Raw genomic sequence first — 72089 nt, forward strand, 5'->3', positions numbered from 1 at the left:
AGTACATTTAGAATAATGTGTTATTACATTACTGTATGTGTCTTCTTCTAACCTTCCCCCTACCCTAATCTGTTTGGGTTTTTAACTTCACTTTTTTATTTCTCACACAGGTGGTATTGGGATAACTGTGGAGATGTTGCAAGACTGCTTGAGCTAAGAAGTTTTTTTATATTTATTATGTAATTGATTTATTTAGTAGGGCTCTACTTATCAATATGTTCATGTACAAGGTGAGGGCCAAGTCTCGGTGATCAATTTATGATGCTTGTAATTTTGTTTAGTTTTTATAACAGAGTTTTGTTTGCCTGTTAGTAAAGTGATGCCATTCACTCAATGGTTATGCTTATCTTCATTTACTTGCATTTAACCGGTATAACTGTGGGTGGTATGTTACTAAAATGCATCCTGTCCGCATCCCCATGTCTAATACAGTGTGAGTGTTGTTACTAAGCAGCTTAATCAGTTGATACTTGCTAGATATGGCTTTCCTGTGATATTTATATTAATTGCCACTTGCGATGAAAAAACCGACAATCATTAATTTTCTTTTACTATTTATTTTGTTCAGGTTATGCATTTGGTCATTTACCAAGAAGGTTCCTATGTGATTCTGATCTCTCAACTATGCTTCAAGATGGTGTCTGATATAGCACATCTTCACAGTCCTTCATTTGTGTTATCTGACAGGATTTCATGTTTGCCCTTTTTGTTTACTGTTTACTCGTGATCAAGACACCCTTGCATGTTGAAACGTGTTGAGTGTGTTGCCATTCAAACTTTCACTATCATATCCAATGCCAGGAGTGCACATGCTTTTTCTTCTTATTGTGGAAAGAACTGTAGTTTTTTTAAATATATATTATTATTTATTTTTTAATTTATATTGTGTGTGTGTGTATATATATATATATATATATATATATATATATATATATATATATATATATACATATATACATATATTCAAAACAACCAGCTGATAACAACTGTGACACTGCACTCCAGGAGAGTTATTATGCTTTTTTAATTGCAGTCATATAAATCACCAAACATCACCACCAACGTGTTTTGACCTACTGGTCTTGTTCACGGTGTCTTAGTGTTTTTTCAAATTATTTATAGTATCTTCCCTATCAACCACACTAGTGCATTATGGAACATGTAGTGACTTTAAAAACAAATTCTTCAAATCAAAGGATACCACAACTCACTATATTCCAAAGAATGAAATATAAACCCACATCTATGCAAAAATCTATGGAAAGCATGTTTGTCCACATTTAAAAGTCTGTAAGTAGATCCCAGAAAGGAGAACCTATGCTGTAGAATGATGTTAGTTATTTTGACAGTAATTCTGCTATAGGGGATTCACTCAGCGAACCACAGTTATTAAGCATAAGTATTAGAGTTCCTTCACTATCTGAAGATGTTATTCTTATTTCCACTTTGCTATTCTATCAATAACCTGTTTATGAATGTTACAGTTGTTACCACCTCGCAAAATCTGAAATGCAAAAATCCCATTTCCGAAATGCAAATAGCGATGCAAGCCATTACTGACTCGCAAAATTTACGATCTGAATTTGAGACCCGCAAATAGGAAGTCGCAAACTGCGAGTCGCAAACCATATGCAAAAGCCAGTCGCAAATTGCGACTAGTCACAAAAAGCCCATTTTGCACATCCCGATTACTACTGATTCAGAGCAGGTGGTAACCAGAACCAAAGTATAAAAGGAGACCCAGAAGGCATCTGGGTGACTCAAAATGGCTGAACTGTACGTGATAGCATGGAGGAGGAGAGTCCAGGCCGCCCAGTAGAGGAGGAGGAGGCAGAGACAGGAGAGGATATACCGAACCAGGCAGACACTATTTCAACAAACTAAGGAGGAGATTTATGTCAAGTATAGACTAAGCAGTGCAGCAATTTTAGAATTAATTGAACTACTTAATCCTCAGCTTGAACGACAGACAATGTGCGGCAGCGCCATCCCTACATATGTGCAAGTGCTATGCTCACTGCACCTCTTGGCCTCGGGTAGCTATCAGGGGGTGATTGCTGTAGCAGGTGGGGTATCCCAAAGTTCACTCTCATGATTCTTCAGATCATTCCTAGATGCCATACTCACACTCATGTCCAGATATATATACCTACCCAGGAATGAGGCAGAAATTAACAGCACCAAGTTAGACTTCTACAGAATTGCCAACTTCCCCCATGTTATAGGGTGTGTGGACGGGACACATATACAAATCTGCCCTCCTGCAAATCTGGAATATGTGTTCCACAATAGGAAATGTACTCACTCTCTCAACATCCAGGTGGTATGTGATGCACATAATTTCATTACTGACATTGTAGCTAAATTTCCAGGGAGTACACATGACTCATACATATTCAGGCACAGTGGGATACACCAACACCTAGAACGTGGGGAGTTTGGAGATGGATATCTATTAGGTATTGGCGAGTACACCCTGAAGCCTTACATGCAGGTCACTGTGGAAACCAAAAGCACACAAGAAAGTACGGGGTTCTCTAGAGAAGACGTCGCGGGCACAATCGTTGCCCTAGGTTGTACGTGTTCCTATTTGGAATGGGAAGGTCAGTGAGATGTCAGTAAGTAGCTGCAGAGTGTGTGGGCGGGTAGAGAAACCGGGGGGAGTTCCTTTTACGAGCTAGGTGGTCTTACACACTATATAGTGTCATGCTTCATCATTTGACCACCTAGCACCACCCAGGTAGGACAGTGCCACCTGCGCGGACTCAACCTCACTGTTAAAGGAACAGGAGGGAGTGCGTAAATAAACTTGTTTCTGGAAAGATCGGGATCCAGCTAATCTAATGAAAAATTAAAAACACCTAAGCCGACACCTGTAAGAAGTGACAAATTTAATGGTGGTGTCCGATTGGTGTGGTTAAAACAGGGGTTGGGACACCTCTGTGAGGACAAGGACTCACAGGGTCACCTAACTATCAAACCATTCATGCCCTGCTAAAATTGCTTATTTTTGTCAAACAGGTGACAGTGCATATGCTCTGAGACATGGATACTTACCCTATACCTAACACCTGGCAATGAGAAAGAGAGGCGATATAACAGTGCCCATCGGCAGACCAGAACTGTTATTGGGAGGACATTTGGCTTGTTAAAGGCAAGATTTAGGTGCCACCACCAAAGTGGAGGTGCACTCCAGTATGCCCCAGAAACAGCATGCAAGATTGTCGCCGCCTGTGCAATCCTACACAACATTGCCACCAGACGTGTCCTACATCTCACCCCTGAAGACACAGACACAGAGGATGAGGAGAAAGAGCTACCACACCGACAGCCTGGGGATAGAAGCATTGCAAATGAAGGCAGACAGAGACGGAACCACATTGCAACCCAATACTTTGGCAGGTACGTGGCAACTGTCACCACACTCACTGATGTCAGACACACATAGCCCAGTTGTGTAGTGAAACAAACAAAACCTTTTTATTACTAAACTATATGGAAAAAGAATAGTGTTGTCTGTCACAGTCTGTAATTGTCCAAATGCAATGAAGACACATTATAATTCATGTGCCTCATGTACAGTGCTGTCCGGTGGCTCACACCCTCCTCCTCGAGCAGCCACCATGGCTCATCTCTGGTGGGTCCCCTGACCCCTGCCGTACATTACCACTCCGTAGCACACGGGACTCCATGGCAGACACGCTACTGATGGTTGACCCCTCCTTGCTGTCCTGAGGGGTCTCCCCTGTGCCTCTTGCAGCCTGCCTACTTTCCATAAGGTCCACCGCATGGCTGATGCAGCCAAGTCCTTACACCACATCACCAGCAAAGTGCCCAAGTTCCACCTGTAGGCTGACTGTCCGTCTTGAGAGGCCTGTAATGTTGGTGGCAAGATGCCCAATTGATGCAGCCAGGCGGTCAAAACGTGCCGCTGTGTGGCGCTCCCTGCGCCTTGCATGTCCTCGGTCTGCCACTAGTTCAGTCACCGGATGTCGGATGGCCTGTGTCAAATCCCCCAAATGTTCATTCATTCTGGTGAACTGACTGTTCACATTCGCCAGCCCATGTGTCATGCTGCTCTGCATCCTGTTGAGAGTTCTTGTGATTGTCCTTAATTGTCTATTTTGCAGGCGCTGACCATGGATGAGGGATGCCTTAAAGCCCGCGAAGACTGCTTCCCCTACCTCCTCCTGGGGCACCGACTGAACTCTGCGCTGGCGCATTCGTCCAGCTGCTGGCTCTGATTGACTCTCTGTGGGGCTGGGCCCTGGGGTTGTGTTAGCTGCCCCCATGTCCTGTGGTTGTTCCTCTATGGACCCTGGTGGTGTCCTGCTGGGCCCAGCAATTTCACCAGCAGCCTCCTGCAGTGTCTCTGGCCCATGCTCTCCTCCCTGCCTGATGTCGCTGCTGGGGGTGTCTTGTGGGAAACCTGTGGGACATAGGGGATACACTGTCAGTCTCTCACATCTGTTTTATGCCTCATTATAAACATTTGCCTATATTCTGACTACTGTACTACATTGCCCATAATGCACTATTCTAGAGGTTGCTAGACTGGAATGGAGCTAGTCTGGTGGTGCCTGCTGCTGTGTACTGGGATAATGTGTATACTGCATTTGTGGGTGTCAAAGCATATCTCATGGTACTCACTTTTGGATGTCCCTGGCGCTGAACTGCCCACTTCTCCCATGCCAATGATGGCCTCTGGCTCCAGGGTCTGCTCAACCATGCTTTCCAGGGCTGTGGGTGGTGGGGCGGTGGATGGTTCTCCTCCGGTGCCCCTCATCTCCCTCATGCGCTCTGCAACACTCTCCTTCATCCTGGAGCGCAGGTCGTACCACCGTTTCATAATTTCCTCAAGGGTGCGGTGGCTCACCCCTATGGCATTTATCTTGTCTTGGATCTGCTGCCATATCCTTTTCTTTTGAGTGTCTGGGACACTCATTGCTGCCTTGCCAAAAAGTGAATCGTGGTGCAGGCAGCATTTTTCAGTCAGCACCTCCAGCTCTTTGTCGGAAAACTTCACTTTCCTCCTCCTGCCAGCAGTGCCCGTCTCCTCCATTGTTGCAGCAGCTCCTCTCTCCTGGGTGTGGCACAGCAGTTTGGAATGGGTGTGGTCCTCCCTCCTCCCAGGTGTATTTGATGACTTCCTGGTTCTGATGTCATCACCAAGAGCCAGGAAGCGGGTTTCCAAACTGTTGTGCTGCACCAGCAGGCAATTTGCGAGTCAGTCGCAATTTGCAATACCCTTCTCGCAAATTGCGACCTCGCTAAAAGCGAAGGTCGCAAATTGCGGTGCGACACCTATGTGACTCGCAAATTGGTATCGCAAATGTTTCTTGAATTTGATTTTGCGAGTTGGAAATAACGATTCGCATGGAGTCGCTATTTCCGATTCACAAAATTTTACTTACCTACATCTGGCCCCAAGTGTATCCATTCATATTCCATAGTAAACAGTTGCATATCTATATGTAATATAATATATAATGGTATACATGTTATTGCATCTTGGAGTATAAGCGATAGTGAAGTTCCTCATCCCCATTGAGACCCCTTAGGCTCTTGGTTCTTAACTGTATTATAAATCGTGATTCCATCCTTCTTAGTAATGAGAGGGGAGGAGACCAAGAGATGAAACTGTCAATACTTGCAATTCCAAAGAATTTCATATCTGTCCAACTGGCTTCATCAGGTATCATCAAAAGTTTGGCCATGGCATATGTCAGATCCTGATTTTGCACAGCTCTAATATGTTCTAAGAGACGTTTTTTGAGGGTGCAGATTGTACTGCCCACGTAGCGTAATCCACAGAGACACGCTGTGGTCTATATAATTGAATGTCCTGTGGATTACGCTACGTGGGCAGTACAATCTGCACCCTCAAAAAACGTCTCTTAGAACATATTAGAGCTGTGCAAAATCAGGATCTGACTTATGCCATGTGCCAACAAGGTGCAGCAGTCAGGTGTTCTAACTTTCACTTACCTTGCCAGGGTGAAATCGAAATGTTGAGAAAAAAAGTATTTCTTCCTGTGCCTCCTTTCGTACTACAGATCTCAGTGCCCCTTTAATCCACTACCACACACTCACTGTCTCTTGTTCTCACATTTAAAGTACCCTGCTTTTTATTTGTAGGATGGTTGTTCCGTCATTCTCTTCGTCCTTCTTTCGGCTTTGTGTGTTTATACTCTCTTGCTGTTGTTCAATTTCTAATGTGGAAAAGTAAGTGCCAGTCCCAATAATAAGTGTGCCCCAACCCCTCCCACCACAACCACCGACTCAAATTAAGCACTGCGTGTGATATACAAAATTAAGGCACTGTGGTGTGAGGGAAAAAGCTGCACATCTTTTATTCCAAAATACCTAATGGGGGTGAACCTAAACACAGCAAAGGGGTACACAGAGGTGCAAGACAGTTGTCTATTTGAAAATTACTACTTGGGCATAGTGAACATGGCCAGGCCTGCAGCGACATAATTGATAACAGAACTCAAGAGTAATTTGCTAGTGGGCCTGGTAATAGCATTACTGAATTAGCAGACTCGATAGAGGCTTGCCAGTCTTCTGTTCTTTAAATAACATTCAACAAAGCACCTCAACCTATATTATCAAAAGGGAAACGCAAAAGGACAAGAAAGCAAATTAAAAGGTGTCAGGGAGCAAAAGCACAAAGAATAAAGGATTCAACTGTGATACTCTTTTCAGTATTTAAAACAATAGTAGTACACTCAGGCACAGTTGATAGTCCTAAGTTTGTGATCAACTAAGCTTCTGCTATCTCCAAGGTAGATTTGGAACAAGCAGACACGTACTTGTGGAAATTGTACTATCAAACCAAAGGAGCATCTCCTGAGCCCACAGTTAATTCAGCCTATGTCTCTCCCAGCACGAATCTGGGACAATGCAGCACCCTACACCAATCACCTCAAAAAGTGCAAAAAGTGCTAGGTGCAGATAATTTGTCTACTCTTTTGTGGCCATTCGACCTTCCTACTTCTGTTGACGAGTATGCACCATCGCCAAATTTGGACTGTAGGCCGAGTACTAATTTTAGTTTTAGGCGCTTTACACCCGTGGTGGCAAATATATGGAAGAAGGACTGTTTACGACGATCAACAAAATGTAACAACCATTTGAATGCAGCATTGCCTCAGCAGCAACCTTCACTGAGAAATAGTGATTATTACATCACTAAGATGGAGGATGGTGTGGGCGTGTGACTTCGTAATATTAGGCTAAGGTGACACTGAAAGAGGGCAGTAATAGCTACTACCCTCAGAGGTCGACTTGAATCTTTTGACTGGAGTATGTGATCATCCAATTTAGGAATGAGAACCAATAGCCATAAACAATGAAATTATGCAATATTTCGGCCCTCATTACGACTCTGGCGGTCGGTGATAAAGTGGCGGTAATACTGCCAACAGGCTGGCGATAAGTACCGCCAAATTATGACCATCGCAGTTATATCCCTGAAAGACAGCCAATGTACCACACTGACCACCAGGGCGGAAACAACAGTCACCATGGCGGTAGCCGCCTACAGCCGGACGGCAGACAAAGTTCTGCCCACCATATTATGACATGGCAATCTGCCACCTTTTCTGGGGCGGTACAAACGCCATCAAAAGCCTGGCGGAAACACATCACAGAAGTGAAAGGACTAACCATTGGAGACACAGGGAAGAACCACGCCGCCATGGAACCCGAACTGCAAGTATTCCCAATGATCTTCTACATTATGCTCCACCATGAACACCAACGCCGGCAAAGACGAGGGTGGTGAGTACAGCCGTCTAGCACACAAGCGAGGGAGAGAGGGAAGAAAAAGAGAGTGACACACATACGCACAACACACACACCTAACACACACACCTAACACACACACCATACACGCAAACAGCTGCACACGAAAAACAATTCATCTCCGTAAATCGGCTGAATAATGCAAGCACAACAGGAATTGACTAAAGTGATTATAATAAGAGCAACACAAAATTAATAATTCGATTTGGCAATGCAACAGCTATGTACAAATGTACAAAAAAGGGACACTGCCCAGTCCTCAGTTCACAGGGGCCACATGGCAAAGTCCAAGGCCCCACTTGTTCCCTGCACCAATATGGAGAGAACACTGCAGGGGCATCAGTTGGCAAAAAGGCAGGCACCTCAGGGGGAGCGGGGTACCTCAGCCGGATGCGGAAACAAGACCACTGGTTCTGGAGGGGACAACATGCCCATTACTCTGTCCTGGGGAGTGCACGGCCACAGCCTCTGGAATGGGTGAATACCTCATTGGTTCTGGAGGGGACAACATGCCCTATGCTTGGTCATGGGTAGTGCAAGGCCACAGTCTCTCAGGTGGGTGATTTTCCCACTGGTTCTGGTGGGGGCAACATGCCCTGTGCTTGGTCCTGGGGAGTGCAAGGCCACAGTCTCTCAGGTGGGTGACTTGCCCACTGGTTCTGGTGGGGGCAGCCTGCCCTGTGCTTGGTCCTGGGGAGTGCAAGGCCACAGTCTCTCGAGTGGGTGACTGGTTCTGGTGGGGACAGGCCGGACAGCAGCCCATGAAGGCTGGATCATATGGTGTTCGTCGGCAATGACGGCAGCACTGTGGTGGTGGTGGTAGTGGGAGGCTCCTGCTCAGCCCCTGCACCCTCCGATGGCTGCACTGTGGTGGTAGTGGGAGGCTCCTGCTCAGCCCCTGCACTCACTGATGGCTGCACAACCACGGCTGGCGGTAGGGGCTCTGTGACAGCTGCTGGTGCAGGCTCCTTGCCCTTTTTTGTGGCTGGTGCAGGTGCACTCCCCTTTCTGCTGGATGGTGCAGGCTCCTTCTCCTTTCTGCTGGCTGGTGCAGGCTCCGTCCCCTTCAGTATATGTGGCTTGGAATCCTTTCCACCACAATTAGGTGCTCTGGAACTGGGCCTGTGAACTGTTTGGCTGAGGTGCTTGGCTGGGTTCTTGACACCCTGGCCATATGTGCAGGACTGGGAGGGGGTAGGGAAGAGGTCAATGGTGGAAAGGAAAAGCTTTTTAGGGACACTGGGGCTGGAAGAGGGAGAAGAAATGGGAGTGGAGGATGAGGGAGTGGTTGTTAGAGGTGTTTGTCTGCTAGATTTGGGTGCAGGTGCATGGGTTGTGTGCTGTTGTGAGGTGGATGGCTGTTGGGTGTCTGAGTGCTTGCATTTGGGTAATTTAGGAGGGGGGAACAGACACGGTCAGAGAGGACACAGGGGACGTGTGCATGGATGATGTGGAGGTGTCTGCCAGTGAGGTGTGTGTTCTGCTTGGTGTGGTGATGATGCAGGTAGTGGATGATGATGAGGTGCATGCAGGTGTGAGTGTGAATGTAACTGGGTGGGAGGTAGAGGAGGAGGAGGAGGGGGGGAGACAGTGGAAATAGTGGATGTGGTGGATGATAATGTAGTGCATGTAGGTGTGAGTGTGGATGTAACTGGGTGGAGGAGGAGGAGGGGGAGACAATGGAAATAGTGGATGTTGTTGTGTCTGCAACTGAATGGTGTTTGTGTGAGTGCCTGTGTGTTGAGGTGTGGTGCTTTTGTTTGCCTGTGACACTCTTGGGTGTTGTCCTGTGTGCATGGTCATCTTGCTGTGTGCTTGAGATGGGTTGGGGTTGAGGAGAATGGGACTGGGAAGTGGTGGTCGGAGGTGGGGCGGTTGAAACAGGGACAATTCCTGCCATCAGAGAAGAGGCCAGAGCCTGGATCGATCTCTGTTTGGCCGCCAATCCACTGTGAATGCCCTCCAGGAATGCATCACATTGCTGCATCTGGGCTGCCAGCCCCTGGATGGCATTCACAATGGTTGATTGCCCTACAGAGATGGATCGCAGGAGGTCAATAGCCTCCTCACTCAGGGCAGCAGGGCTCACTGGGGGCAGGGCCTGAGGTGCCTGGGGCAAAGGCGATGCCCACCCTCCTGGGTGAGCGGGCACGGGCAATTCTCTGAGGGGCTGCTGGGAAGGCGGTGCCCGCCACCACAAGGGAGCTCCTATCAGAGGAGGTATCTGAGTATGTATTGTCCCCTCCAGTCTCCCCCGTAGTGCTCTCCTCACCCTCCATCCCACTGGTTCCCTCAGCATCAGTGGACTCTGCCTCCTGGGTCCTGTGGGATGCAGCTCCCTCCGTCGCCGGTTCCTCTGCTCCTCCGCCAGAAGATGATAATTCACATACGGACAGGATGACAAAATAAGGAAGTGGGGAGTGAGACAAAGGATACACTGGGTCAATGACTGCACCAACACCACTGTTGGCGTACACAGCACCCTCACACACAGGGTACAGGCCTACACACTATGCTTTGCACTACCAGTGATATTGCTAGCCACCAAGGCATGAGGAGGAGCACACAACGTCAACTGTAGCACACCTGGGACCCACGCAGCCCTGACCAGTAGTAGATGCTAACAAGCTAGGTAGGCAGTATTTCCTCTTCAGACCCTTTGCCACCAGAGGACCTACGCTGCTATGTCTGGCCTGGCCTAGGGGCACCTACTGACACACAAACACCACCCGGATACTACTCCTCCTGCCGTTTCCTTCAATGATGGTCACTGTGCTCACCCCCTTGTGGCTGCTGTGTTGCCCTCAAGCGCCCATCCAGTTCAGGATAGGCCACCACCAGTATGCGGGCCATCAGGGAGGTCAGAGTTCGACGGGCACTCCTTCCTTGTTGAGAGGCCATCCCCGGCTGGGCATCCGCGGTCTTCCATGCTCAGCATCTCAGGTCCTCCCAATGTTTGCAACAGTGGGTGCTCCGCATGCCATAGACCCACTGGGTCCACACCTCCTTGGTGATGGCATGCCATATACCCTTTTGATGGGTGCTCACCTGCACAGGCAATACAGACAGGAGAACACCATTAAACAAACAGTCCAGCCAGTTACACAAATGGCCCACCATACCCGTTTCCAGCACTATTGGCACACACATAGCCCAGCACTCAGTGTGTACCCAGCCAGAAGGACATCCCTCCCCCCTTACACGATGCCTTCACACACACGTCCATACATGCATGCCACATGCATCATGCCCACAGTGTACTCGCCTGTTGGTCTGGAGGCCCCTACAGCAGTCCGTACTGGGGTAGGACCCCATCCACCAGTCATTCCAACTCCTCCGAAGTGAAAGCTGGGGTCCTTTCCCCGGTCACACAGGCCATGGTAGGTTCCAGACACAGGTCACAGCAGCACATGCAGTGTAGGTGCTCTCCTATGGAAGGTCAGGAAACAAGTGAGGAATCAGATAGAAAATGGCGGTCACGTCCACAGCCGTGCATACCGTCACCGCTGGCGTAGATCACCATTGGCCACTGTACCCCATAGGGCCCAATATTAACCAATGAGGAATTGCACGGCGGTTCCCGACCACCTCCTGCCACGGCGTACAACGTCAGCGGCATTACCTCTCTTCCACCGGTCCCTCCACACAGGACAGGCAGACGCCATTTCAGGGGGGGTAGGCCTAAGGAATAATTCTGCGTCACAGGGGAAATAGGCACATACTGGACAAATCACACTGACCCATTACATGTTTACAGATTGCAAACTACTGTTGTGGCTCCATTGTTCAGTTTGTGACAGCCTCCTCACTCTTTTGTCCCTTAGATTCCTACCGCTGCGGATGAATAGGAGATGGAGCCATACCCCGTGTACAGACCCTTAGTGAACTTGGCTACACTGGAGGACAGGCACATAATACTCACCTATAGACTGGACAGGGCCAACATCACAGAGCTGTGTGACCAATTGGAGCCTGACCTGATATCTGCTATCCGTCATCTGACTGGGATCCCCCCTCTTGTGCAAGTTCTATCAGTGCTCCATTTCCTGGCAACTGGTTATTTCCAAATGACAGTGGGCTTGGCATCTGGAATGTCACAGCCAATGTTTTCAATAGTGCTTACAAGAGTATTTTCTGCCCTGATAAAACACATGTGCCGCTACATTGCATTCCCCCAGGTTGAGGATTTGGTCACTGTGAAGGCTGAGTTTTATCCAATGGAACATATCCCCAATATAATTGGGATGATTGATGGAACACATATTGCATTTGTCCCCCCAAACCCCCGCTAGAATGAACAGGTGTTCAGGAATCGTAAGAGTTTCCACTCTATGAATGTGCAGATGGTGTGCCTGGCGCACCAGTACATCTCCCACGTCAATGCTAAGTACCCTGGGTCAGTGCATGATGCCTTTGTCCTGAGGAATAGCAGCATCCCAAATGTGATGGGCCAACTACAGAGGCACAGGGTGTGGCTAACAGGTGAGCGCTAGTTCCCACCCAGTATATGTTGGTGTATGGGTATGGTGTGGCCATATAGGATAGTGTGTGGCTAAATGTTGTCCCTCAATATTTGCAGGTGACTCTGGTTACTCAAACTTATCATGGCTGCTGACCCTGTGAGGAATGCCAGAACAAGGGCAGAAAAACGTTATAATGAAGCAAATGGGCGAACCAGAAGAATAATTGAGAGAACCTTTGGCCTCCTGAAGGCCAGGTTCCGGTGCCTCCATCTGACAGGTGGATGCCTGTGCTACTCACCCAAGAAGGTCTGCCAGATAGTTGTGGCATGCTGCATGTTGCACAACCTGGCCATCAGACGCCATGTCCCTTTTCTGCAGGAGGAGGAACCTGGAGATGTCCCTGTGGCAGCAGTGGACCCTGTGGACAATGAGGATGAGGAGGCAGAGGATAAGGACAACAGAACAACTGTAATCCGCCTGTACTTCCAATGACACACAGGTGAGACAGTGTATCTTTACATTTCAATGACTTTGGTTGTATTCTGCGTGGCATTGGCATGCTGGTATTTCCCACTTTTATGCCCACTTACTGTTCCCTCTGGCTATTCACTTTGGTGATTTGACAAATACTCCTGGTGTGATCACAACAGCCAGCTACAGGTCATTAATTCTATGCTCATTCTATGTACAGTTCTTTTGCACTGGTTGTATCTGTTTCAGTCAATACATATTTGAAATACATGACATACTCAAAATCGATTTTTATCATCGGGTGTTTATTGAAGTGTTAACTAATAGGGGGAAGTGCAATGGGATGGGGTGATGATGGAGGAAAGTCCAGGGTATTGTTCCAGTCTGTTTGTAGCACAGGTTCATTGTCCAAGGGGCCATAGGAAGGGGAGCAATGGCAGGTCAAGGTGGACTGTGTGACTGTGTGGGACACAAGGGGGACAATGAGGAGTGTCTCATTTCCTGGTGGAGGTCTTGGCAAGTGTCTCTGGCTTCTGTCTGGATCGCAGGGAACGTTTGTGGGTGGTTTACCTTCTGCAGGGGAGGGGTGTTGATGGCCTGTGAGTCCTGTGGGGGGGGGCTCCTGGCCACTAGCGGCAGTGGAAGTGGAAGGCTGTTCCGATGACTGGCTAGTGGCAGAGGCCCGCTGGTGTGAGACTGCCTTTCTCATAATGTTGGCCATGTCTGCCAGCACCTCTACTATGGAGATCAGGGGGTTGTTGATGGCCTGCAAGTCCTCCCTGATCCCCTGGTACTGTCCCTCCGGCAGCTGCCTGTTCTCCTGCACGTTGTCCAGGATCTAGCCCATCGTGTCGTGGGAATGTTGATAGGCTCCCAGGATCTCGGAGAGTGCCTCTTGGAGAGTTGGTTTCTTGGGCCTCTCCTCCCCCTGGCGCACAGCAGTCCTCCCAGTGTCCCTGTTGGCCTGTGCCTCTGTCCCCTGAACCGTGTGCCCACTGCCACTGAGCCCAGGTCCCTGATTGTCTTGTGTGAGAGGTGTAGCCTGGGGTCCATGTACAGGTCAGCACCCTCCTGATTGACGTGTCCTGGGGACAGATGTTTGGGGATGCTGGTGGGTGCTGTGGTGTTGGTTCCTGACGGTGGAGGCTCTGTGGTGGTGTGTGACTGGGCTTGGGTAACCGGCTGTCCAGTGATCCCTGATAGGCCAGGTAGATCGTCCAGATCCTGAAGTCCAGAGTTACTGTCATCACTGTGGGCCTCTTCTGTTGGGGGACTGGATAGTGTTGGCACCACCTCTCCGGTGACATTGGCTGGGGTACCTGTGGGGATGTAAATGATGTGTTATGGTTAATGTGTATGACATATACATCGCTGGCTTCCCCTCTATGGTTGTTGTTGTCCTGCCAGCTTTTCCTTGTGTATGTTGGTGTATGGTGGGATTGTTAGTTCTCTATGCTATGCATGCTTTAGTGATGAGTGTCCATGCAGGGCTGTAAGGGGTGTCCATGCATTGGTATAGCATGCAGAGCCTGGCATTGGGATTAGTGAGATGTGATGGTGGGGTGTATGGGATGGAGTGAAGTGATGGGCGTGAGGGTGAGGGTTTGTGATGGCATGCAGGTAGGGAGGTGATAATAGTAGAGAGTTGACTTACCAGAGTCCAGTCCTCCTCTGACTCCAGCCAGGCCCTCAGGATGCAGTATTGCCAAGAGTTGCTCCTTCCAGGCTGTGAGTTGTGGGGAGGAGGTGGGAGTCCACTATCAGTCCTCTGTATAGCGAGCTGGTGTCTTGCTGCTATGGAACGTACCTTCCCCCGTAGGTCATTCCACCTCTTCCTGATGTCGTCCCTTGTTCTTGGGTGCTGTCCCATGGCGTTGACCCTGTCCACGATTCTCCACCATAGCTCCATCTTCCTAGCTATTGATATCTGCTGCCCCTGTTCTCCAAATGGCTGTGGCTCTACCCTGACAATTTCCTCCACCATGACCCTTAACTCCTCCTCAGTGAAATGGGGGTGCCTTTGTGGTGCCATGGGTGTTATGTGATGTATGTTGGTGAGAGTGTGTTTGGTAATGTGTTGGAGTGTGTGAAGTGGGGTGCGTGAGGGATGTATGAGTGTATATGGTGTGTGTATGTAGTTGTGTCAGTGGTCTTGGTGTCTGTCTTGTGCCAATTAATTGTAATTGTAAAGGGTTGTGGGTAATGTGGGTGTGTGTTGTATAGTTGTGTGGGTGTGGTGTGTGTATGGGTGTCAGGTGTGTGTTGTTTGAATTGTCCAATGTGGTGTTTTTTGTGAGCACGATGATATATACTGCCAATAGTTTACCGCTGTTGAATGTCTGCCGTGGTGATTCGTGGGTCATAATGTGATGGGCGGTGTTCTGTTGGTATAACAGTGTGGGTTTTGGTACCGCCAGTTTATCACTGACCTTTGGCCTGGCGGATTTGTGTCTGTGTCTGAATTCTGTCAGATTGGTCTGTGTGTGTCATAATATGGTGAATGGATATCCACCGCCGCAGCGGTAAGTTGGCAGCCGCCAGCGTGGCGGTAAGCAGGATTTACCGCCAATGTCATAATGAAAGCCTAAGTCAGTAATTTATACACACCATGCCCTATGTGGGCATGAATCACCACACCAATTTAGTAAAGTTTAAACATTTATTGCCCTTAAATTGACAATGCTAAGGTAACATAAATGATGCTCAAAACCAAATAATAGCAATATAGGAACAACACAGGCTGTCCAAAACATCTGAAAAATCTCAACCTAATAAAAGAAATTACCATTAAACACACCAAGAGAAAAACAGAATAACAACAAATTATGTGGAAAATAGCAAGGCTCCATTTAGTTGTGCAATCGAATCAATCACAATCAATTAACAAACATTTAAATTAGTTGTTGGATCTGACATCCTAACTACCAAACTCTAGTTTGAAAAGCATGTGTGGGCTTAATGCAAAATAAAAATAAGACAAATATTAATTTGGAAAAAATCTGACTATTGTGCTTACCAAAAAATATGCAGTTGAATTTCTAAAGGGGAAAACCTACAAAGAAAAAATAAATGCACATTGGTTATACCTCTCCTAAATGAGACAGCAGCTTGTAGAGCCTTTATCAGTGGAGAAGAGGAACAGCAGGTCTTCAGCGATCAGGAACATAGGAAAGGGAAAAACAGTTCAGTAATGTTGTGCCTGATGTAACTGAACTGTTAAAATCATAACTTGACTGCGAAGAAAGCTAAACAGAAACTGACTCTGAATGGAACTAAAAGGAATCTAAACTGATTTACATCACCAAAAGCTTGCTGTCTTAAAGTCCAAACATTACTAGCTAAGCTTCTATTGGACAAGACTATGAGGTGGGTTAGTGTGCGGCCAATAGACTTTCATCTGAGACTCTGTTGTATCTCTTTTCGTTACTTTTCCTAGATAGGCTCACTTTCACGCTTCTCTGTGGACAGCAATTTCCGTGTAACAATAATTAAGCTAAACAGCAGCACCAAACACGACATTTAGCTGACATTGCTTCCTTTCGGTCACTATGGTTCATTGTTAAAGACTCCAACATTTATCACAAGGAAATACAGTACGGGCATAACAGGGAGAGCAGAAGCTTTCCACTGTGCACATTTAATAGGATGTCTAATAAACAATGGGGCATACTTAAGACCCCCTAGTGCCACCAGAGGGTCACTTTTCGTGACGCTCTGGTGGTGCTAAGCACTGCTCCATATTTACAAGGAGGTTTAATGCCACTTTTTGTGGCACTACATCTCCTTGTAAATATGGGCCCCTCTGACGTAGTTTTCTGTGTCAGAGGGTCGTGCAATGGGTGTTGCTGTGGGCATTCCACCGCAACACCCATTTCTTTTGACGCTGCCTTAGGTTTACAAGTTGTTGTAAATCTGAGGTAGCAGCAAAAACGAATGCCACGCCAGTGGTGGCCTTAGCATGGCAAAACGAGGAGGAATGCTTTTATTCCTCCTTGTTTTTTGTTTTTCTATGTGTGCTGTGTTAGAAATGGGGATTCTGGTTGCCTAGGGTATGCACCTAAGCCAGACAGAGCCCACCCAATCTAGTCAGGGTGAGGGAGTTACACATCCAAGATAACCCATGCTCACCCCCTTGGTAGCTTGGCACAATCAGTCAGGCCTATCCCAGATGCAATGTGAAAACTTTGCACAAAACACACAACACACATGACGCACTATCCCCACCACAAAGAAAACACAACACCAAGTTCTAAAAAAATAAACTGTATTGTACATAACATCATTAGACCAAACACAACATGTCAGTAATACCCTGCCACCCAAGCAGTTGTCAGAACATTACACAGTACTGTTACTCTGCAGAAACCAGCAGTAGTCACACATAACACACAGGTTACTTATTATTCTGCAACGTAAGCAGTAGTCAGGAGTCACATTAATATAGAAATAACTTGTCATGAAAGAACCATGAATGCCCATACCAGGAACATTATAAAATCCATAGCAAATCATAACACATATTATCAGGGAATACCCGTAAAAGGAACATTAGCAGATGCATATGGCACATCATGTGGCAAGTTAGACTAAACACAGACGCTTATTCACAGTACCTGGTTTTTTTTCTATGTGGAGGGCACCTTGAGAACCATGCCAAAAATAGGGGGCCCCTGGCACTCTGTGGTGCTCAATCAGGGGCCACTCTGGTGATTGGGGGGGGTGTAGGAGGCTGGATTGGCTTGTAGTGAGTACCAAGGGGTACTTGCACCTTGCACCAGGCCCAGTTATCCCTTATTAGTGTATAGGGTGTCTAGCAGCATAGGCTGATAGATAATGGTAGCTTAGAAGAGCAGCTTAGGCTGAACTAGGAGACGAGTGAAGCTCCTACAGTACCACTTAGTGTCATATGCACAATATCATAAGAAAACACAATACACAGTTATACTAAAAATAAAGGTACTTTATTTTTATGACAATATGCCAAAGTATCTCAGAGTGTACCCTCAGTGAGAGGATAGGAAATATACACAAGATATATATACACAATACCAAAATATGCAGTAATAGTCTTAGAAAACAGTGCAAACAATGTATAGTTACAATAGGATGCAATGGGGACACATAGGGATAGGGGCAACACAAACCATATACTCCAAAAGTGGAATGCGAACCACGAATGGACCCCAAACCTATGTGACCTTGTAGAGGGTCGCTGGGACTATTAGAAAATAGTGAGGGTTAGAAAAATAGCCCACCCCAAGACCCTGAAAAGTGAGTGCAAAGTGCACTAAAGTTCCCCAAAGGACAAAGAAGTCGTGATAGGGGAATAATGCAGGAAAGACACAAACCAACAATGCAACAACAATGGATTTCCAATCTAGGGTACCTGTGGAACAAGGGGACCAAGTCCAAAAGTCACAAGCAAGTCGGAGATGGGCAGATGCCCAGGAAATGCCAGCGGTGGTTGCAAAGAAGCTTCTACTGGACAGAAGAAGCTGTGGTTTCTGCAGGAACGAAAAGGGCTAGAGACTTCCCCTTTGGTGGACAGATCCCTCTCGCCGTGGAGAGTCGTACAGAAGTGTTTTCTCGCCGAAAGACCGCCAACAAGCCTTGCTAGCTGCAAATCGTGCGGTAAGCGTTTTTGGATGCTGCTGTGGCCCAGGAAGGACCAGGATGTCGCAAATTGCGTCAGGAGAGAGAGGGGACGTCGAGCAAGACAAGGAGCCCACTCAGCAGCAGGTAGCACCCAGAGAAGTGCCAGAAACAGGCACTACAAGGATGCGTGAAACGGTGCTCACCCGAAGTCGCACAACGAAGTCGCCGGAGAACAACTTAGGAGGTCGTGCAATGCAGGTTAGAGTGCCGTGGACCCAGGCTGGACTGTGCACAAAGGATTTCCGCCGGAAGTGCACGGAGGCCGGAGTAGCTGCAAAAGTCGCGGTTCCCAGCAATGCAGTCTGGCATGGGGAGGCAAGGACTTACCTCCACCAAACTTGGACTGAAGAGTCACTGGATTGTGGGAGTCACTTGGACAGAGTTGCTGGATTTGAGGGACCTCGCTCGTCGTGCTGAGAGGAGACCCAAGGGACCGGTAATGCAGCTTTTTGGTGCCTGCGGTTGCAGGGGGAAGATTCCGTCGACCCACAGGAGATTTCTTTGGAGCTTCTAGTGCAGAGAGGAGGCAGACTACCCCCACAGCATGCACCACCAGGAAAACAGTCGAGAAGGCGGCAGGATCAGCGTTACAGAGTTGCAGTAGTCGTCTTTGCTACAATGTTGCAGTTTTGCAGGCTTCCAGCGCGGTCAGCAGTCGATTCCTTGGCAGAAGGTGAAGAGAGAGATGCAGAGGAACTCGGATGAGCTCTTGCATTCGTTATCTAAAGTTTCCCCAGAGACAGAGACCCTAAATAGCCAGAAAAGAGGGTTTGGCTACCTAGGAGAGAGGATAGGCTAGCAACACCTGAAGGAGCCTATCAGAAGGAGTCTCTGACGTCACCTGGTGGCACTGGCCACTCAGAGCAGTCCAGTGTGCCAGCAGCACCTCTGTTTCCAAGATGGCAGAGGTCTGGAGCACACTGGAGGAGCTCTGGACACCTCCCAGGGGAGGTGCAGGTCAGGGGAGTGGTCACTCCCCTTTCCTTTGTCCAGTTTCGTGCCAGAGCAGGGCTAAGGGGTCCCTGAACCGGTGTAGACTGGCTTATGCAGAAATGGGCACCAAATGTGCCCATGAAAGCATTTCCAGAGGCTGGGGGAGGCTACTCCTCCCCTGCCTTCACACCATTTTCCAAAGGGAGAGGGTGTAACACCCTCTCTCAGAGGAAGTCCTTTGTTCTGCCATCCTGGGACAAGCCTGGCTTGACCCCAGGGGGGCAGAAACCTGTCTGAGGGGTTGGCAGCAGCAGCAGCTGCAGTGAAACCCCAGGAAAGGCAGTTTGGCAGTACCAGGGTCTGTGCTACAGACCACTGGGATCATGGGATTGTGCCAACTATGCCAGGATGGCATAGAGGGGGCAATTCCATGATCATAGACATGTTACATGGCCATATTCGGAGTTACCATTGTGAAGCTACATATAGGTAGTGACCTATATGTAGTGCACGCGTGTAATGGTGTCCCCGCACTCACAAAGTCCGGGGAATTGGCCCTGAACAATGTGGGGGCACCTTGGCTAGTGCCAGGGTGCCCTCACACTAAGTAACTTTGCACCTAACCTTTACCAGGTAAAGGTTAGACATATAGGTGACTTATAAGTTACTTAAGTGCAGTGTAAAATAGCTGTGAAATAACGTGGACGTTATTTCACTCAGGCTGCAGTGGCAGGCCTGTGTAAGAATTGTCAGAGCTCCCTATGGGTGGCAAAAGAAATGCTGCAGCCCATAGGGATCTCCTGGAACCCCAATACCCTGGGTACCTCAGTACCATATACTAGGGAATTATAAGGGTGTTCCAGTAAGCCAATGTAAATTGGTAAAATTGGTCACTAGCCTGTTAGTGACAATTTGAAAGAAATGAGAGAGCATAACCACTGAGGTTCTGGTTAGCAGAGCCTCAGTGAGACAGTTAGGCACCACACAGGGAACACATACATATAGGCCACAAACTTATGAGCACTGGGGTCCTGGCTAGCAGGGTCCCAGTGACACATAACAAACATACTGAAAACATAGGGTTTTCACTATGAGCACTGGGCCCTGGCTGGCAGGATCCCAGTGAGACAGTGAAAACACCCTGACATACACTCACAAACAGGCCAAAAGTGGGGGTAACAAGGCTAGAAAGAGGCTACTTTCTCACAGGGGGTGGCACGCACCCCCTCCATTTTCATGCAGGGGGCCCCTCCTGGGGAAACTGCAGTCTTCTGCCTGCCCCAGGGCCACAACTGGCCCTCCTGGGGAGAAGCTCAGCAACAAAGTAAGGGGCCAAGAGGCACGGGGACCTCTGATGAGGTTTCCTCCCTACCCACAACCTCCAAAAGCAGATAAGGGGCCCGGTGTGGCCGGGAGCCTCAGTTGAGGCTTACTTCCCCACCTGTCCTCAGGAAATAACAGAAGGGCCCTACGGGGCATGGAGCCTCCGATGAGGCCTCCTCCCTGCCCATCTTGCCCCCACTAGCTGGCTCGCCCATACCCGACCTGGTACACGAGTCCAACGCAGGCCACAGCGGTGATCCGGCAACAGTTGGGGCCGGTTGGTAACCATTGGGCACTCCTCGGAGCATGCTTCTCCCCGGGTGCACTACTAGTACCGCGCTCACTCCAGTCTTCACTCGGTGATGCCCTGAGGGCATGGGACAAAGTGCGCTTTCGACGCGCTCGTGTTTTGTGAACGCCCGGGTTGCGACGGTGATTCTTTCACCCCAGCATGCGGCAAGCACTTACAAAGCACGAAACGAATAAAAAGAAAGCACTCCCCAGGCGCTTTAACAGTTAAAGTGAGCAACTCTCCAGGTGCCCATACAGCAGGCTGAGCACTTCTCCAGCGATACATGCCTAGAAGAAAGTGCTTCTTAAGGTGCTATGCAGTAAACATAGAGTGCTCCTCATGTGCTATGGTAGGTGCTGGGAGGGGTCAGGGGCCACAGCCCCCAGCCCCTGGGGACACAAAATATGGAGTACAGGGTGGTAGGGACCAGTAACAGGCCAGCACAAAGGGTTGCAGTCAGTGGCAGTTCCTCCAAGTGACCCAGCTAGTCACAGGTCAGCACAGCAGCAGCAGTCCAAGGCAGTTCCTTGTGAGTCCCTCCAGCAGCATTCTGCGTCCATCTACAAGTATGTTTCTTATGTCAAAAGTGTCTCCAAAGTGTGGGGAAAACTCCCCTGTACTTATACTCAGTTTTGCAAAGGTTTAACAAAGAGGGGAAGATGAGGTTCTAACCATTTACAACAGTTTCCAGAAGTGTCCCCTCTCTCCTCCAGCACAGGCTCCAGACATCAGTTGGGGGTAAATGAGCCCTTTGTGTGAGGTTAGGGCACAGCCTTTACAACTGTGGGTGTGCCCCTCCTCCCCTTCTCTCAGCCCAGGCAGACCATTCAATATGCAGATCAACTGTCACTATGCCCAGACCTGGATTGGAGCCAAGCTGCAAAACACCAGAGTCATAAGCACAGAGAAATGCTCACTTTCTAGAAGTGGCATTTCTGTAATGATAATAAAAATCCACCTACTCCAGTAAGCAGAATTTCTAACTACCATTACAACCATGCAAAATATGCCTACGCTACCCCTAATAAATCAGACAATACCCCCTAGACATAAGCCAGGGCATTTCCAATGCAATCCTTTGAGAAGGCAGCACTCACAACAGTGAGAAACCAAACAAGCTGTTTGTCACTACCAGGACAGGCCACACAACCAGGCACATTTCCTGCCTTCTACATACATAGCACCCTGTCTGTAGGGCTAGATAGGGCCTACTTTAGGGCTGACTTACATGTAGTAAAAGGGGAGTTCTGGGCCTGGCAAGTAAATTTAGATGCCAGGTCCCTGTGGCAGTAAACTGCGCATGCAGGACCTGTGCTAGCAGGCCTGAGACAGGTTTGAAAGGCTACTTGAGTGGGTGGTGCAAGCAGTAGCATGTAATTTACAGGCCCTAGGTTTAGGGATACCACTGTACAAGGAACTTACAGGTAAATTAAATGTGCCAATTAGGTGTAAGCCAATCATACCAACTATAGAAGGGATAGCACTTCAGTACTGATCAGCAGTGATAAAGTGCTCAGAGTCCTAGAGCCAACAGCAAGAGGTCAGAAGAAATAGGAAGACGGAGGCAAAAAGTCTGGGGATGAAGCTGCAAAAAGGGCCAGGTCAAACATGCTGCATTCTGCAGCACACACAGAAGAAGCAACATGCCATGCACAGATATTTACATGCAGGAAGGTGTCCTTTCCTGCACATAAACAATCATTCAAAATGACGCTTTGGTACTTCTATCTGTGCTGCATTTTGCGGCACACATAGAAGTACCAAATCATCATTGTAGATTGTTTATGTATAGGAATGGACGCCTTCTCGCACATAAACAATCTATTCCCTCAACGCAGACACCATTGCACTATGGTGCATGGATGCCTGCGTTAGGCAGCTTAATTCAGCACCAGCCCAGGGAGAAGCGCATAGCGCTATAGTCCTCTAAATACGGCGCACCCCTGTGTTTCAAAAGTGGTGCAGAACCATGCTGCGCCACTTTAGCATAAATCTGGCCCAATGTTTGAAAAGCATTGCTGTAAAATCAGCATAACATTTAAACATTGTGCATCTGGAAAAATACTAAAATGTAGGCCTTTTCACTAATACCAATACTTGAAGAATAAAACATTTCTAATATTTTCAAACCATTAGTTCTTATTACAATAATATTATTTATGTTTTGTCAGTACATGTATTTATAATAAATCAAAATACATTTTCACAGTTATATGTTATTTCAGATTGAACTCGAGGTTTCTGACACCATGTCAACCACGTTTAAAGTTGCACGTTTATTTTTCTAACACATGTTGTCAGTTAGGCCTTTTAATACACATTAAACATTTCATTTTAGTTACACATTTTTATTAATAATATTTGCTCTCTAATAACGATGCAGGGTAGTGAATCAAGATGGCCACGAAGGAGAACTTCATGCTGGAGGAATGCTTTATTTATAAACTATCCATTTTTGATGACGTAAATTGGCATCAGAAGCTTCAGGGAGAAGTGTGGTTAGTTTATAGACATATTTATAGTCTGTACATAGCTTTTTTCAGTTCTCAACCTACTGCTCCCATCACAGCTCCGTCACGGCCACCATTTTAGGTGCTCTTGACACACATATTGTTTCCTTACCATTGCCTATTGTGTCTACTACCGAGACATTTATAACCAATTGCTGAGAATGTAATCTTCTATATCTCCAGTGCTGTTTTCCTCCCCATTATGGAAAAGCCTATATTTATGTTCCTCATGGGTCTCAGTAGGTGGCGTCTCTCTGATGATGCCTCATATGCTTAGGTCACTTTTCCTCACTTCCCCCACTATTCTTACATAGCACTTTTATGCTTGGACTAAACACCACTAATCTCTTCTATTTTCACATTTTAATTCTTCACCATTTTATTCAGTATTAACCTTGAACACAGGAAGCTTCTTTAAGTCTTCTGATATTTGTTGGATATTTTCATGGACTTTTTATTCAAGTCCTTGTTGGGGCTAATCCAGACACTTGGTAATCATAATGGATGTTTCGCAATTTTCAATCGCCCTAACTTCATCTGCTTCCAACATCAATGGCTGCATAGAAGTGGGAGAAAACAACAAGAGTCAAGAAAGGCCCAATTTCCCCCACTAAATCACCTCTACCTTTAATGTTAGATGACATAATGGACAAACATAAGCTAATGAAACCATTTGTGGTAGAGACAAATGCGGTTCTGCAAAGAATTGAAGACAGGTGGTCTCATCTTGATTCTAGAATCACTGAGTTTAACAATGTGTCAGCGATGCTCAGAAAAGTTAAAACTTTGACTAGAGAAGTCAGTCTGCTACAAAAAACAAACTGAAGATTTAGAAAACCGTAACAGGCAAAACAACCTTCACATTTATGGCATTCATGAAGGATCTGAAAGGCAAGTTATGATTAAGTTCCTTAAAATCTATATTCCCAAAATTGTTGGCTTAGATGACTTGACTGACTTCAACATTCAAGGGGGACACTGTGTCGGTTCATCACAAGCTTTTACATCTGCCAGACCAAGAGAGATTATTTCTCTTTTCCTACAGTATTCTGACCTAATGAAAATCCTGTCAGCAGCTCAACAATCTAAACAAATGCTATGGTCTGGCCACTAGATCTTCTTTAGTCAAGATGTCTCCAGGGGGACAGCAACTCAAAGGAAATAATTTTTGGACCCGCAACTAGCCTAACGATCTATGAGTGTTCAATATGGTCTTATTACCCATGTTTCTGTAAGGGCACATATAAAGACAAAACAACTACATCTGTTAACCAAACTGATTTGAAGCAGTTCAGATATATCCACAAAGGAGAATCCATGGAACGTAGTAGAACTTGACTTGATTTGGATTCTTTGAGTCCCTTAACATTCACCTTGTTTTATTTTTTTTGCAGGTCCCAAGCTCTCCCTGAGGTTCTGGATCCTGATGTTGTGTCTTCCAGTGTCTTCCTGTTCTCATGTTCATGTTCTATTAAAGTTTCACTGTTTATTTTCTTGTTGGTAAGTCCAAATAAGAACTGTTAGTTTTTGGTTATTTATATTCATTTTCCAATGTGTTTCCTCCCTCAAGTTTAGTATTACCTTTTCATCCTTGTTTTTTTTGTTCCTGGTTGACCACTACTTCTCACTCCACCCCCTCCCTTATCAAGAATTACCTATTTCTTCATTGACGTCCATGACTAAAGTTGTTTGGCTTTAGTCATCCTATTCTTCCTCCTATCATAGGGGAGCCTTTTTTTCTCTACTCCATTTTTATCTTTCTTTCTCTTTTCTATATGTAGTTCATTTTCCAATATGCAAACTTGTCTTATTATAGATCAGTCTTCATCCCATTAATTCCCTTAAATTTTACTTTGTTTACAGCATAGGTTTTATTTGCTTCCTGTTGTCTATTTGTTCAGAAAATCTCTTGAATGAATAGTTTATGTATAGTCTACTTGAATGTGAAAGGACGACGCAATCCGGTTACAAAACAGAAAGTACTTACTCATCTCCCAGAATTGAATTGCAAAATTGCTCTTTTGCAGGAAACTTACCTTAAAAAATAAGACATTGATTGTTTATTCATCATTGGGTGGGACAAGTGTTGTGTTCTCCTCCGGTTAATAACAAAAATGGTGTATTCATTTTGTTTTATAAAGCCTTACATATTTAGATTATAGGTGAAGTTAAAGATGAAGCAGGCAGATGAATTACACTGGCCATGAAGAGTAATGATACCCAACTCTCTATTGGTGATGTTTACAGTCCTAGAGGAGTAGGCCCACATTTTGGGAAATGTTTCTCCTCTACACTCTCACTATGGGGGTCATTCCTACCCTGGCGGTCATAGACCGCCAGGGTAGGTGACGGAGGAAGCACCACCAACAGGCTGGCGGTACTTACGGGGGCATTCTGACCGTGGTGGTAAAGCTGCGGTCAGAAACAGGAAACCGGCGGTGTCCCGCCGGTTTCCCGCTGCCCCAGGGAATCCCGGCAAGCAGCGCCACCATGGGGATTCTGACCCCCTCACCGCCAGGAACAGGATGGCGGTAACGGGTGTCATGGGGCCCCCTAACAGGGCCCCACATTGATTTTCAGTGTCTGCTTGGCAGGCACTGAAAATTGCGACGGATTCAACTGCACCCGTCGCACCCCTTCCACTCCGCCGGCTCCATTCGGAGCCGGCATCCTCGTGGAAGGGGGTTTCCCGCTGGGCGGGCGGGCGGCCTTCTGGCGGTCGCCCGCCAGCCCAGCGGGAAACTCAGAATGACCGCTGCGGTCTTTTGACCACGGTACGGTCTTCTGGCAGTTCCCGCTTGACGGGCGGCTCCCGCCGCCAGCCAAACTTGGAATCAGCCCCTATATCTGTTAGGCAACCTCATAGTAGGAGGCAATTGTAATTAATAAATGAAATCTTTTTGGGATTGTCGTTCTCAGACCAGATACATTCCCAACAGAATGAAGAAAGCTTTTAAAAAATTGATAAATTCCAGTGGTTTACTAGAGCCTGGAGATTTTCACATCGTGATGTTTTGGAATTCACTTTTTATTTCACTGTTCACCACTCATATTACCAGACCAGATTACTTATTCCTCACCCAGAATGTCCTCCATCTTATGTTGCATGCAAAGATAGTATCTATCCTTACATCTGACCATGCACCTGCTATAGTGGATTTAGACATTCCAAATGGCACACCTCCCTCAAGGAGATGGAGATTCAATAATGCCCTGTGAAATGATCAATTATTTATTGAACGATGTACAGTTTTTGTTAATTAATTCTTTTCCAATATTTTACCCTCAGCTACATGGATGTCTTTTATATGGGACACCTTTAAAGCTGCAGCTTGGGGCTTCATCATAGACTCTGTCACAATCAAAATGAAAAGAGCCCTGAAAGACTCTTCACAATTGCTCAAACAGATCAAAATTCTTGAACATGAATACTTTTCACCCACTAAAATGAACACCCTATCCATATTAATTCAGGCTAAATTACAATATAATAAAGAATCCTGGGACAGTGCATGCTTTACTCATCTCAAATTGAATGCAAAATTTTATGGAGGCAGAAATAAAGTCGGCAAACTATTGGCAAAATACCTGAAATAAAAAAAAAAAAACATCTGCAATTACTGTCATTACTGATAGAGATGGGTCAGACACACAAGTGATTCAGAAATATTGGAGTGCTTTATAAATTAGTGTCCTAAATTATTTACCCCGGAGACTTTTCCTACTGCAGGAGATATAGATTTATTTTTACTCTATTCCTAAATCAGCTGATCAAAATGTAGATCTTTCTCTTTTGGATTCCACAATATCCGAGACAGAGATCAAAATGGCCAACTCCAAACTTCCCAAAGACAGGGCTCTTGGTCCTGATGGGTTTTCAGTTGAGTTTCATTCAAAATTTGCACATTTTTTAATTCCAAAATTATTAATTTTAATTCTATTTTTTCTAGCTTAATGCCAAGTGTTAGGTACATTTCTGAAGCTATGTCATGCTTACTTCCAAAGAAAGGCAAGGATTTATTCATATATGGTCACTATAGACAAAATTTCCCTCATAAATACAGACTGCAAGATTTTTGCAAAAGTACTTGCTTTACCTCTTAACCAAGTTATACCTGACCTAATCTGTAATCAACAGTCGGGCTTTGTGAGGGGAAGGTATGTCCTGGATAATTCTATAACTTTCCTTAATATCCTACACATGGCTTCGAAGTCCACTATCCTTATAGCAGCTGTAACTTTGGATGCAGAAAAAGCCTTCAACAGTGTTAATAGTGATTTCATGATCGGAGCATTGAAATGGCATGGATGTAGTCCCCATATTCTCAACTACATTCATTTATTATACTTTGCTCCTTCTGCCTCTCTTTTAGTTAATGGCAAGCAGTCTCAGCACTTTCCCTTGGAAAGAGCTACTGGGCATGGTTGCCCATTATCCGCCCTTTTATTTTTATTATCCTTAGAAACCTTTTTGGAAAAAAATTGTAGGTCTCCTTTGTTTTCCAGCTTTACACATAAAGACATAGAGATTAAATTCAAAGCATATGCAGATGACATTTTTTCTTTTGTTTCAGACCATCAAAACACAACACCTGGATTCTTTCATTGATTAAATGAATATTCAATGGTATCAGGATATAAACGCAATATAGACAAATCAGAAGTTGTGCCCTTGAACAAATATTGTTTTCATGAGTTATTTAAAGATACTGGCTTCACTTGGAATTCCAAAGCTTTAAAGGTCTAGGTATTTTTTACTCCAACTCCATGAAGGATACAATTAAAACAAATCTTAATGAGGTAAAAACTAAACTCTTATGTCCGATAGTTGGGCTCCTCTTTATCTGTCATGGTGGAAAAGAGTAGCCACCATCAAAATGATGATGTTGACCATTATAAATTTCAATTCGTCTGTGCTCCATTTTACACTCCCTCTTGCTTTTTTTTAGAATCTATTACCAGGTTGCTTATGTGATTTATATGGAGAAAACAAAAATTGTGTATCTCTGTAGCCAAACTTCAACAATGCAGAGACAATGGAGGGATCAGTTTCCCAAATTTTAGGAAATATCATAGCACTTTTAGTTTCAAACAAATTTGGATTTTTTTCCCTCCCACCAATTGAGATCAACCTACCCTATGGTGCCAACTGGAACATTCAGAAATTTCACCTTTTCCAAATCCATGACATAGTTTACATCTCACAACCTCCAAAATCCTTCCTTTCACCAATACTTACTCATTCTATTTTCTGTCTCTCCACTTTTCCTCACCCAATTTACATCTCCCATAGACATTGTTGAGCATACTCCTATTTGGTACAATAAAAACAAAACATTGAATAACAGAGTTCTCTTGTGGAAAGAATGGATACACAAACAGATAATAACCATCAGCCATATACCTTTTGATGGAGCTATTTTTGAATTTCAATATATTCAACAAAAGTTTGGTATCTCGCCTCGCGTAAACACCTTAAAATCATACTCCTTCATCTTTGCTCCCAACTCTCATGCTTACACTCAGTACACAATCCTCTTCTCCCTCTTATGATTTTTTCTCACAGGTAAAAGCATCCTCTCTCTACAAGGTTCCTCTAATGACAGAGTTAAATGTCAGGTGGAACTACAATGGGAAATGGACTTACATAAGGCTTTTTCTTTATAAACTTGGGGATACAATCTGGTCTAAGGTACAAACTACATCTCGCTCAGCTAGCAAATCTCAAACACTATGTTATTTTACAACAGGCTTTTTTTTACCCCCAAATATCTCTATTGGCTTAAATTGACAAAAGGTACCAAATACTAGTTTTGCCCTCATGAAAATAGTGATCTCAAACACGTGTCCCTTGAATGTCCGTGTGTTAAAACTTTTTTGTGACAAATCTGGAAAAAAATAAACAATATTTTGTCTACCGCTTCTCTTCTCTGTGGCAGTCTCTAGTTATGGTTGCCAAATTTGTTGACTTACTTATCACAGTTGCATTACAAATTATCACCTTGAATTAGAAAGCTACCATTAAAATTTGATTCATAGGTTGATGGAATTTACTTTGAAATAATCACAGATTAGATAGTACTAATGCCAACACGACTCCAATGATGATCAGAAGAGATCTTTTATGGTTGCCTCTCGAATCTTTCTTACATAGACGAAATGCTACCCTTTTAAGTACCAGTACCACTTTTGAACCCCAATGATTCTCATTACCAATTATGTGGTTGCTATAAGTATTACTTTCTGATTGTGTCGTTCTGCATTTTGGAGTACTAAATCGATTTTTCTTTTCTTTTTCTTCTCGTCTTTTTCCTTCTTTTTCTCTTTCTCTCTACTATCAAACGTGGTTTAAAAATGCTATCAAATTTATAGTACATTGCCTCAGCTTTCTATAGTATACATTGTATTATGCATTTATGTGTTTAATATGACCATATTTCTACTTGTTTACCTCATGCAACTAAAGTACTTTGAACATGTATCTATTTGTTATTTAATTTTGTTTTTCAATAAAGCATTCTAAGCTTACAAGGTATAACTGAGACATCTTTTTATCCTGAATACAAGGCCAGAGATTGAAATTATATTTTGAAAAGGGGTAACAGTTTAAGGCTGTTAGCTGCCCACAGTGATTCTAATGATTTAACACCAATTGACATTGAAGCAGTTGAATTGAAACACCTCCATTAGCTGCGGAGCTGAATGAAACAACAGTCATCACCTGGGCCTCCACTGAAACAGCCCATTTAATTTTATGAAAGCAGCGGTTGCTCTCACTACTGTTACCTGTCAGCCTGGTGCCAGATACCCAATGGTGTTATTGGAAGAACCTCGGAAACCAATAGTACCTGAATTAAGTATTTGCATGGGATGACTCACAAAACCAAGTATGGGTACAATCTTAACAGCAAGAGCAAGAATCAGTAAGTCTTTAGGGATTATATCAATCATCTGGAAAGAGATCAGAAGTTTACAGATGGAAACACTGTTGATCAAGCGTCATGGGCAGCTTACATGAATGAACTATTTAAAGGGTGTAGCATTAGACTGGCCTTGTGGTGACCGCTCACTAAGCTAAGTAACCTATTCCCGACAAGACATTTTAGGAGGAATTACTAAATGTCATGGTGATGCAGTCTCTGGCCCGAAAAGTCTGACCCTGCTTAGTGCTTTCGAGATTGGGCACATTCAGGCCAGGGCAGGCAGCACTCTGCCGCGTGTGGAACTCCGTGGAATTCCACGGAGTTGTTTACCAGCTCTGCAGAATTCCACTAAATAGAGCTTTGCGAGCTCCATCCACACCCCCTAATCCTCATAGGCTTTTAAATGTTTTTAATGAATATTAGAAAACTATGGGCCTGATTTAGGTCTGGGCAGATGGAAAACTCAGGCATTAACATGACAGCTATACAGTCCGCCGTATTACGTTCACTATAGGATATAACAGGATATTAAGACGGGAGACTGGATCTCCATGACGGAGTATTCCCCTCTACCAAGATCTCATCAGGCCCTATATATCAGTCTATTTTGACAAGAAAAAATGGTATAAAGGTGAACCAGAAAGGAGCCAGGCATGTGGGCTAGATACTGATTAAAAGGAGCCATAGTTACAAATACTGGGAATGTGGTTGCAGGATCCCGGTTTGCATCTTTTACAGCTGAATGTATGAGGAGCTAAGCTGAAAGCGCCAATCTATGTTTTCCAGGTTATTTTCCTTAAATTATCGAGCCCCTTGCTAATTCTGCTCTTAGGAGTTATCAAGGCAAAGTTAACCCTAGCGTCATTCTCTTTAGTATTCCCCAAAAATAAGGCACTTTTGAAATCTTTCCCAAAGTAAAGTGTATTGTCTTGTATTTTATCTCCCAACAATGCATCACAACCGTTGGTGAGGCTTGAATTTGGCCTTATGGAACAACAGACAGACCCGAAGCCCTGATTGATTAAGTACTCATTTCATGTGAGTACGTTAAATGCCTACATTTTGAAGGGAAACAGATAGGTGCATCACAAAATGCAGGGAGGTCAAAGTTGAATTGCCCTCAAAGATCTTCAGGCTGAAAGCCTATGGAATAAACCTGCCATACCGTAGCTTTAAATTAGCATTGAATAAGCAATTAAATTGGCTTTCTTTTATGAGAGATGAGGAAAAAAGTAGGCAAAGAAAACACAGCTGGATGTTAATTAATTCCAATAAGCGACTGCAGACCCAAAGCTATCTAGCTGAAAGCTATAGATGCTATTTTATATTAACCACGCTTTGGGTCATTTTCCTCATTAGTTCTTCTTCCAAAATTGGTGTTTTCAACACCTCATAACACATGTAGACTGTGTTTACTTCATCAATACATTTTTCTGCACTACCTTTGTATTTGCCCCAGTCTGTTATCTGAACGGAGATATCAGTCACAACTGTTATTTCTACAATTCTGCATCAGATCTTGCCGACAAACAATAATTTTCTGCTTGAATGGTGACTTTCCTATGGTGACAGTTGGTTTTATTACATTTATGGACAAAACGAAGCGTGTTTTAGCTGATAACAGTTCACCTCCAGCAGTACAGGAGATTTAGCTGGGTAAGCTCAGCAAACCCTTGAAATCCAATACAGAGCTGGCTAGGCTACTTTGCACCCTCGTTGTTATGTCCATATGTTATAGCACATTTTAGTCTGTTACATGCATGAAAGTTAGTGTTGAACTTAGGGCCTGATTTAAGAGGCCCTAACGCCACCTTAGCGCCGCCATAACGTCATTTTTACATGCGCCATATTTACAACGTGACTCAATGCATGCATTGCGCCACTTTGTAAGCCCTTGCGCCACAGTATGCCTGCGCCAGGCACAACGTATGGAATGGTGGCGTTCCCCATTAGGGGTGCCAAAAAAATGGTGCAAGGAAATCTAAAGATTTCCTCGCACCATTTTTTTTGGAACTTTTAATGCCTGCTCAGAGTAGCCGTTAAAAGAAGGCATGCCATTGAATAAAACATTGGCGCTACTCCTGCAGAGTACATCAATAGCATCAGGAATTCTGATGCGATTGCCCCCTACCCTGCGCCACAGTGCACCGTATTTTAAATAAGGAGCACACATAGTGGCGGTAGGGGGATGCTAAGAGGCGCAAGGAAAGTGGCGCTGCACTGGGTGCATTGCCACTTTTCTTAAATCAGCTCCTTAGAATTTTAGCAAATTGTCTCTGTAAGGAAATGGCTCCCTGTTGCCATTATTTACCATTAACACAAGCTTTATTCGATCAATGGATCATCAAAGCAAATACACAATAAATAATAAAATCAAAGATATAAAATATAGGGGGTCAGCAGTCGCCCAGCCGGGTCCGGCGGTTCTCTGCCGGTTTTGCCCCGGCTGAGAGAATCCTCCAGGGCAGCGCTGCAAGCAGCGCTACCCTGGGGAATCTGACCCCCGAACCGCCAGCCTGTTTCTGGCGGTTTTCACCACCAGGAAGAGGCTGGCGGTAAGGGGTGTCCTGGGGCCCCTGGGGGCCCCTGCACTGCCCATGCCACTGGCATGGGCAGTGCAGGGGCCCCCTAACAGGGCCCCATGAAGCTTTTCACTGTCTGCTTAGCAGACAGTGAAAAGCGTGACGGGTGCAACTGCTCCCGTCGCACCGCCGCAACACCGCCGGCTCCATTCGGAGCCGGCTCCTGTGTTGCGGCCCAGCGGGAATGTTGGAATGGGGGCAGCGCTATTTTGGCCGCTTGGCGGCCAAAGGGCGGTTCACGCCTGGCGGGCGGCAACCGCCGCCCGCCTGAGTCAGAATGACCCCCATAGTTCCAATTTAAAACCATATTAACAATAAAAGGAAAAGAACTGCACCTCCACTGCACTATTTAAAAGAATCTCATCCAATCATGGTTAAAACACATTGCTGATAAAAGAGTTACGTATACGCCATGCTGCCAGTAAATACTTGCTAACAGCATATATTAGAACTTTAGAACAATGGCTTTTTAAAATCCTCAGGGCAAAGGCACATTCGCTTATTCCCATTTCCCGGCAAATGTTACGGATCCACTTGAACCTGCGAGAAGAATATGCGGGACAGAAAAATATGAAATGTTCAACTGTTTCAGAAGTTATACCACACGCTGCACATATATCAGTTGTTGTTTTTGCACCCCATCTACACATCAAAGTCTTTAGCTGCAGGGTCCCAAAGCGGAGTCTAGCATATGAGCTTTTGCCTAAAATATCAGGTATAATGTCTAGATATAATTCAAACTGGGGGTACCATTTGAAGTCGATAAAAAGATTTGTTAGGCAACCATGAGATCTGCGACTAATGTAGTCTTTCCATACATGGGACCAGTATACACGCTTCAACACTTTGGTGTGGGTTTTCTCAAGATTGTGGGGTTTCTCCCAAAAGTTTCCTAGGCCCAAGTTGCTAAACCAACTAGATACGTGTTTCCCCAGGGGATAGAGGCTGAATTGGGACACTTTAACAGATCTAAAAGTGAGGTCTTGTAAACATCCAGTTCGGGGACAGCCCATAGCCTTACCCAATATAGAAGTGGTCTTAAAACAATTAGGTTGGCTATCCGTCTCAGGCCCAGATCTAAAAACAATGGAATCACCAGAGTGCTGGGAGGGCAAGCACATAGAGCCCTCGTAAAGCTATTCTCTCCAATAGTTAGCCTGTTGCTGTCGGAAAAGCCCCAGACCTCCGCACCATAGACAGCAGCTCCCTAGCAACATAGATCTTAATTGCTGGGTGTAGGAGGCTGGACTGGCTTGTAGTGGGTACCAAGGGGTACTTACACCTTGCACCAGGCCCAGCTATCCCTTATTAGTGTAGAGGAGTGTCTAGCAGCTTAGGCTGATAGAAAAGGTAGCTTAGCAGAGCAGCTTAGGCTGAACTAGGAGACGAGTGAAACTCCTACAGTACCACTGGTGTCGTATGCTCAATATCATAAGAAAACACAATACACAGATATACTAAAAATAAAGGTACTTTATTTTATGACAATATGCCAAAAGTATCTCGGTGAGTACCCTCAGTATGAGCATAGCAAAAATACACAAGATATATGTACACAATACCAAAATATGCAGTAATAGCAACACAAACCATATACTCTAGAAGTGGAATGCGAACCACAAATGGACCCCAAACCTATGTGACCTTGTAGAGGGTTGCTGGGACTGTAAGAAAACAGTGAGGGTTAGAAAAATAGCCCACCCCAAGACCCTGAAAAGTGGGTGCAAAGTGCACCTAAGTTCCCCAGAGAGCACAGAAGTAGTGATAGGGGAATTCTGCAAGGAAGACCAACACCAGCAATGCAACAACGATGGATTTCCTGACGAGGGTACCTGTGGAACAAGGGGACCAAGTCCAAGAGTCTCGATCAAGTCGGGAGTGGGCAGATGCCCAGAAAATGACAACTGTTGGTGCAAAGAAGCTGCCACTGGATGGTAGAAGCTGTGGATTCTGCAAGAACGACAAAGGCTAGAAACTTCCCCTTTGGAGGATGGATGTCCCACGTCGTGTAGAAGTTTGCAGAGGTGTTTACGTACAGAAAGACCACAAACAAGCCTTGCTAGCTGCAAGGGTTGCGGTAAGGGTTTTTGGATGCTGCTGTGGCCCAGGAGGGATCAGGATGTCGCCAATTGCCTGAGGAGACAGAGGGGGAATCCAGCAAGACAAAGAGCCCACTCAGAACAAGCAGCACCTGCAAAAGTGCCAGAACAGGCACTACGAAGTGGAGTGAAACGGGGCTCACCCGAAGTCACAAAGGAAGGTCCCACGATGCCGGAGGACAACTCAGGAGGTCGTGCACTGCAGGTTAGAGTGCTGGGGACCCAGGCTTGGCTGTGCACAAAGGAAATCCTGGAAGAGTGCACAGGAGCCAGAACAGCTGCAAATCATGCGGTACCCAGCAATGCAGTCTAGAGTGGGGAGGCAAGGACTTACCTCCACCAAACTTGGACTGAAGAGTCATTGGACTGTGGGAGTCACTTGGACAGAGTTGCTGAGTTCAAGGGACCTCGCTTGTCGTGCTGAGAGGAGACCCAGAGGACCAGGGATGCAGTTCTTTGGTGCCTGCGGTTGCAGGGGGAAGATTCCGTCGATCTACGGGAGATTTCTTCGGAGCTTCTAGTGCAGAGAGGAGGCAGACTACCCCCACAGCATGCACCACTAGGAAAACAGTCGAGAAGGCGGCCGGATCAGCGTTACTAGGTCGCAGTAGTCGTCTTTGCTACTTTGTTGCAGTTTTGCAAGCTTCCAGAGCAGTCAGCGGTCAATTCCTTGGCAGAAGGTGAAGAGAGAGATGCAGAGGAACTCTGAGGAGCTCTTGCATTCGTTATCTAAAGAATTCCCCAAAGCAGAGACCCTAAATAGACAGAAAACGAGGTTTGGCTACTTAGGAGAGAGGATAGGCTAGCAACACCTGGAGGAGCCTATGAGAAGGAGTCTCTGACGTCACCTGCTGGCACTGGCCACTCAGAGCAGTCCAGTGTGCCAGCAGCACCTCTGTTTCCAAGATGGCAGAGGTCTGGAGCACACTGGAGGAGCTCTGGGCACCTCTCAGGGGAGGTGCAGGTCAGGGGAGTGGTCACTCCCCTTTCCTTTGTCCAGTTTCGCGCCAGAGCAGGGCTGGGGGATCCCTGAACCGGTGTAGACTGGCTTATGCAGAAATCAGCACCATCTGTGCCCGTGAAAGCATTTCCAGAGGCTGGGGGAGGCTACTCCTCCCCAGCCCTAACACCTTTTTCCAAAGGGAGAGGGTGTAACACCCTCTCTCTGAGGAAGTCCTTTGTTCTGCCTTCCTGGGCCAAGCCTGGCTGGACCCCTGGAGGGCAGAAACCTGTCTGAGGGGTTGGCAGCAGCTGCATTGAAACCCCGGGAAAGGTAGTTTGGCAGTACCCTCGTCTGAGCTAGAGACTCAGGGGATCATGGAATTGTCTCCCCAATACCAGAATGGCATTGGGGTGACAATTCCATGATCTTAGACATGTTACATGGCCATGTTCGGGGTCACCATTGTGACACTATACATATGTCGTGACATATGTATAGTGCACATGTGTAATGGTGTCCCCGCACTCACAAAGTCCAGGTAATTTGCCCTGAACAATCTGGGAGCACTTTGGCTAGTAGTGACACATATAGGTGACTTCTAAGTTACTTAAGTGCAGTGGTAAATGGCTGTGAAATAACGTGGACGTTATTTCACTCAGGCTGCAGTGGCAGGCCTGTGTAAGAATTATCAGAGCTCCCTATGGGTGGCAAAAGAAATGCTGCAGCCCATAGGGATCTCCTGGAACCCCAATACCCTGGGTACCTCTGGCATACTGGAACACCCTTATAATTCCCTAGGATATTGTACTGAGGTACATTGGTGAAATTGGTCACTAGCCTGTTAGTGACAATTGGAAAGAAATGAGAGAGCATAACCACTGAGGTTCTGGATAGCAGAGCCTCAGTGAGACAGTTAGTCATAACACAGGTAACACATACAGGGCACACTTATGAGCACTGGGGCCCTGGCTGGCAGGGTCCCAGTGACACATATAACTAAAACAACATATATACAGTGAAATATGGGGATAACATGCCAGGCAAGATGGTACTTTCCTACACAATCCCCCCCCCCCCCCCCAAACGAAGGACAATAAGACTAACCATGACCTGATGAGTCTTCATTGTCTAAGTGGAAATATCTGGAGAGTCCATCTGCATTGGAGTGGGTACTCCCAGGTCTATGTTCCACTGTATAGTCCATTCCCTGTAGGGATGTGGACCACCTCAACAATTCAGGATTTTCACCTTTCATTTGTTTTAGCCAAAGTAGAGGTTTGTGGTCTGTCTGAACAATGAAGTGAGTGCCAAACTGGTATGGCCTCAACGTCTTCGGTGCCCAGACCACAGCAAAGGCCTCCCTCTCTATGGCAGACCAATGCTTTTCTCTAGGGGTTAACCTCCTGCTGATAAAAGCAACAGGTTAATCCTGGCCCTCAGAATTAAGTTGTGATAAGACTGCCCCTACCCCTAATTCAGATGCATCAGTTTGGACAATGAAGTTTTTGGAGTAACAGGGGCTTTTCAGGACAGGTGCAGAGCACATGGCCTGCTTCAGCTCCTCAAAAGCTTTCTGACAGTTTGCTGTCCATAATACCTTTTTTGGCATTTTCTTAGATGTGAGGTCATTAAGAGGGGCTGCAATGGAGCCATAGTTCTTTATGAAACTCCTGTAGTACCCAGTGAGGCCTAAAAAGGCTCTCACCTGAGTCTGAGTTGTAGGGGGAACCCAATCTATAATAGTTTGGATTTTCCCCTGAAGTGGTGCAATCTGTTCTCCACCTACCAGGTGTCCCAGGTAAACCACTTTCCCCTGCCCTATCTGGCACTTTGAAGCCTTGATAGTGAGGCCTGCCTTTTGCAGGGCCTCCAAAACTTTCCACAGGTGGACCAGGTGATCATCCCAGGTGGAGCTAAAGACAGCTATATCATCTAGATATGCTGCACTAAAAGCCTCCAACCCTTGCAGGACTGTATTCACCAACCTCTGAAAAGTGGAAGGTGCATTTTTCAACCCAAAAGGCATTACTGTGAATTGGTAGTGCCCTCCAATGGCTGAAAATGCAGTTTTTGCTTTAGCATCCTCTGATAACTTGATCTGCCAATACCCTGCAGTCAAATCAAAGGTGCTCAGATACTTGGCAGATGCCAGTGTATCTATTAGCTCATCTGCCCTGGGTATAGGGTGAGCATCAGTTTTAGTTACTTGGTTGAGACCTCTGTAATCTACACAAAATCTCATTTCCTTCTTTCCATCTTTGGAATGAGGTTTTGGTACAAGTACCACAGGAGAGGCCCATGGACTTTCAGAGTGCTCAACCACTCCCAGTTCAAGCATTTTCTGAACCTCTTGTTTATGCAGTCTCTGACATGGTCAGGCTGCCTATAGATCTTACTTTTGACAGGCAAGCTGTCTCCGGTATCTATAGTGTGCTCACACCGAGAAGTGGTGCCTGGCACAGTAGAAAAGAGTTCAGAAAACTGACCCAGGAGATTTATGCAGTGGTCTTTCCGCTCAGCAGTAAGACAATCTGCCAAAACTACACCTTCCACTACAGCATCTTGTTCTGTGGAAGAGAAGAGATCAGGGAGAGGGTCACTCTCATCTTCCTGTCCTTCATCTGTTGCCATGAGCAGGGTGAGATCAGCCCTGTCATAGTAGGGTTTCAGGCGATTGACATGGAGCACCCTAAGGGGACTCCTGGCAGTGCCTAAGTTAACTAAGTAGGTGACTTCACCCTTTTTCTCAACAATAATGTGGGGTCCACTCCATTTGTCTTGAAGTGCTCCTGGGGCCACAGGCTCCAAGGCCCACACTTTCTGCCCTGGTTGGTACTGAATCAGAACAGCCTTCTGGTTATGCCATTGCTTTTGGAGCTCTTGGCTGGCCTGAAGGTTTTTACTGGCCTTTTTCATGTACTCAGCCATCCTAGATCTTAGGCCAAGTACATAGTCCACTATGTCTTGCTCTGGAGCTCTTAAAGGTTGTTCCCAACCCTCCTTCACAAGTGTTAGAGGACCTCTTACAGGGTGTCCAAATAGTAATTCAAAGGGGCTGAAGCCCACTCCTTCCTGGGGAACCTCCCTGTAAGCAAAAAGGAGGCAAGGTAACAGGACATCCCATCTCCTGCAGAGTTTTTCAGGGAGTCCCATTATCATTCCTTTGAGAGTTTTATTAAACCTCTCAACCAGTCCATTTGTTTGTGGATGATAAGGTGTGGTGAACTTGTATGTCACACCACATTCCTTCCACATGGCCTCTAAGTAAGCAGACATGAAATTGTTTCCCCTGTCTGATACCACCTCTTTTGGGAAGCCCACCCTGGAAAAGATTCCCAGGAGGGCCTTTGCCACTGTAGGAGCTGTAGTGGTCCTTAGAGGAATTGCTTCAGGATATCTGGTGGCATGGTCCACTACCACCAAGATAAACCTATTGCCTGAAGCAGTAGGAGGGTCAAGGGGGCCAACTATGTCAACCCCTACCCTTTCAAAGGGAACCCCAACCACAGGTAGTGAAATAAGGGGTGCCTTTGGGGTGCCACCTGTTTTGCCACTGGCTTGACAGGTTTCACAGGACTTACAAAATTCCTTTGTGTCCTCTGACATTCTAGGCCAATGAAACAAGGGAACAAGCCTGTCCCAAGTTTTCATTTGTCCTAAATGTCCAGCTAAGGGAATGTCGTGGGCTAGAATTAGGAGGAACTCTCTGTATTGCTGAGGAATCACCAATCTCCTGGCAGCTCCAGGTTTTGGGTCCCTTGCTTCAGTATACAAGAGATTGTCATCCCAGTAAACTCTGTGAGAGTCACTGACATCCCCATTTGCTTGTTTGACAGCTTGCTGTCTTAGACTCTCTAGTGTGGGACAGGTCTGCTGTGCCACACTCAGCTCCTCCCTGGCAGGCCCCCCTCCACCCAAAAGCTCAGCAGTGTCTGCTTCCAGCTCCTCTGGTGTAGGTTCTGCATAGGGTGGAAATTCTTCTTCCTCAGAAGTAGAATCCACTGTAGAGGGAGGGATAGTAGGTAGTGTTTTACCTTTACTAACCCTAGCTTTAGGGAGCACTTGGTCCATTCTTCCAGGATCCAAGTCACCCTGTCCTTTTTGCTTTTTGGCCTGAGCCCTTGTCAAAGCAAAAATATGCCCTGGAATGCCCAGCATTGCTGCATGAGGCTCCAACTCCACTTCTGCCCAAGCTGATGTCTCTAAATCGTTCCCTAGTAGACAGTCTACAGGTAAATCTGAGGCAACCACAACTTTCTTTGGACCAGTAACCCCTGCCCACCCCACCCCCCGTTGAGATTCACAAGAGCTATGGGGTGGCTAAGAGTGTTGTTATGAGCATCAGTCATTTGGTACTGGTGACCAAGTAGGTGTTGTTCAGGGTGGACCAGTTTCTCTATTACCATTGTAACACTGGCACCTGTGTCCCTGTAGGCCTGAACCTCAACACCATTTATTAGGGGAAGTTGCTTGTACTTATCCATATTAAGGGGACAAGCAACCAAGGTGGCCAAATCAATGCCCCCCTCTGAGACTAACACAGCCTCTGTGGTCTCCCTAACAAGACCAACCCCAACTAAATTCCCAAAAGTGATCCCAGCTACTCCCTTGGATTGGCTATTAGTAGGTTTGCTCCCACCACCACTGCTATTACTAGGGGCACTAGGTGTAGCAGCAGGGGTTGTAGTGGTAGGAGGCTTGGTGCTTTTCTTTGGGCAACTGGGATCTGTTGTCCAATGGCCTTTTATTTTACATAAATAGCACCATGGTTTATTTTCTTTATTTTGATTTGAAGAGGATTTGGGCCCACCCCCCCCACCAGAGTGTTTTTGTGGGCCTGATGAAGACTTATTTTTAGATTTGTCTCTACCCTTGTCAGAAGGCTTACCATCCTTCTTCTTGCCATCCTTGTCACCCCCGTATGAACTTTTCTGTTCACCCTTGTTCTGACCCATTTGTCTGCCTTCTTTCCTAATTCTTGGGGAGAGGTCAGATCAGAGTCTACCAGGTACTGGTGTAACAAATCAGACACACAATTATTAAGAATATGCTCTCTCAGGATTAAGTTATACAGGCTTTCATAGTCAGAAACTTTACTGCCATGTAACCACCCCTCCAAGGCCTTCACTGAATGGTCAACAAAGTCTACCCAGTCTTGTGAAGACTCCTTTTTGGTTTCTCTAAACTTGATCCTGTACTGTTCAGTGGTTAAGCCATAACCATCAAGGAGTGCATTCTTAAGAACTTTAAAATCATTGGCATCACTTTCCTTCATAGTAAGGAGCCTATCCCTACCCTTTCCACTGAAAGATAGCCATAGGATAGCAGCCCACAGCCTTTGAGGGACCCCCTGTACATTACAGGCCCTTTCAAGTGCAGCAAACCACTTGTTAATGTCATCCCCCTCCATGCTCTTTTACAGGATTACTATCTGTAATACTGCTGCTGCCACCATGGGGTCCAAACCCCAACCTCTGTCTTTCTTTTTCTAAGTCAAATGCTTGCCTATCTAAATCCAGCTGTTGCTTCTTGAGCTTCAGCCTGGATTCTTCCACTCTCAATCTATTGAGCTCCCTTTCTAACACTCTGTCATCAGGGTGGGTGGGTTGGGCATGCCTTGACACAGAAGAATGGTGAGAATGAAAAGAGGGAGACCTGTCCCTAACAGCTGGCACTCTAACAACCTGGCCTAAAGGAGCTATCTCTATACTACGATGAGAACTCGCCTCAGTACCAGCCCTGCTAGGTGGTCTGCTAATGGGCAGGTTGGGAAGATTCCCTTCTAACTCTTTTACTAGGGGTGCCCCAGAATCAGAGTGGGAACCATCAGCTAATCTCTCACCAGAAGTGCCAACTAAGGTCTTATCTTGTTCAATGAGCATATTAACTAACAGTTCTCTTGAGGGATTCTTCCCTACCCCTAAACCTCTTTCAATGCAGAGACTCCTTGCTCCTTTCCAGCTAAGGTGATCATAAGCAAGTTTGGTCAGATCAACAGTTTGACCTGTACCAGACATTATAGAAAAGGTTTAAGGGACAGAAAAAGAAAGAAAAAGTTTCAGAACTTTTTAAAGAACAGAAAAAAAACTTTTAAAACTTTTTAAGAACTTTTTGAAAGTTTTAGAGGTACTTTTCAGCACTTAGAAAAAGAGTAAGAGAAGCTTTTTGGTTAGGTGTACATACACTGAACTTGTTTTGTATATTTTTCTCTTATGAAAAGTACAAAATGACAAAGTGGTAAGTAGTTGCAAGTACTTATCCCATCGCTGCACAACCAATGTAGGAGGCTGGACTGGCTTGTAGTGGGTACCAAGGGGTACTTACACCTTGCACCAGGCCCAGGTACCCCTTATTAGTGTAGAGGGGTGTCTAGCAGCTTAGTCTGATAGAAAAGGTAGCTTAGCAGAGCAGCTTAGGCTGAACTAGGAGACGAGTGAAACTCCTACAGTACCACTGGTGTCATATGCACAATATCATAAGAAAACACAGTACATAGATATACTAAAAATAAAGGTACTTTATTTTTATGACAATATGCCAAAAGTATCTCAGTGAGTACCCTCAGTATGAGGATAGCAAATATACACAAGATATATGCACACAATACCAAAATATGCAGTAATAGCAATAGAAAACAGTTCAAACAATGTATAGTCACAATAGAATGCAATGGGGGCACATAGGGATAGGGGCAACACAAACCATATACTCTAGAAGTGGAATGCGAACCACGAATGGACCCCAAACCTATGTGAACTTGTAGAGGGTCGCTGGGACTGTAAGACAACAGTGAGGGTTAGAAAAATAGCCCACCCCAAGACCCTGAAAAGTGGGTGCAAAGCGCACCTTAGTTCCCCAGAGAGCACAGAAGTAGTGATAGGGGAATTCTGCAAGGAAGACCGACACCAGCAATGCAACAACAATGGACTTCCTGACGAGGGTACCTGTGGAACAAGGGGACCAAGTCCAAGAGTCACGATCAAGTCGGGAGTGGGCAGATGCCCAGAAAATGGCAACTGTTGGTGCAAAGATGCTGTCCCTGGATGGTAGAAGCTGTGGATTCTGCAAGAACGACAATGGATAAAAACTTCCCCTTTGGAGGATGGATGTACCACGTCATGTAGAAGCTTGCAGAGGTGTTTCCGTACAGAAAGACTGCAAACAAGCCTTGCTAGCTGCAAGGGTTGCAGTTAGGGTTTTTGGATGCTGCTGTGGCCCAGGAGGGACCAGGATGTTGCCAATTGCGTGAGGAGACAGAGGGGGCGTCCAGCAAGACAAAGAGCCCACTCAGAAGCAAGCAGCACCCGCAGAAGTGCCGGAACAGGCCCTACGAAGTGGAGTGAACCGGAGCTCACCCGAAGTCACAAAGGAAGGTCCCACGATGCTGGAGGACAATTCAGGAGGTCGTGCACTGCAGGTTAGAGTGCCGGGGACCCAGGCTTGGGTGTGCACAAAGGAAATCCTGGAAGAGTGCACAGGAGCCGGAGCAGCTGCAAATCATGCGGTACCCAGCAATGCAGTCTAGCGTGGGGAGGCAAGGACTTACCTCCACCAAACTTGGACTGAAGAGTCACTGGACTGTGGGAGTCACTTGGACAGAGTTGCTGATTTCAAGGGACCTCGCTCGTCGTGCTGAGAGGAGACCCAGAGGACTGGTGATGCAGTTCTTTGGTGCCTGCAGTTGCAGGGGGAAGATTCCGTCGACCCACGGGAGATTTCTTAGGAGCTTCTAGTGCAGAGAGGAGGCAGACTACCCCCACAGCATGCACCAACAGTCGAGAAGGCAGCTGGATCAGCGTTACAAGGTCGCAGTAGTCATCTTTGCTACTTTGTTGCAGTTTTGCATGCTTCCAGAGCAGTCAGCTGTCGATTCCTTGGCAGAAGGTGAAGAGAGAGATGCAGAGGAACTCTGATGAGCTCTTGCATTCGTTATCTAAAGAATTCCCCTAAGCAGAGACCCTAAATAGCCAGAAAAGGAGGTTTGGCTACTTAGGAGAGAGGATAGGCTAGCAACACCTGGAGGAGCCTATCAGAAGGAGTCTCTGACGGCATCTGTTTCCAAGATGGCAGAGGTCTGGAGCACACTGGAGGAGCTCTGGGTACCTCCCAGGGGAGGTGCAGGTCAGGGGAGTGGTCACTCCCCTTTCCTTTGTCCAGTTTCGTGCCAGAGCAGGGCTGGGGGGATCCCTGAACCGGTGTAGACTGGCTTATGCAGAAATGGGCACCATCTGTGCCCATGAAAGCATTTCCAGAGGCTGGGGGAGGCTACTCCTCCCCAGCCCTAACACCTTTTTCCAAAGGGAGAGGGTGTAACACCCTCTCTCTGAGGAAGTCCTTTGTTCTGCCTTCCTGGGCCAAGCCTGGCTGGACCCCAGGAGGGCAGAAACCTGTCTGAGGGGTTGGCAGCAGCAGCATCTGCAGTGAAACCCCGGGAAAGGTAGTTTGGCAGTACCCGGGTCTGAGCTAGAGACTCGGGGGACCATGGAATTGTCTCCCCAATGCCAGAATGGCATTGGGGTGACAATTCCATGATCTTAGACATGTTACATGGCCATGTTCGGAGTTACCATTGTGACGCTATACATATGTTGTGACATATGTATAGTGCACGCGTGTAATGGTGTCCCCGCACTCACAAAGTCCGGGGAATTTGCCCTGAACAATATGGGGGCACCTTGGCTAGTGCCAGGGTGCCCACACACTAAGTAACTTAGCACCCAACCTTTACCAGGTAAAGGTTAGACATATAGGTGACTTATAAGTTACTTAAGTGCAGTGGTAAATGGCTGTGAAATAACGTGGACGTTATTTCACTCAGGCTGCAAGGGCAGGCCTGTGTAAGAATTGTCAGAGCTCCCTATGGGTGGCAAAAGAAATGCTGCAGCCCATAGGGATCTCCTGGAACCCCAATAGCCTGGGTACCTCAGTACCATATACTAGGGAATTATAAGCGTGTTCCAGTATGCCTATGTAAATTGGTGAAATTGGTGAAATTGGTCACTAGCCTGTTAGTGACAATTTGGAAAGAAATGAGAGAGCATAACCACTGAGGTTCTGCATAGCAGAGCCTCAGTGAGACAGTTAGTCATAACACAGGTAACACATACAGGGCACACTTATGAGCACTGGGGCCCTGGCTGGCAGGGTCCCAGTGACACATATAACTGAAACAACATATATACAGTGAAATATGGGGGTAACATGCCAGGCAAGATGGTACTTTCCTACACTGGGGAGACAGTTTTTGCTGCCGTACCCCTATAAAAGTGCAGGGTAGATGCTGCACTATGCTGCAAAAGACCAGCACTTTTGTTAACCTGCTCTACCCAGTGCAAATTATCAGTGAGCCTTACACCCAAATAGTCAATGGAGCTGACCTTATCCAAGGGATCACCATCTAAGCGGATGGTGCATTTCTTCCGCACTCCAAAGCGAAGTGCCATTAGCTTAGTTTTCTTGTGATTCAACTCCAGGCCATAATCCCGGCAAAATAGATTGAATCTGTCTATGAGAATTTGTAGGGCCATAGGGAATTTGGAGATTGTAGGAAGATGGCTCTGTTTGCACTATTTCAAAGTAAGGAATAGTATGCACAGGGTCCAAGGGTTCCCCTTAGAGGTAAGATAGTGGCAAAAAGAGATAATTCTAATGCTCTATTTTGTGGTAGTGTGGTCGAACAGTAGGCTTATCAGAGGAGTAGTGTGAAGCATTTGTTGTACACACACAGGCAATAAATGAGGAACACACACTCAGAGACAATTCCAGGCCAATAGGTTTTTGTATAGAAAAATATATTTTCTTAGTTTATTTTAAGAACCACAGGTTCAAGATTTACAAGTAATGTTTTGAATGAAAGGTACTTTACTTAGGAAATTTAGGAACTTTGAATTAGCAAAATAGCATATACAGTTTTCACATAAATAACATATAGCTATTTTAAAACTAGACAGTGCAATTTTCAACAGTTCCTGGGGGAGGTAAGTGTTTGTTAGTTTTTGCAGGTAAGTAAACCACCTACGGGGTTCATGTTTGGGTCCAAGGTAGCCCACCGTTGGGGATTGAGAGTAACCCCAAAGTTACCACACCAGCAGATCAGGGCCGGTCAGGTGCAGAGGTCAAAGTGGTGCCCAAAACACATAGGCTTCAATGGAGAAGGGGGTGCCCCGGTTCCAGTCTGCCAGCAGGTAAGTACCCGCGTATTCGGAGGGCAGGCCAGGGGGGTTTTGTAGGGCACCGGGGGGACGCAAGTCCACACAAAAACTACACCCACAGCGGCACGGGGGCGGCCGGGTGCAGTGTGCAAACAAGCGTCAGGTTCGGAATAGATTTCAATGGGAGACCAAGGGGTCTCTTCAGCGATGCAGGCAGGCAAGGGGGGGGCTCCTCGGGGTAGCCACTACCTGGGCAAGGGAGAGGGCCGCCTGGGGGTCGCTCCTGCACTGGAGGTCGGATCCTTCAGGTCCTGGGGGCTGCGGGTGCGGAGTCTTTACCATGCGTCGGGTCTTTGAAGCAGGCAGTCGCAGTCAGGGGGAGCCTCGAGATTCCCTCTGCAGGCGTCGCTGTGGGGGCTCAGGGGGGTCAACTCTGGCTACTCACGGTCTCGTAGTCACTGGGGAGTCCTCCCTGTGGTGTTTGTTCTCCACAAGTCGAGCTGGGGGCGTCGGGTGCAGAGTGCAAAGTCTCACGCTTCCGGCGGGAAACTTGTGTTCTTTCAAAGTTGCAGTCTTTGGGGAACAGAGCCACTGTCTCCGGAGTTCTTGGTCCTTCTAGATGCAGGGTAGTCCTCTGAGGCTTCAGAGGTTGCTGGACCCTGTGGAACGTGTCGCTGGAGCAGTGTCTTTAGAAGTGGGGAGACAGGCCGGTAGAGCTGGGGCCAAAGCAGTTGGTGTCTCCGTCTTCTCTGCAGGTTTTTCAGCTCAGCAGTCCTTCTTCGTCTTAGGTTGCAGGAATCTGAGTTCCTAGGTTCTGGGGAGCCTCTAAATACTGAATTTAGGGGGGTGTTTAGGTCTGGGGGGTTGGTAGGCTACACCCTCTTTGTGCCTCCTCCCTGAGGGGAGGGGGGCACATGCCTATCCCTATTGGGGGAATCCTCCATCTGCAAGATGGAGGATTTCTAAAAGTCAGATTCACCTCAGCTCAGGACACCTTAGGGGCTGTCCTGCTGGCCAGTGACTCCTCCTTGTTTTTCTCATTATCTCCTCCGGCCTTGCTGCCAAAAGTGGGGCTGTGGCCGGAGGGGGCAGGCAACTCCACTAGCTGGAGTGCCCTGGGGTGCTGTAACAAAGGGGATGAGCCTTTGAGGCTCACCACCAGGTGTTACAGTTCCTGCAGAGGGAGGTGAGAAGTACCTCCACCCAGTACAGGCTTTGTTACTAGCCACAGAGTGACAAAGGCACTCTCCCCATGTGGCCAGCAACATGTCTGGTGTGTGGCAGGCTGCTAAAACTAGTCAGCCCACACTGGTAGTCGGTTAAGGTTTCAGGGGGCACCTCTAAAGTGCCCTCTGGGGTGTATGTTACAATAAAATGTACACTGGCATCAGTGTGCATTTATTGTGCTGAGAAGTTTGATACCAAACTTCACAGTTTTCAGTGTAGCCAATATGGTGCTGTGGAGTTCGTGCATGACAAACTCCCAGACCATATACTCTTATGGCTACCCTGCACTTACAATGTCTAAGGTTTTGCTTAGACACTGTAGGGGCATAGTGCTCATGCACTTATGCCCTCACGTATGGTATAGTGCACCCTGCCTTAGGGCTGTAAGGCCTGCTAGAGGGGTGACTTATCTACACCTATAGGCAGTGTGAAGTTGGCATGGCACCCTGAGGGGAGTGCCTTGTCGACTTAGTCGTTTTATCCCCACTAACACACACAAGCTGGCAAGCAGTGTGTCTGTGCTGAGTGAGGGTTCCCCAGGGTGGCATAAGACATGCTGCAGCCCTTAGAGACCTTCCCTGGCATCAGGGCCCTTGGTACCAGGGGTACCAGTTACAAGGATGCCAGGGTGTGCCAATTGTTGAAACAAAGGTACAGGTTAGGGAAAGAACACTAGTGCTGGGGCCTGGTTAGCAGGCCTCAGCACACTTTCAAATCATAACTTGGCATCAGCAAAGGCAAAAAGTCAGGGGATAACCATGCCAAGGAGGCATTTGCTTACTACATCCCCCCCCCCCCAAACGAAAGAGGATGAGACTAACCTTTCCCAAGAGAGTCTTCATTTTCTAAGTGGGAGAACCTGGAAAGGCCATCTGCATTGGCATGGGCAGTCCCAGGTCTGTGTTCCACTATAAAGTCCATTCCCTGTAGGGAGATGGACCACCTCAACAGTTTTGGATTTTCACCTTTCATTTGCATTAGCCATCTAAGAGGTCTGTGGTCAGTCTGAACTACAAAGTGAGTACCAAAGAGGTATCGTCTCAGCTTCTTCAGGGACCAAACCACAGCAAAGGCCTCCCTCTCAATGGCACTCCAACGCTGCTCCCTGGGGATTAACCTTCTGCTAATGAAAGCAACAGGCTGGTCAAGGCCATCATCATTTGTTTGGGACAAAACTGCCCCTATCCCATGTTCAGAGGTATCAGTCTGCACAATGAACTGCTTGGAGTAATCTGGAGCTTTGAGAACTGGTGCTGTGCACATTGCTTGCTTCAGGGTGTCAAAGGCCTGTTGGCATTCTACAGTCCAGTTTACCTTCTTGGGCATTTTCTTGGAGGTAAGTTTTGTGAGGGCTGTCACTATAGATCCATATCCCTTCACAAACCTCCTGTAGTAACCAGTCAAACCAAGGAATGCCCTGACTTGAGTCTGGGGTTTTGGAGCTGCCCAGTCCAGAATAGTCTGGATCTTAGGCTGGAGTGGCTGAACTTGGCCTCCACCTACAAGGTGACCCAAATATACCACAGTTACCTGCCCTATATGGCATTTGGATGCTTTGATAGAAAGGCCTGCTGCTTGCAGAGCCTTCAAAACCTTCTTCAGGTGGACCAGGTGATCCTGCCAGCTGGAGCTAAAGACAGCAATATCGTCAAGATAGGCTGCACTAAAGGACTCCAAGCCAGCAAGGACTTGATTCACCAACCTTTGGAAGGTGGCAGGGGCATTCTTTAAACCAAAGGGCATAACAGTAAACTGATAATGCCCATCAGGTGTGGAGAATGCTGTATTTTCTTTTGCTCCTGGTGCCATTTTGATTTGCCAGGACCCTGCGGTCAAGTCAAAGGTACTTAAGTGTTTGGCAGCACCTAATTTATCAATTAATTCATCTGCCCTTGGAATGGGATGGGCATCTGTCTTGGTGACAGAATTAAGTCCTCTGTAGTCCACACAAAACCTCATCTCTCTCTTTCCATCTTTGGTGTGAGGTGTGGGGACTAAGACCACTGGGCTAGCCCAGGGGCTGTCAGAGTTCTCAATGACTCCCAATTCCAGCATCTTGTGGACTTCCACTTTGATGCTTTCCTTAACTTGGTCAGACTGTCTGAATATTTTGTTTTTGACAGGCATGCTGTCTCCTGTGTCCACATCATGGGTACACAGGTGGGTCTGACCAGGGGTTAGGGAAAAGAGCTCAGCAAACTGTTGCAGGACCTTCCTGCAGTCAGATTGCTGTTGACCAGAGAGGGTGTCTGAATAGATCACTCCATCAACTGAACCATCTTCAGGGTCTGTGGAGAGGAGATTAGGGAGAGGTTCACTCTCAGCTTCCTCGTCCTCATCTGTTACCATCAACAGATTCACATCTGCCCTGTCATGGAAGAGTTTGAGGCGGTTCACATGGATCATCCTTTTGGGGGTCCTGCTAGTGCCTAGGTGTACCAGGTAGGTGACCTGACTCTTCTTTTCTAGCACTGGGTAAGGGCCACTCCATCTGTCCTGAAGTGCCCTGGGAGCCACAGGCTCCAGAACCCAGACTTTCTGCCCTGGCTGAAATTCAACCATAGCAGCCTTTTGGTCATACCAAAACTTCTGGAGCTGTTGGCTGGCCTCAAGGTTTTTACTTGCCTTTTCCATATACTCTGCCATCCTTGAACGTAGGCCTAGTACATAGTCCACTATATCTTGCTTAGGCTCATGAAGAGGTCTCTCCCAGCCTTCTTTCACAAGATCTAGTGGTCCCCTTACAGGATGGCCAAACAGAAGTTCAAAGGGGGAAAACCCTACTCCCTTCTGAGGCACCTCTCTATAGGCGAAAAGCAGACATGGCAAGAGGACATCCCATCTCCTTTTGAGTTTTTCAGGGAGCCCCATGATCATGCCTTTCAATGTCTTGTTAAATCTTTCAACAATACCATTGGTTTGTGGATGGTATGGTGTGGTGAATTTGTAAGTCACCCCACACTCATTACACATGTGTTTCAGGTATGCTGACATAAAGTTGGTACCTCTGTCAGACACCACCTCCTTAGGAAAACCCACTCCGGTAAAAATACCAATGAGTCCTTTGGCTACTGCAGGGGCAGTAGTCGACCTAAGGGGAATTGCTTCAGGGTATCTAGTAGCATGATCCACTACTACTAGTATGTATTGGTTCCCTGAGGCTGTGGGAGGTTCAAGTGGACCCACTATGTCCACACCCACTCTTTCAAAGGGGACCCCCACCACTGGAAGTGGAATGAGTGGGGCCTTTGGGTGTACACCTGTCTTACCACTGGCTTGACAGGTGACACAGGAGACACAAAACTCCTTGACCTTCTGGGACATGTTGGGCCAATAGAAGTGGTTGACTAGTCTCTCCCACGTCTTGGTCTGTCCCAAATGCCCAGCAAGAGGAATATCATGAGCTAAGGTCAGAATGAACTCCCTAAACTCCTGAGATACTACCACTCTCCTAGTGGCACCAGGTTTGGGATCTCTTGCCTCAGTGTAAAGGAGTCCATCTTCCCAGTAGACTCTATGGTGGTCATTGCAACCCTGGCGGACGGTCTTAAAGATGCGGTAATACCGCAAACAGTCAGACGGACAAAAAAAGGGAATTATGACCCTGGCGGAAACCGCCAACAAAGACAGCCACTTTAACACACCGCCCGCCACGGCGGTACAGACAAGCAGCGCGGCGGTCACCGCCAACAGAGAGGCGGGAGACAATGTACCGCCCACAGTATCACAACAGGCCAATCCGCCACCTTTTCCGGGGCGGATTCACGTGGATAAAAACACGGTGGAAACAGCTTTTGCTATGGGAAAACGCTCACCTTCTACACATCCCACGAGGAACGACGACTCCATGGAGCCGGAACTCCAAATACTACCTGCCCTTGTCTTTCTGCTCCTTCATGACCAACAGTGACATAGGCGCAGAAGATACCGGTGAGTACTGCACCTACGACACGGGGAGGGGGGAGGCAAAAGTTAGGGGGACACCCACCAAACACCCCCACCCTCGCATAGTACAACATACACACCAATGCAGTCACAAAAAGAACAGTAACAACCCACAATCCCCCCGGAAGAATGAAAAGACAATGCGAATTTCGGGCAAACATTATAATGTGCCAATATACATGTCATACAAAAATATGCAAATATATGTATTCCAAAATCACTCATATTTACATAAATAATCCGATAAGTATTGCAGATATGTACACAACAATGTCCTTGCACAAACAGTCCAAAAATGCATGGGCGAGGCCCACAATAGATACCTGACCAAAATCCGAGAGAACACTGCCGGGGCATCAGATAGAAACACTACAGGCACCTCAGGGGAAAGGGAAGTGTGGGCACCTTAGCCAGATGAATGCAAAGCCAGATCCACGACGGGGCTCCATGCCCATTGATGTATCCTGGGGAGTGCAAAGCCACAGTCTCTCAAGTCTCTACAGTGGGTGGCTTGCCCACTGTTCAATCCTGGGGAGTGCAAAGCCACAGTCTCTCAAGTCTCTACAGTGGGTGGGTTGCCCACTGTGCCATCCTGGGGAGTGCAAAGCCACAGTCTCTCAAGTCTCTACTGTGGGTATGTTGCCCACTGTTACATCCTGGGGAGTGCAAAGCCACAGTCTCTCAAGTCGATGCAGGTCCATACTGGTACTGGGGGTGACTGGTGCCCAGACTAGATGAGTCTCCCCGTGAAAGGTAGTGTCCTGTCACTGTCCCAGCTGCACATGGGATAAGGATGTCTGATGTGGTGGGCCATTCATTCCTACCCGGTGCATTGCCCTGTTCAGCGGTGCTTTGACATGGCAGTCTCTGCCCTGTTCAGCGGTGCTTTGACATGGCGGTCTCTGGACTGTTCAGCGGTGCTTTGCCATGGCGGTCTTTGCCCTGTTCAGCTGTGCTTTGACATGGCGGTCTCTGGACTGTTCAGCGGTGCTTTGCCATGGCGGTTCTGGACTGTTCCGCGGTTATTTGCCATGGCGGTTCAGGACTGTTCAGCGGTGCTTTGCCATGGCGGTCTCTGGACTGTTCAGCGGTGCTTTCCCATAGCGGTCTTTGCCCTGTTCAGCGGTGCTTTGACATGGCGGTCTCTGGACTGTTCAGCGGTGCTTTGCCATGGCGGTTCTGGACTGTTCAGCGGTGCTTTGCCATGGCGGTTCTGGACTGTTCAGCGGTGCTTTGCCATGGCAGTCTCTGGACTGTTCAGCGGTTCTTTGCCATGGCGGTCTTTGCCCTGTTCAGCGGTGCTTTGACATGGCGGTCTTTGCCCTGTTCAGCGGTGCTTTGACATGGCGGTCTCTGGACTGTTCAGCGGTGCTTTGCCATGGCGGTCTTTGCCCTGTTCAGCGGTGCTTTGACATGGCTGTTCTGGACTATTCAGCGGTGCTTTGCCATGGCGGTTCTGGACTGTTCAGCGGTGCTTTGCCATGGCAGTCTCTGGACTGTTCAGTGGTGCTTTGCCATGGCGGTCTTTGCCCTGTTCAGCGGTGCTTTGACATGGCGGTCTTTGCCCTGTTCAGCGGTGCTTTGACATGGCGGTCTCTGGACTGTTCAGCGGTGCTTTGACATGGCGGTTCTGATGTGGACATTGGTGTGTGGCATGACGATCTCCACGCTGGACATTGGTGTGTGGCATGACGATCTCCATACTGGACATTGGTGTGTGGCATGACGATCTCAACACTGGACATTGTGTGGCATGACGATCTCCATACAGGACATTGGTGTGTGGCATGACGATCTCCACACTGGACATTGGTGTGTGGTATGACGATCTCCATACTGGACATTGGTGTGTGGCATGACGATCTCCACACTGGACATTGGTGTGTGGCATGACGAACTCCACACTGGACATTGGTATGTGTGGCATAACGAACTCCACACTGGACATTGGTGTGTGGCATGACGAACTACACACTGGACATTGGTGTGTGGCATGACGATCTCCATACTGGACATTAGTGTGTGGCATGACGATCTCCACACTGGACATTGGTGTGTGGCATGACGATCTCAACACTGGACATTGGTGTGTGGCATGACGATCTCAACACTGGACATTGGTGTGTGGCATGACGTTCCATCATTGCCCAGCGGGGCTGTGGCATCCTGGCCCCGCCTGGGCTGTGTCTTGTGCGGTGGTCTCAGGACCAGTGACAATACGTGGGCCCTCCTGGGCTGTGTCTTGTGCGGTGGTCTCAGGACCAGTGACGATACTTGGGCCCTCCTGGGCTGTGTCTTGTGCGGTGGTCTCTGGACCAGTGACGATACTTGGGCCCTCCTGGGCTGTGTCTTGTGCAGTGGTCTCTGGACCAGTGACGATACTTGGGCCCTCCTGGGCACTGACTCTGGCGGTGGGCTCTGGACCCGTTACGATACTTGGGCCCTCCTGGGCACTGACTCTGGCGGTGGGCTCTGGACCTGTAACGATACTTGGGCCCTCCTGGGCACTGACTCTGGCACTGACTCTGGCAGTGGGCTCTGGACCAGTGACGACGGTGCTGGCGGTTGTGTCTGGACCACCGGAAATGATGGCGCACTTCTCCGCCGTGACACTCACAACAGGCTGGGCAGACTTCCTCTGGACCTTCCCCACCTTTTTTGGAGTTACAGCTGACTCACCAATCGCCTTCGATCCCATTTCACTTGTTGTCCCACCAGGACTCTTGACATGGTCCCGTCGTCCACTCTCCAATTTCGGAGCCTTTACAGGGGGTGGGCTGCCAGTGCCTTGGCTCCGGGTCCTACTGCCTGCCCTGGTGGACAGTGCACTCCAAAAACCTGGAACACGCACCACTGGTGGCTTTTTGGCTGAGGCGCTACGACTGGACTGATGAATTGGAGGGGGGGGCAAAAAGGTCAATTTGACAGAGGGACAGTTTCTGACGAACACTGGGATGGGTAGCTGGAGGGGGTCTGGGAGTGGAGGAAGAGGAGGTGGTTGTAGGAGGTGTCACTTTAGCTGTTTTGGGTGAAGGTGCAGGTACTGGAGGCTGTCGTGAGGTGGATGGATGTTGGGTGAGTGATTGCCGGCGTTTGGGTACTTTGGGAGGGGGCGTCACAGACACACTGGGAGAGGACAAAGGGTGAGGAAATTCGATTTTTAATACGATCGTATCGACCCGCCATTTTGTGGCCCGCCGCCATTTTATGTTGCCTTCACTCAGGCAGCACAGCGAACGAAGTCCATTCTGCCTTTTCTGCTTATTCTGCAACATGGTGTTCAAAACAGCCTTCTGCCTCTATCTTTACAAGGCTGGTATTAAGGTCTGACCGAGTACACTAATCCCTGTCTGGTTTTCTAATCCTTGTTTCAACTATCTGTAGGCTCACACTATTCTCCGCCGATCTTATCTTATCGTCTGGCCTTCGCTGTCCTTTGCTAGTATTCTCTCATTTCACAACTGTCCTCCAAACGCACACAAACTTATCGCACCACATGCAACTTCGTTGTGGATCGGTTAATGAATTAGTTCAAGGGAGGGGTGACAAACACAGCTGGAGGGGAGGCAACCTTAAGTCACTTGATACTTTGTTCTGTCTTGTTTTCCGACATTTCTATTGACTCTGTTCTATCTTTACATCATTCTTACTGGCTCCTTTCTATGTGTTCTGGGAGTGTATGTAGTTAATAAATGTTTTTATACGGTATATAAGATTGTGCGCCACAAAGTAAAGTGGCAGTCTCCTGAGAACATACCTTGTGTACTTCTTGGACAACTGTACTAGCTGCAGCTAATAAAATCTGATCTTTTACGCCTGACAGAGTGTCCCGTGTCTCTGTTAGTTGAGGCAGGTGAATCCAAGGAGATTTCAGGCGTACCCTGCGCCGCCAGGCCCATAAGGTTCTGGTTCTTCAACTGGCGCCCAACGTGGGGCGGCTTCAGCGGTACCGGTTCTGCCTGAAGGTCGTGAGGAGCCCCGCAAGAAAATTCTGGAGGAATCGCGAGCCACGTCAAGCGACCCCTGTATGTCGAAGTGGTCCGAAGGTCTTTTTCAGCGCGGTTACTCCTTCCTGACGGCTACTGACGACTGCTGCCCTGACTGCCGCCCTGCCTTGGCCCTTTCTTTGATGATGTATGGTAAAGCGAGACGATAGACGGGCCTCTGTTGGTGTAAGAAGACATCCTTAGTTAAGTATTTGGTGGGTCGCGCCCACAAATTTTGGTCTTTGTTTTGTCCTTAGGTTCTTAGATTTGGCCATTGCAGTGGCCAAAGCCGAGGGGTAAGTGCATTTGTGCTGTGTAAACTGAAAGTTTTACCCCCTTGATGTTTGTGAACAGCCAGTAAAAATCGTGAGATGTCTGGTCTGACTAAGTTTGGAAAACTTTGTTGCTTTGGTTGTAATAGGGACTCCCAGCTTGAGGACTCCTGTCCGATTCCTTCGGTTGGAACTCCCACATATGAGCTCTATTCTAAACATGGTGTTGGTCCTATTGCCTTTAATAAGACATGGACCCGATATACAAAGAAAGATGGTGTTTTAAAATGGCCAGAAAATGGTAGTTTCGAAACTGATGTGCTAGATAATTTAGAAGCAACGTTATTTAAAAGAAAAGCCCGGCCGGCAATGTTTGACTCTTTTCGCCTTTGGCGTAAGGAAGCCAAACAGAGAGAAATTAAACAAGCGAAACGAGATAGGAAAACACAGGGAATGACGATTATACAGGCTGCTCAGCAATTCAAAGATGATGAAATAGATAATGCAATGGAAATTTCAGACAGACAGCATCGAATGGCAATAGATAAATGCTATCCGACGTTGCCTATCTCTTCCCTTGATAAGAGAAAAGATTTTGAGGAAGATTCCTTAATGTCCCACTTATTGAAATTGCCTCCGCCCTATGTACAAGGTGCTAATGCACCCCCGATGTTACAGCCTGTTCAGCCGCCAGTTGTGCTTCCGCCTGCTCCAGCTTTTCCACATTTGCCTCCTCAAGTATTGCCTATGCCAGCTTTGCCTTTAACTCCTTTGCCTTCTGCTCCTTTGGCAATTCCTAATGCTCCTTTAGTTAATTCACCTAATACCTTGTCCCCTATCCTTATGTCAAATTCTCCATCTATGCGTAAGCGATTTACCGATACTGTCTCTGGTCTCTTATCACCTTTCTTTGAAGCTTTAAATGTGTCTCCAGCTTTTTCTCGAAGACAGTCTCGTAGTCAATTCCCAGACTCCGAAGAGCGAGAAAAATTGGACTCACTTGCTTGTAGATGGATCAAGAAGGGTCCCCAATATAGTACGTCTGATATTATGTCCACCTTTCTGCAATGGAATGCACCTACGCAGAGATATGTTTTTAAAGTTATGTGCGATACTCTCGCTAAAGAATGGGAGGATATGAATTTGGGTTCGGTCCCACAGGATCTGTTAGATATTCAGGCTGACTTTGACAAAGGACTTATTGTGGGTCCTAAGGTTGAAAACGCTGTCAGAACACTTATTTCTTTCAGATCCCTATTGTTCTCACAGACTTTTCCTGATTCTGATCCTTCAGTTAGGACAGCACTGAAAAACTATCCCATGAGAGAGGTTTCTCCAATATGGAAGGAAGAAGTTGCAGCAGCAGGTGCTAATCCAGCTATTCCTGCGCATTTTCAGCGCATATGGATACATGTCCCCTGGAAAAGGTCTGAAGTTTTAGCACTTAAACAGTCACTACCAGATCCACGAAAAAATCCTGCTGGTTACTATAAAGAGTTGTCGCAAACAGTTGATGCATGTACTATGAATCTAGCAGATATTGACATGTTGATGGGAAATGTAGTTCCACAGACAATATGGGCTAAAATTCGTAGAGAGGATCACGCTCAAGAATTAGGCGGCGATTGGAACGCTATTATTGCCGCAGATAGAGGTCAAGTAGGTGGTGCAAAGCCCGACGCTTTGATCTCAGAACTCCCTGGTAGGATTATTACATTAATGAAAACAATGATGCCTGCTTTGAGAGTTAATTGGGATAAGCTAGCAGCATGTAAACAAAAGAAAGATGAAAGTGTTTCCGATTTCTTTACCCGATTCGAGGAGACATTCATTGATCACAGTGGTCAAGATATGGCTACAGAAGGGGGACAGCGATTATTTGTGGATAAGTTCGTATATAACTTGCTTCCTGAACTATCACACAAGCTAAAAGACTCCGAGAGTTCATGGGCAGTTTCTTCTTCCGCCCAGATATTGGCTACTGCACAATATTATGAAAATAGAGACAAAGAAGAAAGGGAAAAACAAGAGAAAAAGACGAAAGAATTAAAAACTAAAGTTCTCTTGCAACAGGCTTATCCTCCTCGTTATGTTCAGCCTCAGTTTCAACAGCCTCCGCAGTTTCAGAGGTTGTATCAAAAGCCTGAACCATTCATTCCAAGACCTTTGCTAGGTCCCAATCAATGTGCTTATTGTAGGGAGGAAGGTCATTTTAAGAACAGTTGTCTCTCAGATAGCGATCGTGAAGTGTAGTGCACACAAAAAGATTGTGGACGATGTTGGTCGAGGAAATGCATTTGCAGATGAGGTAGCGAAAAAGACAGCCAGAGACAACACAAGTCGAATGTATGTTGCAGGTCCCGCAAACTGCGTAAGAGAAAAGGGAATGTGTGAAGATACAGTAGAGAGTGTGAAATCAATTCAAGGAGAGGCTACGGAGAATGAGTTGAGAAAGTGGAAGGAAAGTACAGGAATGTTAGATGAGATGGGATGTTGGGTTGAATTATCAGAACATCAACGTTGGCTGTTACCAGATGCTTATGTACTACCTGTAGTTACTATGGCACATGGTCCAGCTCACCTAAGTGCAAAAGGAATATGTAGGCTTCTGGCTCCAGTGTGGCAAAATGAGGGGATCCCAAAGTGTGCAAATAATGTAGTAAAACATTGTATTGTTTGCTTGATGTACAATCCGGGAAAGGGAACCCCAACTCCAGCAGGTCATTTTGCTCCTCCAACATATCCATTTGAGGTGTTGCAGATCGATTATATTCACATGGAACGATGCAACAACCTCAAATATGTTCTGGTGGTAGTATGTGCTTTTTCTAGATGGGTAGAAGCCTACCCTCTGAAGGACAATACTGCTTTATCAACTGCCAAAATACTTTTGAAAGAATTCTTCCCTAGGTTTGGTTTGCCGCGCATTGTCTGGAGTGACAATGGGAGCGAATTTGTGGGTCAAGTCATGCAAAAAGTTTGTGCAGGTCTTGGCATAAAACAGAAGTTCCACACGGCGAATCACCCACAGTCGGCTGGTTTAGTAGAATGCTACAATGGAACCTTGAAGCTCAAAATTGCTAAGGTGCAAGCTAGCACAGGACTTAATTGGCCTGATGCTTTACCATTGGCTCTTCTGTCCATCAGAACAGCAGTACACTCTCGTTTGGGGCTTAGCCCTTACGAAGTGATATTTGGTCGCCCAGCTAATGTATGGGGAGTTCCTCGCCCTAAGAAATACTCAGACTTGCCATACCCGATGTTGATTGACTACTTGCATGACCTTACAACTAAATTGCGTGTTCTTCATCAACAGGTTCAGAGTGCTCTACCAGAGGCTTCCACAGACCCAGGTCATTCCATCCGACCAGGTGACTGGGTCTGCACGAAAAATTTCCAACGACAGAGAAATTTGGAGCCCAGATGGAGAGAGCCACGCCTGGTTCTTTTGACCACAAGAACAGCAGTTAAAGTCGAAGGAAAGAAAAACTGGGTGCATGCCGTGCACTGCAAGAAAGTGCCTTTGCCTTTGCCTTTCGATCAATGGGTCCGTAGAGGCATCAGTGACTCTGAAAGTGAGAAAATTCCGCAATTTGTACCATTCAGTGATGCGCGTCTAATTGGAACACTTTCTGAGAAAGAGGACGACGACATCCTTCAAGAAGCAATACCATCGCATCGACGCTTAAACACGACAAATCCAGGAACATTGTTTCAAAACCAGACTGCCTCTGGACAGGAACGCTATAATTTGAGACCAAGACCAAAGAACTTGTAACTTTCTCTCCTATGTAGTACTCTATCCCGGTTGCAGGGTCACGGTAGGAGTCTTAGTCACGACCTGAGTAAGTGGCAATAGGCCTGCAGGACCTCACAGTGTCATAGGACGGTAGATAATCGTGACTACAGTGATTGAGGAAGATTGCCGTGAGCATCCACTTAGAAAGATGGAGGCTACATTAGATAAAAGAGAAAGTAAAAATGTAAAGAATAATTGTAAAGAAATATATAGTCGTTGTAGCATTGCTCTATGCGTCATTATATTGTCGTGTATTCTTTTGGCATCTGTAAACTGGATCATTATTACTCTGCAGCAAAAAGTTGTCTCTTCTCCTACCTCTACATCTTCTTCTACTATCTCTCCGCACCTATTCCACACTCTTCCCCAGCATGAACTCATCAGAAGAACTGAATACTTTAACAATTCCTTCGTCCAGTTGTTACATCAACATCAGTTAGTGATCAATACAACTGACTGTTGGGTGTGTGGACTCATACCACATACGGTAGAAAAAGGAATGCCATATTTAGTTCTTCCATTCTCCTATGAAGGTTCCGCTTGGGCTTATTTTGTCATTTTCAATAATGCATATCAAAGTAAAATTAAACAACCTGTCAGTTCACATAGTGTTGGTTCAGATTTCAGTCATAGTTTATTGATAAAGGGAATGGTAGCTATGGCTAAAATCATGGAAAAAAGTGAAGCTTCCATAGATGAAAGAAAAGCATATACCAATTGGAACATAACTAATTACATTTCCAGCCTCAATGATAAGATTGAGCAAGGAAAATCTCCTCCGATACGGGTCATACCCCAACAAGGAAATTTCTGTCTGCAAATAAATGGTAGAACTCCAAACACTGGACAAAGAGAAAGTTTATGTTCCCATACATATGTTTATTCAGCCCTGAATTCACTGCCGTTAGTACCATCTCAAGGTACATACTTCGTTTGCCACGATAGGGCTTATACATGGTTGCCAGCTGATTTCTCTGGTACTTGTTATATAGCCTTTCTTCTTCCCCCTACATACACCGCTCCTGCGAACCATCATAAAAATAGATATGGCAGAGGGATTGTGGATTCGAAAGACACAGCAGGACAAGAGGGAGGAGATTTCCTCAAAGGATTTCTTCCCTTCTGGGGTCCAATGGCCAACAGCAGAAATATAAGGCAATTGGTTCGTGTCGTAGAAACCACCATAGACATCACTGTAGGAGCTTTAAGTAACATTACAGCTGAACTACAGGCTGATCGTCTTATGACCTTGCAGAACCGTGTTGCCTTAGACTTTGTTCTTGCGGACCGTGGTGGAGTATGCAAATTGATCGGATCGAGTTGCTGTATTTTCATACCTAATGACGCTCCGACAGTATACCAAGCTATCTCTAAGTTACACATAATCTCCGAGTCGATTCATCAGGACGAAGGAGATTGGTCCTTTTCAGAGTGGTTTTGGGGATTACTGTTCAAATGGGGTTGGAAGGTATTGACATTCTTTGGAGTAATTTTAGCTTTTATATTCTCTTGTTGTCTTTGTATGCACTGCGGTCCTGCCATCTGCAACCTATGTGCTACTGCATGTATTCCCAAACCCAAGTCACAAAGAGCAGAGAATATCAAAATGATGGTACAGCAACAGCTTGATGACCTCATGGCCATAGACATCGACTCAGACTAACATGAGTTTGTGTATCTTGCCTGAGTTCTGGCAAAAGGAGGGTCTGAGGAAATTCGATTTTTAATACGATCGTATCGACCCGCCATTTTGTGGCCCGCCGCCATTTTATGTTGCCTTCACTCAGGCAGCACAGCGAACGAAGTCCATTCTGCCTTTTCTGCTTATTCTGCAACATGGTGTTCAAAACAGCCTTCTGCCTCTATCTTTACAAGGCTGGTATTAAGGTCTGACCGAGTACACTAATCCCTGTCTGGTTTTCTAATCCTTGTTTCAACTATCTGTAGGCTCACACTATTCTCCGCCGATCTTATCTTATCGTCTGGCCTTCGCTGTCCTTTGCTAGTATTCTCTCATTTCACAACTGTCCTCCAAACGCACACAAACTTATCGCACCACATGCAACTTCGTTGTGGATCGGTTAATGAATTAGTTCAAGGGAGGGGTGACAAACACAGCTGGAGGGGAGGCAACCTTAAGTCACTTGATACTTTGTTCTGTCTTGTTTTCCGACATTTCTATTGACTCTGTTCTATCTTTACATCATTCTTACTGGCTCCTTTCTATGTGTTCTGGGAGTGTATGTAGTTAATAAATGTTTTTATACGGTATATAAGATTGTGCGCCACAAAGTAAAGTGGCAGTCTCCTGAGAACATACCTTGTGTACTTCTTGGACAACTGTACTAGCTGCAGCTAATAAAATCTGATCTTTTACGCCTGACAGAGTGTCCCGTGTCTCTGTTAGTTGAGGCAGGTGAATCCAAGGAGATTTCAGGCATACCCTGCGCCGCCAGGCCCATAAGGTTCTGGTTCTTCAAGGGGACGTGTAAATGGCAGTGGAGGTGATGAGTGCAGGTGAGCGGCGTGTGGTGCTGGGTGTCATGGTGCGAGTCCTAGTGCCTGTAGATGTGGTGCATGCAGGTGTGTGTGTAGACGAGACGGGGAGGGAGGAGGGAGAAGAGGAGGAGGGGGACACAGTGGAGACAGTGGGTGTTGCTGTGTCTGTATGGGTGTGATACTTGTGTGATTCCCTTTGGGATGTGTGGTGCCTATGTTTGCCTGAGCTACTTTTGTGTGTTGACTTGTGTGCATGCTGGTCTGTAGGTGTGCTTGGGATGGGCTGGGGTACAGGGGATTGGGTCTGGGTGGAGGAAGTTGGAGGGGGGAGGCTGGACACACGGACAATTGCTGCCATCAGTGCTAAGGCCAGAGACTGCAGGGTTCGCTGAAGGACAGCCTGACCAGAATGAATGCCCTCCAGGAATGCATTACCGTGTTGCAACGCCCTTTCTACACCCTGGATGGCATTCACAATGGTAGACTGCCCAACAGTGAGTGACCGGAGGAGGTCAATGGCCTCCTCACTGAGGGCAGCAGGGGTGACTGGGGCAGGGCCTGAGGTGCCTGGGGCGAAGGTGATGCCCACCCTCCTGGGTAAGCGGGCACGGGGCGAACGCTGAGGGGCTGCTGGGAGGGCGGTGCTGGTAGGGGGGGTGGCGGCTGTACCTGTAGAAGTGGGGCGCACAGATGGTGCCGCCACCACAGGGGTGCTCACATCAGCGGAAGAGTCTGTGTCGCTGGTTGGTGATCCGGTGGCCGACGTGAAGCTCCCCTCGCCCTCCGTTCCACTGGTGTATTCAGAGTCTGTGGTGTGGCCCTCCATGGCCATGTGGGATGCAGCTCCCTCGTGCTCTGGTGCCACTGTACCTCCGCCTGTTGATGCTGATGTACAAAAGGACAGGGAGAGCAGGAAAAGGGGGGGAAGACAGAACAAATAGAGTTTTAGTGCGTGGCATACCGCTATCGTTGGCGGACAAGACAGACGCAGCAGCCCCATGCACAACGCCGCGCTCCTGCCCTCTGCACATGCAATTTCTGGGATATTGTCTACATGGCATTGGTGGAAATCTGCGCACATGGATGCCACAGGGGCAACTATACCTCAAGTTGATAATTTACTGAGGTGGGGTAGAGTGCCACATGGCCTACATTACGGAGGGGCGCTGCCTACCTAACTCGCCCTGGCCTAGGGACACCCAGAGCCCACCTCCCCCACCCAGACACCTCCACTGCATGCAAAGTCCGCAGAATGAGGTTGTACTCACCCCCTTGTGTCTGCTGTGATGTCCTTAAGCACCCATCCAACTCCGGGTAGGCTACCGCCAGGATCCGGAACATCAGGGGGGTCATGGTACGACAGGCACCCCTCCCATGTTGGGAGGCCATCCCCAGCTGAGCCTCCGCCGTCTTCTTGCTGCAGCGGCGAATGTCCTCCCATCTCTTCCGGCAGTGGGTGCCCCGTCTCTGGTGGGCCCCCAGGGTCCGGACCTCCTTGGCGATGGCACGCCAAATGTCCCTCTTCTGGTGGGCGCTGACCTACATGACATGCACAAGGAAAGAGGAACAGTCATTACCAACTGCACCATCAATGTGAGTGGCCCCCTCCCTACTCTGACCATGTGGCCCATTTATTCCCATGCTTTACCTTAGTATGACTTCTGCCCCCTTCCCTCTTCCACCCAGCCGTGTCCACCCAGGCCTAGCCCCTACAACCTGCTCCCTGTTTACTAACCTGTTGGTCTGGAGGACCGTAGAGTAGCATGTACTTGGGGAGGACCCCATCCACAAGTTTCTCAAACTCTTGTGCAGTGAAGGCAGGGGCCCTTTCCCCAGATGCAGCAGCCATCGTCGCTTCCAGAGCGAGGTCACAGAAGCACTAGCAGTGTAGGTCCTCTCCTGTCGAAGGTCAGGTATCTAGTGATTGAACAGATAGAAAATGGTGGTGACGTCCGCGACGGTGACGTCCGCGGCGGGGCGCATCATCACCGCCGGCGCACCTGTTCATTGGCTCCTGGGACCCATAGGGTCCAATGTTAACCAATGCAGCATTGCGCCGCGGTCTACGACCGCCTACCGCGACGGTGTGCAACGCCAGCGCTGTTACCCCACAATCCCATTGTCACAGTTTAGAGGTCAGGCAGCCGCCATTTCAGGGGCCCACATGGATTAATTTTCAACTGCGTCACACATACTGAGGCCTACACTCAACACACATACAGGAAGGGTTTTGTGTCTGCTGTAGTCTTGTGTGTAACTGTGGGTACATACCTGGAGGAATAGTGACTGGTTCTTCGCTGTTGTCCTTCTTAGGCACCGTCAGCTGGGACATATGAGAAGATGTCGGAATCCTCCGGTGTACCGACCGCTGGTGGACCTGTTGACAATGGAAGAGAGACATTTAATCGTGACCTACCGGTTTGACCGTGCTACAATCCAGGAACTATGTACCCAGTTGGAGCCAGACCTGATGTCACCAATCCGCCATCCGACTGGAATCCCCCCTGACGTGCAGGTGCTGTCAGTGCTCCATTTCCTTGCAAGTGGGTCATTTCAAACAACAGTGGCCATGGCATCAGGGATGTCCCAGCCTATGTTTTCCAACGTGTTGTCCAGAGTCTTGTCTGCCCTGCTGAAACACGTAAGGAGATACATCATATTCCCTGAGGTGGAGGATTTGCCTACAGTGAAAGGTGACTTCTATGCCCTTGGACATATCCCCAACGTCATAGGTGCCATTGATGGGACCCATGTAGCTCTGGTCCCCCCCCGCAGGACTGAACAGGTGTACAGGAAGAGTTATCATTCAATGAATGTCCAGATGGTCTGTTTGGCAGACCAGTACATCTCGCAGGTAAATGCTATGTACCCTGGCTCAGTGCATGACGCCTACATCCTACGGAATAGCAGCATCCCTGATATGATGGGTGAACACCAGAGGCACAGTGTATGGCTATTGGGGGACTCTGGTTACCCCAACCTTTCCTGGCTATTGACCCCAGTGAGGAATCCCAGGATCAGGGCAGGGGAACGGTACAATGAGGCCCATGGGCGGACTAGGAGGGTTATCGAACGCACCTTCGGCCTCCTTAAGGCCAGGTTCCGGTGCCTCCATATGACAGGTGGGTCCCTATTCTACTCACCGAAGAAGGTGTGCAACATCATCATCGCCTGCTCCATGCTCCATAACTTGGCATTGCGACGCCAGGTGCCTTTTCTGTAGGAGGATGATCCAGATGACGGTGTTGTGGCAGCTGTGGAGCCTGTGGACAGTGATGAGGATGAAGCTGAGGAAGACGAAAACGACAACAGGGAGTCAGTCATACAGCAATATTTCCAGTGAGACACAGGTGAGAACATTTTCATTTTTACCATTACATTAACTTTCACACATCTACCTCTATCCTGTACCGACATTTCACTCACTATTTGTTAACTGAGTTGTCCCCTTCCATTTCAGTTTCACAAATGTGGTAACCTATGTGTCAACTGTTTGCATCCTTGAAGGGCTTGTGATGTGTGACATAGGTATGTTAGCCTTCCAATGGGTAACCCATTATGAAACTGTAATTGATAATACAGATTTACAAATCATAGACTGACTCCATTTGTTTTTAGTGTTTCAAGGGTGTTTATTTAAGTGCTCAAAAAATGATGGGGGGGTTGTAAACTGGTGATGGGTGATGGTGGAGGAATGTCAATGGCAGAGTCCAGTCTATTAGTCTCACAGGTACATTGCACATCTGGGCATTGGAAGTGGAGCTAGGTCAGTTCCGATTTGGACAGGGTAACAAAGTGGGACAGTGGGGAGACAATCAGGGTGGTCTTATTTCCTGGCGGGGGTCTTGCCATCTTGCTCTGTCCTGTTCCTGGATCTCAGGGCTCGCTTGCGTGGTGGTTGTCCATCTGCAGGGGATGGGGTGCTGGTGTGTTGGTCCTGTGGCGGGGCGTCCTGTCCACTAGCGCCGGCGGAGGTGGTGGGCATTTCATCCTCCTGGCTAGTGTCAGGGGCCCCTTGGAGTGCCACAGTGTCCCTCAAGGTCTTTTGAATGTCCGTCAGCACCCCTACGATGGTGCCAAGGGCGGAGCCAATGGTCCTGAGCTCCTCCCTGAACCCCAAATATTGTTCCTCCTGCAGACGCAGGGTCTCCTGCAACTTGTCCAGGACCGTGGCCATCGTCTCCTGGGAGTGGTGGTATGCTCCCATGATGGAGGAGAGGGCCTCGTTGAGAGTTAGTTCCCTTGGCCTGTCCTCCCTCTGTCGCACAGCAGTTGTTGGGGTGGTGGGTTCGCCTGGGTGCCCTGTAGTGGTGGACACACCGCTGATTGACCTGTCCTGGGTAGGGAGGTTTGGGCCCGCTGGGTGGGCGCTGTGCTGGTGTTACCAGAGGGTGTAAGCTCGGTGTTGGGCTGTGGCTGGGCAAGGGGAACCGACTCTCCTGAGGCCTACGATGGTCCGGCCTGGTCATCAAGATCCAGTGGGGCAGAGCTGCTGTCGTCACTGTGGGCCTCTTCTGGGGGTGGAGTGGTGTTGTCTGGACCCTCTGGTGTGGTGACATTCCTTCGGGTTCCTGCGGGGGTATAAGTACATGATTATTGCATGTGTGTGTTTCATGGAGTGCAATGGTTGGGTGTTCATGAACCCCAGTGCAGGCATTCCTGTGTGGGGGCTTGTGTGCTGATGGTTGGCGGGTGTTGTGCGTCTGTGCAGTGGGCATGCTTTGGTGATGGGTGTCCATGCTTAGTTATGTCATGCAGGTCTTGGGGTTGGGATGGGTGGTTGGTGTCATGGGTATATAGGTGAGGATTTGGGGTGATAGGGGAGGGTGTGATGGTGGGGGGGTGTGATATCATGCAGGTAGGGTGGGGGGTATGATGGTTAAGATTAGACTTACCAGTGTCCGTTCCTCCAACGACTCCTCCGAGGCCATCAGGATGCAAGATGGACAAGACTTGCTCCTCCCATGTTGTTAGTTGTGGGGGAGGAGGTGGGGGTCCGCTGCCAGTCTTCTGTACCGCAATGTGGTGCCTGGATACCGTGGAACGCACCTTCCCCCGTAGGTCGTTCCACCTCTTCCTGATGTCCTCCCTATTTCTTGGGTGCTGTCCCACAGCGTTGACGCTGTCCACTATTCTTTGCCATAGCTCCATCTTCCTGGCTATGGATGTGTGCTGTACCTGTGAGCCAAATAGCTGTGGCTCTACCTGGATGATTTCCTCCACCATGACCCTGAGCTCCTCCTCGGAGAAGCAGGGGTGTCTTTGGCGTGACATGGGGTGGTGTAGGTGATGTGTGGGGTGGTGTATGTGTTGATGAGTGTGGTGAGTGTAGTGGTATGTGGTGTTTTGTGCTTGGATGTTGCGTGGATGATGGTGTTGTGTGCCTCTGTGTGATGGGGTTGTCTGTTCTGTGCTGTCTCTCTTGCCTTCTCTCTGAATTTTTGGTAGTAGGGGTTTGTGGGTGTGTGTTTTATATAGTATTGCGTGTGTGGGAGTGGTGTGTGTGTGTGTCAGGTGTGTGTATTTCAAATTGTCCAATGTGGCGGTGTTTTGGAGATGTGTGTATATTTTGAGCGCGGCGGTGTGTACCGCCAATGGAATACCGCGGTTGAAAGACCGCCCGGTGGATTTGTGGGTCGTAATGGCATGGGCGTGTTTCTGTTGGCGTGGAGGTAGAGGATGTGTTTCCGCCAGTTTCTCGCTGACCTTTGGTGTGGCGGTATTGTGTGGGTGTCTGAATTTCGGCAGATTCCATGATGTGTGTCATAATAGCTGTGGCGGTCTACCGCGGCCGCGGCGGTGTATTGGCGGTCTTCTGCACATCAGTAAGCGCATTATACCACCAATGCTGTAATGACCCCCTATGTGTTCCTGTTATTTTTCCATTGGACTCTTCAGCAGCTTGCTGCCTAGGGCTTTCAAGAGAGGGGCAGGTTTCTTGCCCCTTACACAACTGTTCCCTTCAGGGTCCCCCTGGGCCTAGGAGCTCAACCTGATAAGGTTCTAACTCCAGGGGCTCAGTTCCCTCAGAGGGCAGAACTTCTTCCTGGGAAGAGAGGTTCTTTTTTTCTTGTTGTATGGAAGCTTGTTCCCCAGTCTTCTTTCCTTTTCTCTTGGTGGGTTGGGCCCTTTTTCCAGGCTCCAACACCACTTTTTCACCCTGAGCCTTGCACTGTGCCCTTGTCTTGACACACACCAGTTCAGGGATACCCAGTATGGCTGCATGGGTTTTGAGTTCTACCTCAGCCCATGCTGAGGACTCCAGGTAATTTCCAAGTAAACAGTCTACAGGGATATTTGAGGAGACCACCACCTGTTTCAGGCCATTGACCCCTCCCCACTCTAAAGTTACCATTGCCATGGGATGTACTTTAGTCTGATTGTCAGAGTTGGTGACTGGATAAGTTTGTCCAGACACCTATTGACCAGGGGAAACCAGTTTCTTTGTCACCATGGTGACACTGGCACCTGTATTCCTCAGGCCTTTTACACTTGTCCCATTAATTAAGAGCTGCTGCCAGTATTTCTGCATATTAGGGGGCCATGCAGTCAGTGACTAATGTAGCTTCAGTGTGACCCCTGATTTGCTCTGGGCACACTGTTGATCCCACTTGGAGACTGGCCATTCCAGTGTTAGCTGGAGTAGAGTTAGAAGTGGAACCTTTCTTGGGACAGGCCTTGTCTCCAGTTTGATGTTCTGGCTGATTACAGCTACGACACCAGGCCTTTTTGGGATCAAAGTTTTTACCCTTGTACCCAAAATTGGATTGTGAAGAGGCTCTGGGCCCACCCTCCTGAGCAGGTTTTTGGGGCCCTGTAGAAGACTCTTTACTATTTTTCCCTTTGGATGTCTCAACACTCTTCCCCTGGGGAGTCTTTGTGACCCCTTTCTTTTGGTCACCCCCTGTGGAAGTCTTGGTCACCCTAGTCTTGACCCAATGGTCCACCTTCTTTCCCAATTCTTGGGGAGAAATTGGTCCTAGGTCTACCAGATGCTGATGCAGTTTATCATTGAAAGAATTACTTAACAGGTGTTCTTTCACAAATAAATTGTACAGCCCATCATAATCATTTAAACAACTGCCTTGAATCCAACCATCCAGTGTTTTCACTGAGTAGTCAACAAAATCAACCCAGGTCTGGCTTGAGGATTTCTGAGCCCCCTGAACCTAATTCTATACTCCTCAGTGGCGAATCCAAAGCCCTCAATCAGGGTAGCCTTCATGAGGTCATAGGATTCTGCATCTTTTCCAGAGAGTGTGTGGAGTCTATCCCTACACTTTCCAGTGAACATTTCCCAAAGGAGAGCACCCCAGTGAGATCTGTTTACTTTTCTGGTTGAACAAGCCCTCTCAAAAGCTGTGAACCATTTGGTGATGTCATCACCCTCTTCATATTTAGTTACAATCCCTTTTGGGATTTTCAACATGTCAGGAGAATCTCTGATCCTATATATGTTGCTGCCACCATGGATGGGACCAAAACCCATCTCTTGTCTTTCCCTTTCTATGGCTAAGAGCTGTCTCTCTAAAGCCAATCTTTTGACCATCCTGGCTAACAGTAGGTCATCTTCACTGAGACTGGACTCTCCTGTGAGTGAAGCAGCATCTCTGACTATCACATTTGGAGTCAGGGTTTGAGGAGACCTGACTTCCCTAACTAGGACTGGAGGTGGGATTTCCTCCACATCACTAGTTTGCTCCTCTGTGAGGTCATCCTCAGAGGGGTTGTTCTTGGCAAACTCTGCCAAAAGCTCTTGGAGCTGCATTTTGGTTGGGTTTGAACCAGTTCTAATCTTTTTTTATTTTGCCGAGAGACCTTAACTCTTTCATCATAAGATTCAGATAAGGGGTGATGTCGAGTTCCAGCACATTCTGTTCTGCATTAGACATTATGGGGGTTATTACAACTTTGGAGGCGGTGTTAATCCATCCCAAAAGTGACGGATATACCACCAGCCGTATTACGAGTTCCATAGGATATAATGGACTCGTAATACGGCTGGTGGTATATCTGTCACTTTACCGTCACTTTTGGGACGGATTAACACCTCCTCCAAAGTTGTAATAACCCCCTATGTTTCTAAAAGTTGGAATACTTTTTAAGAATCTAAAAGTATCTCTAGAACGTAATTCAAACTTTTACAAAACTTTTAAACTCTAAAAGAAATGCTAACAGGGACTAACACAAGGCCATAGCAGGACTTTTAAACATTTAGAAAAATAGCTCAAATTTCAAAAATCAGTTTCCAAATGACAATTTGTGGAATTTAGTCGTGTGATCAGGTATTGGCTGAGTAGTCCAGCAAATGCAAAGTCTTGTACCCCACCGCAGATCCACCAATGTAGGAAGATGGCTCTGTATGCACTATTTCAAAGTAAGGAATAGTATGCACAGGGTCCAAGGGTTCCCCTTAGAGATAAGATAGTGGCAAAAAGAGATAATTCTAATGCTCTATTTTGTGGTAGTGTGGTCGAGCAGTAGGCTTATCAGAGGAGTAGTGTTAAGCAATTGTTGTACACACACAGGCAATAAATGAGGAACACACACTCAGAGACAATTCCAGGCCTATAGGTTTTTGTATAGAAAAATATATTTTCTTAGTTTATTTTAAGAACCACAGGTTCAAGATTCACAAGTAATACTTCAAATGAAAGGTATTTCACTTAGCAACTTTAGGAACTTTGAATTAACAAAATAGCATATACAGTTTTCACATAAATGACATATAGCTATTTTAAAACTAGACAGTGCAATTTTCAACAGTTCCTGGGGGAGGTAGGAGTTTGTTAGTTTTTGCAGGTAAGTAAACCACCTACGGGGTTCAAGTTTGGGTCCAAGGTAGCCCACCGTTGGGGGTTCAGAGCAACCCCAAAGTTACCACACCAGCAGCTCAGGGCCGGTCAGGTGCAGAGGTCAAAGTGGTGCCCAAAACGTATAGGCTTCAATGGAGAAGGGGGTGCCCCAGTTCCAGTCTGCCAGCAGGTAAGTACCAGCGTCTTCGGAGGGCAGGCCAGGGGAGTTTTGTAGGGCACCGGGGGGACACAAGTCCACACAAAAAGTACACCCTCAGCGGCACGGGGGCGGCCGGGTGCAGTGTGGAAACAAGCATCAGGTTCGCAATAGATTTCAATGGGTGACCAAGGGGTCTCTTCAGCGATGCACTCAGGCAAGGGGGGGGGGGCTCCTCGGGGTAGCCACCACCTGGGCAAGGGAATGTGCCACCTGGGGGTCGCTCCTGCACTGGAGGTCGGATCCTTCAGGTCCTGGAGGGCTGTGGGTGCAGAGTCTTTAACAGGCATCGGGTCTTTGAAGCAGGCAGTCACATTCAGGGGGAGCCTCAGGATTCCATCTGCAGGCGTCGCTGTGGGGACAACTCTGGCTACTCACGGTCTCGTAGTCGCCGGGGAGTCCTCCCTGTGGTGTTTGTTCTCCACAAGTCGAGCCGAGGGTATCGGGTGCAGAGTGCAAAGTCTCACGCTTCCTGCGGGAAACGTGTGTTGTTTCAAAGTTGCTTCTTTGTTGCAAAGTTGCAGTCTTTGGGGAACAGAGCCGCTGTCCTCTGGAGTTCTTGGTCATTCTAGATGCAGGGTAGTCCTCTGAGGCTTCAGAGGTTGCTGGACCCTGTGGAACGAGTCGCTGTAGCAGTGTCTTTAGAAGTGGGGAGACAGGCCGGTAGAGCTGGGGCCAAAGCAGTTGGTGTCTCCGTCTTCTCTGCAGGTTTTTCAGCTCAGCAGTCCTTCTTCGTCTTAGGTTGCAGGAATCTGAGTTCCTAGGTTCTGGGGAGCCCCTAAATACTGAATTTAGGGGTGTGTTTAGGTCTGGGGGGTTAGTAGCCAATGGCTACTAGCCCTGAGGGTGGGTACACCCTCTTTGTGCCTCCTCCCTGAGGGGAGGGGGGCACATTCCTATCCCTATTGGGGGAATCCTCCATCTGCAAGAGGATTTCTAAAAGTCAGAGTCACCTCAGCTCAGGACACCTTAGGGGCTGTCTTGACTGGCCAGTGACTCGTCCTTGTTTTTCTCATTATCTCCTCGTGGGGCCGTGGCTGGAGGGGGCGGGCAACTCCGTGCCCTGGGGTGGTGTAACAAAGGGGGTGAGCCTTTGAGGCTCACCGCCAGGTGTTACAGTGCCTGCAGGGGGAGGTGAGAAGCACCTCCACCCAGTACAGGCTTTGTTACTAGCCACAGAGTGACAAAGGCACTC

The 72089-nt window shown here is 47.4% G+C and overlaps 1 long non-coding RNA gene across 1 annotated transcript; it reads left to right on the forward strand.

The window, feature by feature from the left end:
- Positions 1–1005: 1005 nt before the first annotated feature.
- LOC138304185 (uncharacterized) lies at positions 1006–30214 on the forward strand. The gene is made up of 3 exons (XR_011205516.1): positions 1006–3402; positions 24851–24956; positions 29829–30214. It is a non-coding gene; the product is annotated as an uncharacterized lncRNA (long non-coding RNA).
- Positions 30215–72089: the final 41875 nt, after the last annotated feature.

The sequence above is a fragment of the Pleurodeles waltl genome, chromosome 7, assembly GCF_031143425.1.
Source record: "Pleurodeles waltl isolate 20211129_DDA chromosome 7, aPleWal1.hap1.20221129, whole genome shotgun sequence".
NCBI classification, from domain to species: Eukaryota; Metazoa; Chordata; class Amphibia; order Caudata; family Salamandridae; genus Pleurodeles; species Pleurodeles waltl.